Source organism: Propithecus coquereli, unplaced genomic scaffold (assembly GCF_000956105.1).
Source record: "Propithecus coquereli isolate 6110/MARCELLA unplaced genomic scaffold, Pcoq_1.0 Scaffold66, whole genome shotgun sequence".
Taxonomy (NCBI): Eukaryota; Metazoa; Chordata; class Mammalia; order Primates; family Indriidae; genus Propithecus; species Propithecus coquereli.
Window position 1 is genome coordinate 10,066,811 of NW_012152618.1, and position 69,538 is coordinate 10,136,348.

Genomic DNA, 69,538 nt, shown 5'->3' on the forward strand with positions numbered 1-69,538 from the left:
CCTCGGGAAACCCCGCGTCCCTGACACGCTTTTTTATGTATCGAGAAACAAGTCATTTAGCTGCACAGCCCAAAGGAAGAGCAAAGAGCATGCCTCCATTACCGGGAAAAGCCAACCGTATTTCCCAGCTCCCGTGGGTCCTCGGGGGCGGGACTCCAATTCGCAGCGTTTTCCGAGAGCGCCAGTAGGCAGGAAGGGGAGAGAGGAACTGGCTTGATTGGCCAGTGAAAAAAAGACCAGGGCGGTTCACCAAGCTAAGCAATGAAGTACACGATGGCTTTGCAAGTTCGCACGTCCGGGTGTCTCGGTTTATCGTGTGGGAATAGTCCCTGGATAGAAGTTCTCGCGAGATCTTAATCATTGGCCTGTTCACTAGAAACCCAAGAAGGCTCCTGCAGTACAGGTCCTCCCGATCCTCCCACCCCTTCCAAGTTCCAAGTTCCTAGAACTTTGCATCCGGGGCTGGGGCTCTTGACAGCTTCCGCCCGTAAGCGCACACGAACCTATTGGCCTGAATGGAGCCTTTTTGCCGCTTTTGGAAGATCCTCCCTGCTGGTTTCCCTATCTCCCTTCCCTACCAGTTTGACTTCCTAGCCGGCTTGTAGTGAACTCTGTAAAATTACATTTGGCTATGTCACTCCCCCATTAAAATCCCTGCCGTATCTCCACATGCCCTCTCTGTAAAGCGTAACAACTTAATCGGCATTCAAGGCTTTCTACTTGTGTAGTTTCAGCCCTGTGCCTCTTAAATGTTTCCTTTCTTTGGAATGCTCCTCCACTCCCCCTTGTGAACTCTCCTGTCAAAACACCTCAAGCATAACTTCCTCCCAGAACCCTTCCCTGAGTCTCCAGCCTGGGTTAGAATCCTCTTCTCTGAGCAGCCGCTATCTGAGCACATTGAGAGCTTCTTGAGGCTAATCGGTCTCTCACTCAACAGCATTACCTACTGAGTGCTGGGCACTGGGGATAGAAAGATAAGACAAAGTCCCCACTCAGTTTTATTTTGTTTGGTTATTTATTTATTTTTTTCCTAAGAGATAGGGGCTTGCCAAGACTGGAGTGTAGTGGTGCGATATAGCTCACGGCAGCCTCAAACTCCTGGGCTCAAGCGATCCTCCTACCTCAGTCTCCTGAATAGCCAGGACTACAGGCATGTGCCACATGCCCAGCTAATTTTTTTTTTATTTTTGGTAGAGACAGAGTCTCGCTATGTTGCTCAGGCTGGTCTTGAACTCCTGGCCTCAAGCAATCCTCCTGCCTCGGCCTCCAAAAGTGCTGGGATTATAGGCGTCAGCCACTGCCCGGCCTGCCCTCAGTTTTCACGCAGAAGACAGACATTGAACAAATAATTACAAGTGTAGTGAGGCTATCCAGGAAGCCTACATGCAGGAGAGAATCCTAAGTGATCCAAAGGCGTCTCCAAAGAAGTGGCAATTATGTTGAGACCTAAAGTTGAGTTGGAGTAAGCTGAGAGGGAGGAGGTAGAGGATAAGATGGGAGATGGAGTGTTTTAGGCAAAGAGTATGCATCAAGTCCTTGGGGATTCCAGAACTGAAGTAAAGGTGTAGTGAGGCTGCAGGCACCTAGTGAAAGGTGGAGTAATGGGATTCAGATATAGACTTCCACATTCAACTTTCCACCTCCCAGTCCTAACTGGGGCCTGGTACCCACAGGCCTCCCTAAATGCTTTGAAGGGTGTTCTTGAAATATGGTATGCTCTTCAGGAGAGTTTACAGTTCCACAAACTACTACCTCCTTGTCAATCTGGCAAATTCTCACTCATCTTTATGGTTTTTTTTTTTTTAGAGATGGGATCTTGGCACGTTGCCCAGGCTAGAGTGCAGAGTGCAGTGCCTATTCACAGGCGTGATATCAAACTCCTGGGCTCAAGGGATCCTCCTGTCTCAGCTTTCTGAGTAGCTGGGATTGCAAATACATGCCACTACACCCAGTTAATTGTTTTTTATTTTTTGTAGAGATGGAGTCTTGCTATGTTGCCCAGGCTGGTCGCAAATTCCTGGGAACTCCTGGGCTCAAGCTATTCTCCCACTCAGCCTCCCGAAACACTGGAATTACAGGCATGAGCCACTGAGCCCGGCCATGTTTTTTTTTTTGAGACAGACTCTCGCTCTGTCACTGGGGCTAGAAGCTAGAATGCCATCGCATCAGCCTAGCTCACAGCAACCTCAAACTCCTGGGCTGAAGCGATCCTCCTGCCTCAACATCTGGAGTAGCTGGGACTACACGTGTGCATCACCATTCCTGGCTAATTTTTTCTATTTTTAGTAGAGACGGGGTCTTGCTCTTGCTCAGGCTGGTCTCGAACCCCTGAGCTCAAGTGATCCTCTGGCCTCAGCCTCCCAGAGTGCTAGGATTCCAGGCGTGAGCCATTGCACCTGGCCTTTTCTTTTTCGTTTTTTATTTAATCACAATCTTCTTTACTAGGCTATGAGATTCTCAAGAACAGGATCTAGATCCAATTGCACATTGGTACCTATACATGTCTGTAGAGCAAATGGATGGAGCCCTTTTCCTTCCCTGTGCAAGTACCTGTTCCACACAGCAGGAGGCTCCTTGCAGCTGGGATTTTCACTGCTCCAGAGGCAGGCTTCTGGCTGTCTGGTCACTGATTCTCTCTGACTCAGGGCCAGAGGCCCTAGAGGTGGGGTTCCAGCCATAATGGGTCCCTGTCTACCTTTCCTCCCTCTCTTCTGCTACATTTCCCCTTGTTGTATGCTTGTATGCTGAGATCCAGCCACACAAGCCTTTTTTCTCTTCCTCAAACACACCAAGCTTATGCCTCAAGGCCTCTGCAGTTCTGTCTCAAGCACTCTTCTTCCAGATTTTCAAATGGCTAACCCATTCTTGTCATTCAAGGTTCATCTCAAAGTTTATTTCCTTAGAGACACCTTCCCTGCCCATATTAAAGAAGCCCCTCAAACACGGCCACTCCTTATTGGACCATCTTGTCCTATTTTCCTCATTGTACCTATCATTGTCTGAAATTATCTTATTTACTTATTGTTTACATTTTTTGTACCTTTAGAAGTGCCACTGGAGCCAAATTTTTGTGTGTTTTATTTACTACTGCATCTCCAATGCCCAAAATGGGTGAGAGGCCACAGCAGGACTAACTGTTTGATCAGACAACCAACACAATCAAAGTGGCTTTGGGGTATCTGGCACGTGAGTATCCAGGCATGTGCCCCCTTCTCTAAATTTGAGTAGGTGTAATCTCACCACCCACGTTATGCCCTGGGCTTTGCCTGACTGAGGCTCAGGTTTGAGTCCTGGCTCTGCTACCAATTTCCTCTATAACTTCATTCCTGAGAGATAATTTGAGGCATAGAAGAGCACCAGCTTGGGACCTGCTGCTTGCCAGCTATGCGACTGAGCAAATTATTTAACCTCTCTAAACTTTAGTTTCCTCATTTATCAAATGGAGATAATATAGGAATTGTAAGCCCTTACTGAATGTTATTTCTCTTTTCCTTCATCATTTCTGAATAGTAGTTGCCCCATTCATAAAATGGGACAATTAGATATCTGCTTATTCAAAAAAAGTGGGCAATACAGATGTATATACGAAATATCCCAATTTTTAAATGATGTAAATTAAAACTTTGTAAAAGACTTGTTTTGTTTTGAAACTAATTTGTAAAAGTAAAAATACCCTGAGGGCCAAGCAAGATACTTCAGTGGACTGGATTTAGCCTGGGGCTACTAATTTTCCACCTGGGCTACTGGTTGTCAGGATGCTATGATACCCTTACTGTGTAATTTAGGCAACTCGGTTTACCTCCCTGACCTTCAATTAGCTCATCTGTAAAATGGGCCCATGACCCATCGTTGTGCGGACCAAATGAGACCAGGCGGGTAAAACGCTGAGAACTCTGGCGCGTAGTAGGCACAGCACACTTTAAACGGCAGCGGCAGCTAGGGCGACTGTTGATTTGGGTAGTATGTATTCAAGCAGCAAGGTATCTCAGAAGCCGGGAGACCAGGAAGGCGACGCCGAGAAAGAAGGAGAAAAAACAGCAGGAGAAGAAAAAACAGGGAAGGGAAGAAGTGAGGAGGCAACAGGGTCCGCCCTCCAGGCGGGGCGCCAGCGAGAGGCCCAGGCCAGGGCGGGAGCGCACGTGGCCTATTTCGGGCGGAGCAGACGCGCTGGCCGCACCGGAGACTTCCGAACGGGCCACAGGAGACAAGCGGTGAGGGTAGGTTAGAATCCGGCTGCGAGGACCTTGAACACCGGACTGGGGTGGCTCCAGGTCCTTGGCAGTCGAGGGACAGCGAAGGGCGCGGGGTCTGGGCTCGTAGCCCTCCCCCGGCAGTTTGGGTCGGACGCCTGGGTCCTCCAGGCCCCTCCCTTAGGGGGCGGGGTTCGGCGTTCGGACCAATGACCGGCCGTCCCTGGGGCCCCGCCCCTGCCCCGCCTCCGGAGCCGCGGCCTCGCAGAGTGCCCAACCGCCCGGCTCCCGGGCCTGGGCAGCTCGAGCGCCGAACCTTCGGCTGGTGAGTGCGTACCTCCCCACACGGGGTTTCCGCCCCGATCCCGCCTCCAGCCCGTGCCCCAGAGCTCCTCCGGGTCGCCGACCCAGGCGCCGGGGAGTGACTCAGCGCTAGGAGGGCGGCGACTCGCGGGGGCTGGAGATTCGAACTGCTCGGGGCCTTGAATGCCGGGATGAGTGGGGTGAACGCGAGTCTCAGGAGCAGGTCCCGGGGCAGTGCCGGAGCCTGGAGCCCGGCAGGGGTGGACGGGAAAGGGCCAGACTCGGACACCAGGGCAGGGTGGGAGAAGCCACGGCTGCACCGCCTTGCTTGGGCCAGGGCCAGGGCCATGGTGGGGGGGGCGGGTCTTGAGCTTCTGACCCAGCTCCCGCCTCAGGACACCAAGATGCCTGGCGAACAGCAGGCAGAGGAGGAGGAGGAGGAAGAGATGCAGGAGGAGATGGTGCTGCTGGTGAAGGGTGAGGAGGATGAGGGTGAAGAGAAGTATGAGGTGGTGAAACTCAAGATTCCCATGGACAACAAGGAGGTACGTGTCACACACACACCCTGGGGCCCGTTGCCCCCAGAACTGGTCCAGGCTTAGCCTTCCTCAGACAGAAGCCAGGGATCCTTCCCCTACCGTTCCCTGAATCTCAGATCTAGAACCTCAAGGATGGCCCATCCTTCTGCCCCATTGCCCAGGCTTCCATCATATAGAAGTCACACCTACCACCCGGTGCTGGAGAGTAACCTCCATCCTTGGATCGCCATGGAGCTTGATGTCTCTAGCAGGGGTAGACTGATGAGTAACCGTGCAGTTACCATCCTGTGTGATGGGTGCAGGCACGGGGTGGGGGGCGGGGGGTGGTGGTGAAACCCAAAGCTGGGATTAGAGGTGGGTGTGGGGAGGTCAGGTTAGGCAACAGTAACAATAGCTAACTTTTGCATAGCATTTGCTATGTGCCAGACACTGTTCTAAGCACCTCACTTCTACGATGTAGGCAGTATTTATTCCATTTTACAGGTGAGGAAACTGAAGCCCAGGAGAGTCTGGTAACTGGCCCAAGGTCTCAAAGTTAGTAAAGGGATGGCTTACCTGGTACCAGTGGGAGTGTGAGGGCTGAAGTGGGTTGACTGCCCCAGGCAGAGGAAAGGGCCCTTTTAGAGGCTCAGAGGAGTGAGTGGGGCGCTGCAGCAGGGGGGCAGGTGGTTTGGTCATACTTAACATGGATGAGGCTGGGTCATTGGCAGGGTTGGCAGGCCACATAAGGAGTCTGAGTTTTATCCTGGGGGTTTCTGAGGGTTTTGAGATCAGAATATGAGTTAGATTTCCCCATTGCAGACCCTAACTACCACCAGATGTGTTTCTACTTCCCAAAACCCCACAGGACTCTGGCTGCCCCCAGCCTGAGCGGCCGTGGGTCCTGCTGGAGAGCTGGTGCCTACTGGGCCAGCTTTCAGGGCCCAGGGTCCTGCTGATTTCTTCCTGCACAGGTGCCAGTTCCTAGGAGAAAAAGTTCTGTTGTCTTCTAATGGTGGGGCCTAGGGGGCTGGGGGAGGGGACTAGCTCCTCAGGCCTCCTTTTCCAGTCTAAATAACTACCTGGTTCTGTTTTTCTCAGACCTCCTTGGCCCATCATCCTAGCTCAGCCTGCCTTTTCTGGCCCTGTGGATCCGCTGATTTCCACCTTTGGCCTATAAGTTAGGAGCAGAGACTCCAGAGCTTAGGGTGGACTTCCAACTGCATCACTTACCAGTTGTGTGACCTTGAGCACATTTCTTAACCTTTTTATGCCTCAGTTTCCTCATTTGTAAAAGGGAAATTATAATAGAACCTACTTCTTGGAGTTGAGGATTGAATGAGTTAATACATGTAAAGAGTTAGAAGTGTGTCTGGCACATAATAAACATTATGTAAATAGTTGCTGTTTTTATTTATGCTGTTATTATTTATTCTCACTAAAGTTCAGGACCCTGGGCTAGGTCATCCTTCTGGAGATTTTTTTCAACTCATTTTTATCAGCTCCTGGCAGGGAAGACTGAACATTGGGGACTGGGGAGGCACAGGCAGAGGACTGAGGGCAGACAACTCGAGGCAGTGGGGAAGGCTTCGTGGAGATGATTTTTGACTTGGGCCTTGAAGGCTTACTGGGGATTTGGCGAATGGAGGAGGAGGAAGGGCGTCCCAGGAGGAGGAAACAGCAAAAGCAAAGGCTCAGAGGAGATTCAGCTAGAAAGGTAGCAGGAACCAGAGAGTAAACGGCCTCGAAAGCCAGGGTAGGACATACGATTTTAGGTTATGTGATGCCATCAGGAGCCTTAAATCAGGGGCGGGGTGTGACCAGATTTTCTATTTAGAGGAAATCATTGGCTGTTATGGGGAGACCAGGCCAGGTAAGGCTAGTAGCCTGCTGTAAGGTGGTAGCAGGAGTGATGGAGGGAAGGGGAATGTTTAGGAACCAAGTTTGGACTAGCTGGAGCTGAGGTGGGGGTGGGGTTTGGCATGACTAGTCAGGAAAGGCATGTGGGGCCAGACTGGAAATGGTATCACATAGCAGTCAAATCCTAACTCCCCCATTTACCAACTTTGCTTTGGCTTTCTTCTCTGTAAAATGGGATAATAAGATCCTCGAATGCCAGTCTGAAAAGTGTCATCAGGGTGACTGGATTTGGAAGACAAGGATAGAATCAAGGATTTCACACACATATCCTGTGAACATTTAGCACTATGCCCACGAGATAGCTCATTAATTTGCTGTAGGCCTCCCTGAGCCTCATTTCTCTATCTATAAAATGGTGATCTCAAAAAGGCCTTCCAGTGCTGACATTCAGTGACTCTTACTTGTCACCCAGTCCCATGGCCAATCACTGTCCAGAATAGACCTTAATTAAGCTGTACTCCGGGACCAAGTATTCTCTCTCTGCTTATCAAAATCCAATCTGTCTTTAAGAATGTAACTTTCTCCGAGGGCTCCATGCACATCCAAACCTGTCTTTCCCTGGCTTGAACCCTTGCGTGGTTTTCTGTTTCCCTCAAGATGAAGTCTTAGCTTCTAAGTCTGGCATTCAAAGCTCTTCACCATCTAATCTCATGTCATTCTGGCTTCATCCATGCAATATCTATCCCCATTCCCCAGCGTCAGACACACCTGACTCACTCTCACCTCTGAGGTTTTGCCCATGTGATCTCAGCATGTAAAATCCTTTCTGCCTTTTCCACCTGCTTTCTCCAGGAGTAGCTCTTCTTTCTCCTAGACAAGGTTTCTTAATTTTTATCATGCATACAAATCACTTGGGGATTTGTTAAAATGATTTTGATTCAGTAAATCTGGGGTGAGACTTGAGATTCTGCATTTCTAAAAAGTTCCCAGCGACGCTAATGTTGCTAGTCTGTGGACCACATTTCCTATAGCAAGGAACTAGGGCCCTGGGGTCATGTCTTATAATTTGTACCAAAAAGAAAGAAGATTCTGAACACTAAAAGTGTCCAGGGAAGGGAGACAAGCCATGCAGGTAACCTCAAACTCTAGTAAATGAGATTGGAATTGCATCATGGTTAAGAGAATAGGTGTTTTGGAAAATGACCCACTTTAAGTTCGAACCCTGGCTCTACCATTTATTAGCTGGTTGGCCTTTTGTACTCACTTAACTTCTGAGTCTTGTTTCCTTATTTATAAAACAGGGCTAAGGTACCTAACCCAAAGGATCATGAGAATTTAAAATACGAACATGAGTAAAAAACACTTAGCACAGTTCTTGGCACACAGTGAGTGCTCAATAAATGGTAGTTGTTATTATTAATTAGAAAAGTAGTGGCTGAGGAGGAAACTGGGATGTTTGCCCTGGTTAAAAAAGATTTCAGCAGGAAGACAAAATCACTAACTTCAAATACCTGGATTATGATATTATTACACTATATCTCCACAGTACCCTCTTGTTACAGTGCAAATACCATTCTAATTTTAAAACCTAATAGTTGTAGAATTTAACACATGTCAGGGCCATTAATGATCACCTAGTGTGGTATTTGCCAAGTTTCAGTCACGTGTGTCGCTCATGTGTTGTACTCACATTATTAATGCTTTTCTTTAAATAGATTCACATTGTTAAATAAATTTACCTTCATCTAAACAATAATAGTGATGAAATTGTGAGTTTCATGTGATCTAATGTTTTTCTAATATCCATAAAAATAAATACATAACAATTATAATGAGATAAAAGTTTGCCCACGTACCCTCTCATACCTCAAGTTGGGAAATTTTGATTTCACCTAGCCTACCTGACCTTTGTCAGGACACTGAGGCAGGGGACTTTAAGACTTGCCCAGGGTCTTAATGAGCTAAACTCAGCCCCTCTTACCAAGATTCTTCCTTGGGTACCCAAAGCCCCTTCCCCTGGGCTAGAGGCACCGAGGATGCTTGTGCAGAGAATTTCTTTTTCCTCAGTCCTTGAACCCAGCATGAGGAAGTCCTCAGGCTGTCCAAAGTCACCTTAAAGAAGGATGCCAAGGAAATATGGGACAGAAAAATGTAGCTATAATGAGAAAAGTTCTCTCCACAATGGCTGATGTGTTGAAATAAACCAACAGATGTCAAAACCAGGGTGAGACTGGAAAGCGTGACCTTGAATTCAGACTGCCAAACCTGCTGTGGGAGTTTCTTGATTTAAAGTATCAAGTTGTATTTTAACCTTGAATCCCTCTTGGAGAGAGCCAGAGACTTGGAGTCCAGTCTCTGTCACATCTTGGCTGTCTGAATTCAGAGAAGAGTATAGCCTATTGGTGCAAGGAAGGCACTCTGACTCCCACTGGCTATGTGAATTTAATCTCCCTCAGCCTCGGCTTTTTCAGCTATCAAAAGAGATAACACCTGACTCAAGGGGATGACAGAGGACCTAATAATGTACATACAGTAGTGCTGTCAAAGCTTAACACTGATATTGATTATTGCTATTATCATTGTTACCCTTCTATATACTGCTTAGACCAGTATATATCCCTTGGTTGGTCACTAATTTCCCAAATTGCCCTGTTTTTCAGCTTCTGAGTTGATTACCAAAAGTGGATGCCTTTTGACAAAGGGTCTTGAAGGCCTTGAAGGTTCCCTCTCGAAGGTTCCCTCTCGCAGCTTCGGAAAGAGAAGGCCCTATTGTTCTCTAGTTGTCACTTACCCTCTCTTAACCCGTTTCGTCATCTGTAAAATGGTGATGGTGATAACTACCTTGCGGAGATGGGATATGGGAGAAGCTAACACTGTCATGTCCTTAGTATGTGTCAGGTTTTTACTTTGGTCATGAATTAATGTTCTTAACTGGTTGGCCCACGGTAGATACTCAACATCACTTGCTGGGATGAATGTTCTCTTTTCTAAGAAGGGAGCAATGTGCCCTCAATATTCCTCTTCACTCTTCTGTTAGTACAAAATGCTTTCCCATTACCTGCCTCTTACAAAGCATTTCTTTCCTTTTTCTGGTTTTATCTCTGGAAGCCCAGACCTCACGAAACTAGTGCATTTTCAAGTTTTTTTTCATTTCAGACCTTAGAATAGCATTTGGTTTTTACCTTTGCCTTTTTCTTCACAGCTTAAAAAATGACAGGTGCTTGCTCTTCAAAGTTGATTGAAGAGTTTGGATTCGGTCCTAGTCTGGCTTCCAAGATGCCACTCTCCGGGCTCTCCTCACTTCCTGGCTGCTCATCGTGCTGCCTCAGGTGGTCTCTGCCCATTCTCTGGGTGATCTCATCCAATCTCAAGGCTTTAAAACCCATCTGTAGGTTTGACAGTTTTTCAATTAACATCTAGAGTCTAGGCCTCACACCTGAGCTCCAGATGTGTCAAGGAGAAGTGAAGATACAGTTCAAAACAGATCTCGACTTGTTCTCCACTGTCCTCCTCTGTAAATGGCAACTCCACCTTTGCAGATGCTAGGCTCCAACACCTTGAAGTCATTTAGACTCCTCTCTTTCTTTACACCCTACATTTAACCTGTTATTCAATCAGTTGTCTCATACTGCAACATAGATCCAGAAGCCAACCACTTCCCACCACCTCCACTTTCCACTTGTGTCACCTGAGTCTGAGACACCATCTTCGCTTGCCAGGTGACTGTAGTAGCCTCCTTCATTGGGCCCCCGCTTCTACCCTCTCCTCTCCTTCATTCAGTTTTCAACCCTTGCAGCCTGAGGAAGTCTTTTAAAATGTGTCTGATCTGGTCACTTCCCCACTCGCAACTCTCTGACATCCTTTCTAATGATTCCACATCTCATTTATACTAAAAGCCAAAGTCCTCACTGTCACCTACAAGGCCCTAAGCTTAAGAGATCCCCTCCACCACCACCACTCCATCCATTACTCTCCCCTTCATGCATTCTGCTTTAACCACTTTTTCTTACCATTCCTGTAAACTCAACAGGTGAGCTCCTGCCTATTGAGTCCCTTGCTGTTCCCTCTGTAATGCTCCTTTGAGGGATATCCCCGTAGCCTGCTCTCATCTCCTTTAGATCTTTGTTCATGTTACTGCATCACTAAGGTGTCTTGACAACCCTATTTAAATTTGCAGGATCCCCAATATCAGCATGACTTACCCATTCTTCCTGAAAGCAGGAATTTTTTAATGCTGTCTTTTTGTTTAATGCTGAATCCCCAGTGCCTAGAACGAGTCTAGCAGGTTGCATGTTCTCTCTCTCTCTATATATATATGTATTTTTTTTTTAAAGACAAGAGTCTTGCTCTGTTGCCCAGGCTAGAGTGCTGTGGGCTCACAGCAACCTCAAACTCAAGGGCTCAAGCAATCTTCTGCCTAAGCCTCCCAAGTACATGGGACTACAGGCCTGCGCCACCACACTCGGCTAATTTTTTCTATTTTTAGTTGCCCAGATAATTCTTTCTGTTTTCACTAGAGACGGGGTCTCGCTCTTGCTCAAGCTGGTCTCAAACTCCTGACCTCAAGCCATCCTCCCGCCTCGGCCTCTCAGAGTGCTAGAATTACAGGCGTGAGCCACCGCCCCCGGCCAAATATTTGTTGAATAAAAAATAGCTAGAATGCCCCCAGCATTGTGATATGTGAGTTATAAGTATCATTTAATGCGCACAAGCATCCTATGAGGCAGGATTGCTTTCTATTTCACAGATGGGGAACTGAGGCACAGAGAGGCGGCAGCTTGTGGAGACCCAGGTCTCTGACTCCGGGGCCTGTCGGTCAGGGCTGACCTGTGCCCCCTCTCCCCGCAGGTCCCGAGCGAGACGCCGGCGCAGTCCGCCGACCCGGCGCGCCCCCACGCGTGCCCGGACTGCGGCCGCGCCTTCGCGCGCCGCTCCACGCTGGCCAAGCACGCGCGCACGCACACGGGCGAACGGCCCTTCGCGTGCACCGAGTGCGGCCGGCGCTTCTCGCAGAAGTCGGCGCTGACCAAACACGGCCGCACACACACGGGCGAGCGTCCCTACGAATGCCCAGAGTGCGACAAGCGCTTCTCGGCCGCCTCGAACCTGCGGCAGCACCGGCGGCGCCACACCGGCGAGAAGCCGTACGCATGCGCGCACTGCGGCCGCCGCTTCGCGCAGAGCTCCAACTACGCACAGCACCTGCGCGTGCACACGGGCGAGAAGCCGTACGCGTGCCCGGACTGCGGACGCGCCTTCGGCGGCAGTTCGTGCCTGGCGCGCCACCGACGCACGCACACGGGCGAGCGGCCGTACGCATGCGCCGACTGCGGCACGCGCTTCGCGCAGAGCTCGGCGCTGGCCAAACACCGGCGCGTGCACACGGGCGAGAAGCCACACCGCTGCGCCGTGTGCGGCCGCCGCTTTGGCCACCGCTCCAACCTGGCGGAGCATGCGCGCACGCACACGGGCGAGAGGCCCTACCCTTGCGCGGAGTGTGGCCGCCGCTTCCGCCTCAGCTCGCACTTCATCCGCCACCGTCGCGCGCACATGCGGCGCCGCCTCTATATCTGTGCTGGCTGTGGCCGGGACTTCAAGCTACCCGCAGGTGCCACAGCCGCCACTGCCACTGAGCGCTGCCCGGAGTGCGAGGGCAGCTGAGTCGCCGTTCTTGTCGCCCCGGGGCTGCGAGTGCCCGGCTGGGGAGGGGAGCGCTGGTACTTAGACGTGGCTGCATTAATCTGGACTCCTCCTGCACCGTGGCACCTGGGCCTGGGAAATGGTGAGACGGCAGGCCTGGCTGCCCTGGAACTGGGAGGCAGGGAGAATCCCCTGCCAGGGTCCCTGGAAACCATGCCCACCTTCCCCTCACTACATTCCTTTGGCCCGTGTTAGTGAATAAAGTATTATATCCTCACCCCACCTGTGCCTGTGAGTGAGGTGGGTGGGGAGAGGAAGAAATACGGGTTTCTCCAGACAGGTGTATTATCCTGGAGCCAAGTGGGGCTATGAGCCTAAAGGGATTCCTCCATACTGTTGGAGGGCGGAGAGGTCGTCCCACATTTCGCCCTTATAACCATGGGTACGAAAGGGCCCATAATTATAACCAGGTCATGATCGAACAGGCACTGCGTTTTGCAGAGCTTGGGTGAGGAAGACATGCATGACTCTCTCATGGAAATCAGTCTAGTGAAGGAGACAAACTTTGACACTATGTTAAAGGTTTAAATGCTTAGTTATGTAAACATTAGCTCATTTTCATTCTCAAAACATCTTAGCTAAATCTTTTATCTCCACTCTTGCAGATGAGTAGGTAGATACCCAGCAAGTGAACGGTAGAGCAGGCAATTGCAGCCAGTGTCAATTGGAGCTTACCATGGGGGAAGTCAGGCTCTTAGAGGTGATGTTTAAGCTGGGTATTGAAGGTCAAGAAAGAGTTGGGGGCCGGGTGTGGCGGCTCACACCAGTAATTCCAGCACTTTTGAAGGCCAAGGTGGGAGTATCACTTGAGGCCAGGAGTTAGAGACCAGCCTAGGCCATGTAGCCAGACCCTGTCTCTACAAAAAATAAAAAAACTAGCTAGGTGTGGTTGCACCTGTAGTCCCAGGTACTCGGGAGGCTGAAGCAGGAGGATCATTTGAGCCCAGTTGAAGGGTGCAGTGAGCTATGATCACGCCACTTTACTCCAGCCTAGGCAATAGAGTGAGACCCTGTCTCAAAAAAAAAAGGAGTGGGGGAATTATGGAGAGGGCCCCTTAAACCACCTGCCAGGCTCTTAAGAAGTTGAACATGTTCCCTGGCGCGGGGTGGAATGTGGAGACAAAAAGCAAGGGGGTTTGCAGGAGACGGACCATAAGGGACCTTGGAAGCAAGGTTAAAGGATCCAAGGCAGCAAAACTCTTGAAGGATTAGAGGGGAAGGATGGATGTGACATCCTCAAGGACCTGGGATTGAGAGAAAAGAGATGGGACTGACTTCACTTCTTAGCCTGGGTGACTGCAGGACAGTGTCACTGAGATGGCACAGGATGAGAAGCAGGATGCTGAAGTGGGGGCAATTGTGACACCCCAATCTGGACATGTTGAATGCGAGATAAAAATAGAGGCATCAGGGATATGATTGGAAATAAGAGACACCACGTCCACAAGAAGGTACCTAAGAAGAGTCTTAAAAGAACAGCCAAAGGTAGGAAGAAAACCAGGAAAGTGTCTTGTGTGGGAAGTCTAGAGGCAAGTGTTACATGAAGGTGGGAGTGGTCAGCTGCTGCTCTGGCATCCACATTTGTCATGACTCTGGGGGAAAGTGGTGAGTAGTTTCAGTGGAGGGGTGGGGTATAAAGGGGAGAATGAGAAAGCAGAGTAGGTGGGTGCAGACAGCCCAGTCAAGAGGCTCAGCTGTGAAAAGCGTGAGGGAAGTAGCCAGAGGATTGATGGTTTTGTCTTGTCAATAGGGAAGAGACTCAAGTATCCTTTACGTGCTGGTGGGAGGGATGAACGAAAAAGAAGAGAAGTTGATTACATAGAAGGGGAAACGAGATAACTGATAAAGAAGAGGGAATGAAATCAGAGATTAGGAATGAAATCAGAGATTAGTAGATGATAAGGTCCATGTTATCACTGGAGAGGGAGAAAAGTGGGTTTGGGAACATAAAGCAGTCCAATCTGATCCATTGTTTTACCTGGGAAGGTATCTTCCTGCCTCTTCCCTGGAGCAGGTATCTCAGAAAGGGAAGAGATGTGTCTGAGTTCACACACAGTAAATCATACACACTCAACACTATCTTTAGGGAAGAACAATAAATCAGCCTTGCTGTGGGTGGTCTTCACTTTTATCAAGGAGCCCAAGAGGAGAGGAAGTCCTGTTCTGCCCCACATCAGAGACCCTGATTTGTGACTCTGATTTCTTGCTCTGGGGCCTCTGAAAGTTTTGAGTTAAAAAGGAAAACAAAATAACTGCAAACTTACCAAGTACCTTACTATGTGCCACGCACTGTCCTAAGCACTCAAATAACTCACTTAACCCTTACAACCCTATCAGACACTATTATTTTCATTTTACAGGTGAGCAAACTGCAGAAAGATTAGTAATGTGATAAACATCATTCAGCTTGTAAGTGTCAAAGATGGCATTTGAACCCAGACAGCCTGGCTCCAGAATCTGCACTCTTAACCAGTATTACACACAGCATTCAATCTCTTTTATGGGTCCAGAAGGGGGAAGAATTTACATGAGATCCCACTGGGAATTTGCCAGAAACCAGATCTCTCTGCCCTGTAGGCAGGAGGTACAACAGAGAGACATGGGAATTGGGCTCGAGGCATACCTGGTTCCCCTCTTCAGCCCCTGCTGAGACAAAGCCTCCCTGGCTGCCCAGGAAGAATCTAGAAGTTGTTGCCCAAAACTGTTTTATTGGGAGAGAAAACACCAGGAGGCTATCTTCTGGAGGCTCCTGGGCCTCGCACCTCAGGCAGTGGGGTCCTCAGGCCCATAGTCTATTAGAAAAAGGCTAAAGCAAGGTTCCAGGCCGGGCCACCCTCGGCTCTTCAGATGCCATGCTGAGTTGCAGGTCCTGTGTCCATGTTTTTAGGTTGAGACTTGGCCTGTGGACTCACGGGCAAGCTCTGCAGGCCCTACAGCCTGGTCTTCAGAGACGGCCCCGTGGGATAATTCTGTATACTTGCGGGCAGAACCACGGGACAGATGGGCTGGGTAGCGTCGCCGGTTGGTGTCCATTTTGGAGAGCACTGCTTGGGGCAAATCCACATGGCAGCGAGCAGCTAATGCCACTAAGTAGATGAGGACATCACTAAGCTCCTCTTGAAGGGCTGCCCGTTCCTTGGGGGGCCATGCTTGGGGACCAGGCTTGTCATCAGGCTTCCACTGACTGGGGGTGGAACACAAACACACAGACGCCAGCTAGCACAATGGGCTCTGTCTCCTTTAGGGCACCCCAGTCCTTGCCGCAATAAACTCCCACCTCCCAGGGGGTTCTTCCAAGGACAACCCAACCTATCTGGGCCCTGGGAAGAGTCAGTAGGGAAGAGACCCCAACAGATAATACCTGGACATCTGTGTCTTTTTCTGAGCCAAGGAATGGCCAAGAGAACATTTTACTTGTTGAGACAAAACTCTGAGACCCAATTCTTCTCTGCAGCCCTAGCAACTGCCACCCAGACCACACCTCGGACCTGGACCACTGCAGAAGCCTCCTAACTCATCTTCTACTCTTGCCCGAACAATCTTTTAAAAGCACAAATGACATTTTGTCCCTTCCCTGCTTAACTCCCCCACCCCGCCCCAACCCCAACTGTGCTTGAAATAGATCTAAACTCCTGACAATGCCCTCTACATGAGCTGACCCATGCCTTTTCCAATGTCATTGTCCACCACTCTCTTTCTCAGTCCCCACCTAAAACCACTCTGACTTTTTCTGCCTTGCAAACAGGCCAAACTGTCACAGGGCCTTTGCACTTACTGCTCCCTCTGCCTTGAATCCCACCCAACCCCCCACCCCCAATCTTTCCCATGGCTGGCTCCTTCCTGTTTTTCAGGTCTTAGCTCTAATGTCACCTCCTCAGAAAAGCCTTCTCCCTCTGTTACCTTCCACTGTGAAGGCAGGAACTGTGTCTGCCTTGTTCAAGGCCGTATCTCTTGATTCTAAAAGACCTAGCACACAGCTGATGCCCATAAATCTGTAATGAACAAATGGCTCCTCCTGACATCTCTGTGCCCTGTTTCTCCATCCCCACAGTGACTGTCCTGGTCTAGGCTTCACCACCTCTTGCCTGGTCTACACCAGCCTCCTCACTGCCCCATTCTCTCAGTGATCCAGCCAATACACCCTGTAGACACAGTGACCTTTCTGGTGCTCACATCTGGTCAGGTCTTCTGTCTAAACTCTCCATCACTCTCTAGCCCCAATTCTATCTTTCTGAGTTCATCTCCCACTGCTCTCCTCCACAGCCCTATCACTCACTCGTATGTATGTATTGAGTGCCTACTATGTGCTGGGCCTGGGCACTTGAGACACATCAAAAAACAAAACAGGTAAAAAAATTCCTGATTTTTCTTCAGAAGCTTACAGTGAAGGAGTAGCAGATTCTCCTTGAATTTAACTTGCCCTTCCTTTTCTGCCTCACTACTTTCGCAAATGTATTAATAGTTCCCACTGTCTGAAATGCCTCAGGCAGGTCTCCTATAAAACACTTTTCCTTTCAGTCCCAGAGGGAGAGGAAAACAAGGGCTGTTGCCACCACTCATTCTTAGACCTGGTTCTGCCTTGCTGTTTTCATATCTTTCTCTCCCAGGAGACTGGCGCCCCTAAAGGGCAAGGACACGTGAATCACCTCTGTATTCCCAACACCAGGCACAGAGCCTGGAAGGGAGGTCGGGAAACTGAATCCATGAACATTTGATGATCAAATAATTGCTCCCCTTCCCTCCCCCACGACATGCAGACTCTTCCAGGAAGTCTTCCATCTACTCACAAGAGTTCTGCCAGCTCCCCCACTTCCCCCACCAAGGCCAGGAGGAGGTTCCGAGGCTGGTGGAATTGGTCCCAGTCTCGTTCAGCAGCAAACTCAGCATGGAGGCGTCGGCTGGAATAGAACAAAAGGGTGGAAGTTCAAGTCCCAGGGTTAAGGGGTGGGGGAGGAGATGTAGGGCCCAAGCAGGTACCCCAGTGATATGTAATGGGGGGACAGGACCAGCAGATTGTTCAACTAATTCCTTGGATGGCCTTGAGCAAGTTATTTCCTCTTCATGGAACTTGGCTTCCTCATCCATAAAATGGGCGCGCCCCTGAACCGACCTTAACATAGCCAAACCTAACAATACCGTCTTCATCATTCCATCTCCTGCTGCTACTTCTGTAGTTTCCTCTACCTGAATGTCCCTATCTCTGCACATCAAAATCCTACTTATCTTACAGAATGCGGTTCCACGGCCACTTCCTCTAAGAAGCCTTCCTTGATTTCCTCCAGCAAGAAATAATGTCTCCCACCTCTCAGCACTTCATTTTCCCGTGATCCCACCCACTCCTGGAGAGCACAGGCATTATTGGACGCCGATACAGCCCCAGGGCTGGGCTAAACGAAGGTTCTAGTATTACTGACTAGATGTGCACTGCTGCGCCCATTTTACAGATGAGAAGATTAGAAGGCTGGAACCCGAGCCCCGCTGTTAGCGTTCTTCCCAACCACACGGAGGGACCCTCCCCAGTCTGAGGGAAATAGAGGGAGATCTCCCCACCCCAGGTTGGGCAAGGAAGGCTTACATATCCTCGAGCGTGGGCTCTGGGCTGAAGCTGAACCGGCCGGCAGCAGCAGTGCTCTCTCCCCCCGTATCCCCACGCATCTCCCCACCAGCCATAGCCATGCTGCCCACGCCGCTGAAGCAGCGACTGCCCGGGAGACCTGACTACCCGGGAGGCATGGGCGCCACGCTCGCAGCCCGCCTCTAGAGCCGCTGGCCAATCACGGGTGTCGCCGAGGGCTCTTCACGGGGCGGAGCCAGAGCAAAGACCAATGACTTCCGTGGAGTTTGCTACAGCCCGCCCTTACCCGGACTGGACCAATCTGAGGGAGCTTCAAGCGCGCGCTCCTGGGCTCAGGCCCTCGAATTTTCCGCCTAGGTCAAGCATCTTAAAGGCCTAGGTACCCATTCGCCCAGGGGAAGAGACACAGGCCAGAGGGCGGGAGAGCGCAGGCGCGCCACTTCCCGTTTGAGCGCCAGATGGCGCCAAAGCGAAATGGCTGAGAAGGAGGGGTTCCGCTCGGTAGAAAACCCTGTAAATGAAGGGTCCTATGCCCCAAAGTCTCTCAGGGCTTGGGGACACTGCGAACCCTTTAAACTGCCCCACACAGTGTTTGGATGGAATTGAAGGGAAAGAGTGGAGCAAAGACAGATAGGATTGGGACGGAGGTCTTGTGTCCCACTTCAGCTCCCTGCCCCAGCTCTGTCCTGTGGTTGAAAGGATTTAACCCCCAATCCTTGTCCCAAGGAAAGGAATCAGTCGGTCCTTCTCCCTGCCCTGAGCATAGAATACGTGGCCCGTTAAGGTCTGGCCTCTGCTCTCCTCTCTCACAGCCCCTCCATCCCACAGAGAAGAATGCCAAGCTCATTTACAAGAGAATTTACAAGATGGTGAATCATGGAGTTAATTTCAAATCTGAGAACCACTGAGTTATTGGCCATGGGAAGAGCAGAGATCTTTATGAGACCCAAGAACAGGTTTAATCTCGTAAAAAATTATTTATTATTGTACCCCTACTAGGGCCACTATCTCTGATCTCCAGGAGTTTAAAGAGGCTTGCAATTTGTGGAAATGAGAGAATAAGTTCAGGAAAGGGCAGAGAGTCAGATTTTAGAAATTAAAATCCCAAAAGTGTGGCAATTTCACTTCTAGGTACATGCCCTAGTGCATATTTACAAAGAGTCACATGCAAGAAATTCACTTTGTTTGTGATAGTGAAAATTGAAAATAAATTAAATGACTGGGCTGGGCAGGGTGGTTCATACCTCTAATCCCAGTACTTTGGGAGGCCGAGGAGTGAGGATCAGTTGAGGTCAGAAGTTTGAGGCCAGCCTGGGCAACATAGTGAGACCCTGTCTCTACAAAAAATTAAAAAATTAGCTGGGTGTGGTGGTGTACACCTAGAGTCCTAGCTACTGGGGAGGCTGAAGCAGGAGGATTGCTTGAGCCCAGGGGTTCAAGGCTGTGTTGAGCTATAATAATCAGGCCACTGCACTCCAGTCTGGGTGATAGAGCCAGACCTTATCTCTAAAAAAAAGAAAGGAAAGAAGGAAGGAAGAAAGGAATAAAAGAACAAAAAATTAAATGAATTAAATGCCTATTAACTGAAGAATGGGTACATTGAAGTATATTTATACGAAAGATATTATTCAGCAGTTAAAGTTGAATCCATGTAGCAGAAACAAGCTTGAACTGGTTTTAGCAAGAAAAGGGCATTTATTATAAGGATACAAGAATGCGTCCAGGATACAGCTGGGACTCAGGAACAAACTGGAACTAGGGTAGCTGTTCTAAGCATTTTATGTAGTTCATCCTTACAGCAACTCATTTAGTCCTCACAGCAACCCTATGAGGTAGGGAATATTATTATTGTCATCCCCATTTTCTAGATAAGGAAACTGAGAGTGTAAGTATTATAACTTAACAGCTAGTAAAGTGGTAGAGCCAGGTTTCAAATCCAGGCAGTTTGGCTTCAGAGTCTGTGTTATTAGCCTCTATGCTATATATCTATATTTTTTTGAGACAGAGTCTCACTCTGTTGCCCCGACTAGAGTGCCGTGGCGTCAGCCTAGCTCACAGCAACCTCAAACTCCTGGGCTCAAGGGATCCTTCTGCCTCGGCCTCCCGAGTAGCTGGGACTACATGCATGCGCCACCATGCCCGGCTAATTTTTTTTCTATATGTTTTTAATTGTCCAGCTAATTTCTTTCTATTTTTAGTAGAGATGGGGTCTCGCTCTTGCTCAGGCTGGTCTCAAACTCCTGAGCTCAAACAATCCACCCGCCTCAGCCTCCCAGAGTGCTAGGATTACAGGCGTGAGCCACTGCGCCCGGCCTCCCTCCTCCATTCTTGCGGAGTCTTGATTTTGTTCTGGGTTCCACCCCTCCTCCACTTGATTGGTCTACTTGATTGGTCATTGTGTTCCTGTTGCCCTGGCCATTGATTGGTTTATGGGTGAGCTGTGACCTAGTTCTGGACAATCAGAAGTTGGAGGAAGTCTGTTGGAGACTTCTGGGAAAGGTTCTTAGTTTTGTTTAAAAAGATACAGGATGTTTCTACCTCTAGATGTTGGTATGTGAGGATAGGATTGAGAAGAGAGCTAGCCTGCAGACTGAGACTGGCAGATCAGCAAGATAGAAAGGACTTTGATCCTTGACAACATTGCTGAGCCACTTAATTTACAAGTTCCAGAAATACCCTAATGTAGGACTTTGTTTATATAAGATAATAAATCACTTTTATTGGTCAAACTACTTTTAGTTGGGTTTTCTCTCCTCATCTTGGAGAAAGTAATATTTAAGCTGAGCAAAAACCAAGGGGAATAGAGTTGTAGGGTGGCGGGACCAACCAATGCTTAGAGCAGGAAAGGCTCGGTATACTGCAGTGTGGAAGGGAGGTAGTGAGCAAGAGGGAGAGTGGTCAGGTATATACAGTGTAGGAGAAATTAAGAGGTCAGATCAGATCAATTAACCATGGATTTCATTTTAGATTTCATTTTAATTTGGATTTTTAGTGTTATGGAAACTTTGAAGGGTTTTAAGAAAGGGAGTGATGTGATCATATTTTGTATTATGAGCCCTCTGGCTGCCGAATTAAGAAAGAATTGGACAGCTGGGTGCGGTAGCTCATGCCTAGCCTATAATCCTAGCACTTTGGGAGGCTGAGGCAGTAGGATCACTTGAGCCCAGGAGTTCAAGACCAGCCTGGGCAACATAGTGACACCTCATCTCTAAAAAAAAATAGAAAAATTAGCTGGGCGTGGTCGTATGCACCTGTAATGTGCTAGCTGGGAGGCTGAGGTGGCAGGATTGCTTGGGCCCAGGAGTTCAAGGCTACAGTGAGCTAGGATCATGCCATGCACTACAACCTGGGCAACAGAGCGAAAACTCAAAAGAAAGAAAGGAAGGAAGGAAGGAAGAAAAAAGAAAAGAAAAGAAAAGAAGAAAGAATTAAAGGAGGGCAAGAAGCAGGGGGATGAGTTACTGCAGTTGTCCAGGCCAAAGATGATGGTGACTTGGGCCAGGCTGATGGCGGGTAAAGATGGAGAGAAGTGGATGTACTGGGGACATATTTCGGGAGTAGATCTATAGTTTTTTTTTTTTTTTTTCTTTTTTTGGTTTTGAACTGAGGGATAGGACAAAGGTAGAATCAAGCATGGCTTACAGGTTTTGAGTGTTTGGGAACTTGGTGGATGGATGGTGACTCATTTTGGGAAGGGGAAGATGAGGTGCAAATTGAACACGTGGTATCAGGAATTTGGTTTAGGACAGAGCAAGTTGAAGGTGTATGTCAATTTGGCAGGTGGGTTTATGAATCTGAGTCTTAGAGGAGAGATGAGGGCTAGAGATTCAGATTTGGTAGTGTCACTCAGTACCAACAGTATTTAAAGTCAAGGAACTGGAGAAGAATGACTAAAATTAGAATCTAGGTAGACAAGACCAAGATTTGGCATACTCTAACATTTGGCAGTTAAGCAGAGGAGAGGCAGCAAGTGAGACAGGAAGAACTTGTCAGAGTGTGGTGTTATGGAGGCTAGGGGAGGAAAGCGTTCCACAATGAGTGGACATCTGATTTGTATGCTGCTGAACTGCTGTGTAAGATGAGAGCACAGAATTAGCTACTGGATTAGGCTGGAATTAGCTACTCTGAAGGCTGGAGATGGGAGATGGGAGAAAAGAGAAACCCTGGGTAACTCCTGGGTTTCTGGCTTGAGTAACTGGATAGATGGTTTTGCCATTTGCTGAAATGAGGATGCAGAACACCTGGGAAGTCGGGTAGGAGGAAAGATAATGAATTCAGTTTGGGACACATTGAGTCCAAGATGGCTCCAGGATATCCAGACAATGTCCCGCGGGCAGGTAGACATACAGGTCTGAAGTTCAAGAGCATTGGGCTACCTTACGGGAATTTGAAGTTTCAGATGCCCTCAGCATCTCCCTGGTGTTTGCTGGGCTTCTTCAGACAAGAACTCAGACTCTTGCACTAGGATATAAAACACAACTTGGAGAGTAGATTTCTCAGGAGTCCTCTGTGGCTCAGATTTTGGAAGTGTCTGGGACTGGGACTTCTAGAGCTCATAGATGAGATGATTCTGGAGATTTGACAGGAAGACAGGCACTCCCTCTGGGACTGCCTCTACCCTTTTCCCAGGGATCCTTGGTTGAGCTGTTGGGCTCTGGTAAAGCATCTTACAGGGACAGCCAAGTTCTTTGCTCCACAGAACACAGTTCTTTGCTTCTTTGCTCTGAAGACCAAGCACACCCAGAACAGAGGGAACAGATGTGAACATGTAATTGGCTCCATCATCTGGACCCCTCATGCCAGGCTCTTTCCTCCCCCTCACCCCATATGCAGTCTGTTCTCTCTGTTCTCCTCCAACACATCTTGGCAATCCAAACTCCCTGCTTTCATGAGGGCCTCAATGTGTTTGGCCTTGTCTTTTGGTCCACGTTTGCGATTAGCCTTTCATAAGCCTGTTCTCCCAAGAGACTGGGTGCCCCAGTCTTTTCAAGTCGAAAGTGTTTCTCCAGTGCAAGCTGATAGATGTTTAATGACAGGATGGGTGGACTGGCACAGGCAAACACATGCATGCGCAGAGCATACCCTTCTGTTGCTCCAGAGAGTTCGGCTACCTGCCCCATAAGAGCCACACTGGTGCAGTTTGTCCCAGTACGAAACCTTGGAGTGGAGAAGACGATGGCAGATAGAGAACACAATAGCAGAGGACCACAGCTGGGCAGGTGGTGTGAGGGCAGGGGACCTCAACTGGACAGAGGTCCCCAAGATAACAGGGCTATGATGGGAAACTACGAGTCAGGTGATTGGGCAACCCACCCACCAATGCCCTTGGGAAGATTGTTTCTCTTCTCTGAACCTCAGTTTCTCTGTATGTATAATGGGGATCTGGCCCAGGTGGCCTCCAAGGACTCTATGTGTGTGTGCTGAGAGGAACGGGACAATATGTATTTTGCCTATGGCTACATCCCCAGAACCTACCGCAGTGCTATGTTATTGATGGTAGATCCATAGGCCTTGTTGGTTTTGAATTGGGGGATGAGAGAAAGGGTGCTGCTATAACTTAGAATTTTTGTTCTTACTAAATTTTTCAAGGGGAGTCATGACAAAGGCTTTTAGGCATCTCTAGCCTAGTGCATTCAGGCCAGGGAGTCCCCAACACCTTTAGAAGTCTCCCCTCAACCTACTTTCCCAGCCTGATCCCCTGCACACATGCTGAAATCCAGTCACATGGTCCCCACATTTCCCCTCCCTGCCTTTGCTCCCACAGTTCCCTCCATCTGGAATGCCCATCCCCTTCTCTGCACATCCAAGTCCCAATTCTACCCATCCTGAAGAGCCCTGAAAGCCTTCCTAAAGCTCTTCCAAAAAGGAAATGATGTGGCCTCTCGTAGCTCTTCATCTACGCAAGCTCTCTTCGCAGCTGCTACTTTTCACCTTAATTTGGGGACAATTGGTGCCCCTGTCCTAGACCTCCCCCCTCTTGGAGAGCAGAGCAGTGTCAGGCTTTTGTTTCCTCAGGGCCTGGTACTGGAGTAGATCTAATAAGCAGTAATTTACAGGAGCACATCTCATGGGATCCCCTCCATGCCTTTCCTGCCAAAGGTGGGTGTGGCTGCACCTCTTCCACAGAGGAGGAGACTGAAACCCAGAGAGGTCAGGAGACTTTTCTGAGATCACCCAAAAAGGCAAGGGCTGGGCCGAGCACAGTGGCTTACGCCTGCAATCCTAGCACTCTGGGAGGCCAAGGCGGGAGGATCACTTGAGGTCAGGAGTTTGAGACCAGCCTGAGCAAGAGTGAGACCCTGTCTCTATTAAAAAGAGAAAAAATTAGCCGGGCATGGTGGCGCGTGCCTGTAGTCCCAGCCACTCAGCAGGCTGAGGCAGGAGGATGGCTTGAGCTCAGAAGTTTGAGGTTGCTGTGAGCTAGGCTGACGCCATGGCACTCTAGCTCAGGTGACAGAGCGAGACTCTGTCTCAAAAAAAAAAAAAAAAAAAAAAAGGCAAGGGTTGAAGCTCACCAGCACTCCCCAGCACTCTCCTCACAGCCTCACAGCCCCTGCGAAGGAGTAAAGGAGGCAGCTCACAGGTGCTGAGGTCATCTGGCCGCTGCCTTTCCTTCCATCCTTCTGTCCTTTCTCCTCCCCTTGCTCTTTGTCTTCCTCTAAGCTCTAGCTTCCTCCCTTTTTCCTTCCTCTTCCTTTTCCTCCAGTGCCTTCCCTACCTCTGCCTGTCCCTGCAATTTTGTTCTAATTTCCACCCAAGGCCCCTTTACCTTCACTATCTACTACCCACTTTTTGCTGCCCAGCCCCTCCCCAAGGAAGGGTTGGGTGCCTACCTTGCTCACAGCCTCTAACCTTTTCTAGATTAACTAAGAGGACTCAGGCCAGGGAAGTATCCAATCATCTTCCTCTGCTTTTCTACTGCCCACCCCAAGCTAGAATATGAAATAGTCAGAGAGCTGTGCAAGTGGGCAGCCAGGCCCAAGACCCAAATTTCTTCTCTGAAGCCTTGTGTTAGGAGATTGGTGGTACTGGCTTGCATTGCTAGGAGACATCAAGAGCCAGGAAAATGTGAAAAGAGAGACTGCTAGCATCTCCAGTGTATACCTCACTCACTTATTCATTCATTCATTCATTTGATATATGAACCAGGCACTGTCTAGGTGCTGGGGATACCAAACATCCCTACCATCTTGGAGCTCGCATACCAGCAGAAGGGGATAATTACAAAGCAAACTAGTATATTCTCAAGGTAATTACAGATTAGGAGAAGAGCTGTGAAGCAAATAAATAGGGTGATGCATTGGAGTGTAGCTGGGTGTTGACTGGGAGGTCAGACCTTTATGAGGAGGGTTTATTTTAACTGAGATAGGACTGAGAATGAGCCAGCCAGGTAGAGTCTGAGGTGAGGTTTCAGACAGAGGGAACTGGAAGTACAAAAGATCTTGATTAGTTTGAAGCCCCACGGAAAGGCTAATGGGCCAGAGCTTAGTGAAAGAGGTCTAGAGAGTGCCATGAAATGAAGATGGAAATCTGTAGCCGGGGCAGGAATATGAAGGGAAAGCTATTTAAGAGCTTTGAGCAGGAGAAAAACTGATGGAATTTATTTATTTTTTTGTTGCCGACGTTAAACAGTATTTACATTATTAACTATGTAAATATTCATTGTTGAATGCTATAGCATTATTGCATTTCATTTGTTCTACAAGGTTGTTTTTGGGTTGAGTTGATAAGTGGATTTGTTTTACAAAGTTGTTTTTGGCTGGGTTGCTTCATTTTTTTCATTTTCCTTTGCTAGTTTTCTATAGATTATCACTAATTCTTTTTACATCTTCCATTATCTTTCCAATACCGTTTTTTCATGCAACTAAATGCATCAATACTCTATCAGCTCCATTTTTTCTTTCCTGGAAGCCTCCCCAGCTCCTGGTCCAGTGTGGGCTGGTTGCTCTTTGAGCCTGCTGTATGTACAGCTTTTACCTTCGCCTTTCTCCTGTGCCAGGTGACATTTCCTGGATCCCAAGTTTTTCTCTTGGTTTGCTCCCTTGTTTTGCTGGGGTACATCTTCCAGTAGTTTCTTGAGAGTGCATGAGATGAAGCCATTTTGATACCTTGCATGCCTAAAAATACCTTTATTCTACTTGTTTGAAAAATATGGCTTGGTATAGATTTCCACATAAAAAATCATTTACCCTCAGAATTTTGAAGACATTGTTTTATAGTTTTCTTGCTTCCAATCCAATGTTGAGAAATCTGATGTCATTCTTATCCCCAGATCTTTGTATGTGATCATAGTGACTAGAAGCATGCATTTGGGAGTCAGACTTTTCACAAGACTGCCTTCGTGACTTGGATAAATTTCTTAATCTCCCCATACCTCAGCTTCCTCATTTGCAAAATGGAGTTGTTGGAAGATTAGTACATATAAAGTCTGTAGTGCCTAGCACAGAGTATGCACTATATAAATACCTGCTATTATTATTCTTGGGTCTCTTTATCATACCTGGCATTTCCAACATTTTGAATTTTTCTTTTTTTTTTTTTTTTTGAGACAGAGTCTCACTCTTTTGCCCTGGCTAGAGTGAGTGCCATGGCGTCAGCAACCTCAAACTCCTGGGCTCAAGCGATCCTACTGCCTCAGCCTCCCGAGTAGCTGGGACTACAGGCATGTGCCACCATGCCCGGCTAATTTTTTTCTATATATTTTTAGTTGTCTGATTAATTTCTTTCTATTTTTAGTAGAGACGGGGTCTCGCTCTTGCTCAGGCTGGTTTCGAACTCCTGAGCTCAAACAATCCGCCCGCCTCGGCCTCCCAGAGTGCTAGGATTACAGGCGTGAGCCACAGCGCCCGGCGCAACATTTTGAAATTTAATAAAATTAGCATGAGTTTTTAAAAATTCACTATGCTGGAATTCAAGAGACTTACAACTTGTACATTTTAGAAAACTTGTATTCTCTGCTAACTTTTTTCTTCCATCTGCAAATACTTTCTGGAACTCCTCTTAGATGTTGAATCTCCTGATTCACCTCTGATTTTCAAACATTTTTCTCTTCTATCGTGTATCTTTTTGTCTTGTTTGGTTTATTTTCTGTTAAATTTCCTCAATTTTATATTATGTCTCCTACTGAATTTTTAAATTTTAGCTTTATTTTTATATTCTAAGTGTGGTGTTCTCTTAATTGTTGCTTTGTGGATAATTTATCCTCTTTTATCTCTTTTTTTCCCCTTCTACTCCTCTGTATTGTCTCTTTCCTCTGAGTTTTTTTTGTTTGCTTTGACTTGTTTCAAGTTGGAGGCTTGCCTCAAATGTCTGGCAATCCTTGACTGCTCACATTTAAGAATGAGGCATTAAAAAGTTTAATGTGGGCAGAGCAGGGTGGCTCATGCCTGTAATCCTAGCACTCTGGGAGGCCAAGGTGGGAGGATCCCTTGAGCTCTGGAGTTCAAGACCAGCCTGAGCAAGAGCAAGACCCCATCTCTACGAAAAATAGAAAATTAGCCAGGCATGGTGATGCATGCATTGAGCCCAGGAGTTTGAGATTGCAGTGAGCTACAATGATGCCACTGCACGCTACCCTGGGCGACAGAGTGAGACTCTGTCTCAACAACAACAAAAAGCTTAATGTGCTTCAGTGAAGCTTTTCAACCGGGAGGCTTCATGGTAGTGATTTTTATAGGGGGCTGCCCAAATGTTTGTATTTATGTGTCTTTTTTTCTGGGCATATTCATTTTCTCTGGTGTATTCTCGTCTTTTACCTGTGCCAAGGAGGGGATGGTATGAGCTTTTTGGCCAGTGTTATTTATTTAGAGACAAAGTTTCACTATGTCACCCAGAATGGACTTGAACTCCTGGGCTTGAACTCCTAGGTTCAAGCAATCCTCCCACCTCAGCCTCCTGAGTAGCTTGGACTATAGGCACACCACTGCACCAGTTTGGCCAGTGTTTTCGTTTTGTTTTTCGAGACAGAGTGTCGCTCTATCACCCAGGCTGGAGTACAGTGGCCTGATCATAGCTCACTGCAGCCTGGAACTCCTGGGTTAAGGTGATCCTCCCAACTCAGCTTCCCCAGTAGCTAGGACTACAGACATGTGCCTGTACCACAACACCCGACTAACTTATTTTTTTTTTTTTTTTGTAGGGTTTGGGTCTCACTATGTTGCCCAAGCTGGTCTCCAACTCCTGGCCTCAAGCAATCCTCCTGCCTTGGCCTCCTAATGTGCTGGGATTACAGGTATGAGCCACTGGGCTTGGCCTTGGCCAGTGTTTTTAATAACTAATTGAGGAAGGGGGCTGGGCAGTCTCATTTTTCAATTTTCTTCTGTTTTGAGTCAAGCTCCCTGTCCTCTGCTGTGCCTGGTGTTCCTGACTTTCCTTTTACCTGCAGAGGTGAGAGGCAGTCACCTTGCTATGTGAAATGGGGAGAGGAGTTTGAGAACTATGAAAGCTAATTATGGGCTCCACATGATGGCACAAGCCTGTAATCCTAGCACTGTGGGAGGCCGAGGTGGATCACTTGAACCCAAGAGTTCAAGGTTGTGGTGAGCTATGATCATGCCACTGCACTCTGCACTTTACCCAGAGCAACAGAGCAAGACTGTCTCAAAAAAAACAAAAACAAAAACAAAAAGCTAATTACCCTATGTATAAACTTTCAATCAGTATCTGTTTTTACCCCACCCCTCACCCACCTTCCTAAGTACCTCCAGAGCGTATCTTCTTGCCTGTTTCCCCCACTCTGAAGGATTCCTGTTCTGCTAAGTCAGTTACCTCTCTTCCACCTCCTTTCCACTTTCCAAGAATTGTTGACACCTTTCTTTTGTTATTTCCTCCCAAACCCTCTAATCCTTGGGGCTTATGCCTTCATTGAGTCCTTTCCTGTCATCTCAGGGGGAAGATACAAACCTAAATCTGGGTGTTAAACCCCCTGGCCCACCAGGATCAGGTTAAACACTCTCACTCTCCACTTTTCCAGACTCTAAATGTATCAACTGGTTCATTTTATAAGACTGTATTGAATTTCAAGGAACCAACCCTTAGCCAGAAGAGTTTTTCAACAAATTCCCTTTTTATTTATTTAGCTAGAAGTTATTCTTTATTGATTGAATCACCAGGAATTTTCAGCACAAGATTTACCATCTTAATGACCACCAAGGCCTGGGCTCTGGGACTTGCTCTGCTTCTCCCAGTCCTTAAATGGGGTTTACAGGGAGAGACGTCATGAACAGAGACCAAGTCGGATGGTGGCAGGTCCTCCTTTCCCAGCCATTGGACAAGCTGCTCAATTCTTGTCCAGAGCAGGAAAGAGCCAGTACTTAAGAAAAATCTAACAAAGAATTTAACATTGTATTATAAGATCTCTCTTAACAATTTAGATTTATCAACACTATTGGTCCAAACACATTTGCTTCTGATCTAAATTTTTTTCATTCTGCAATTTACTTTTTGTGTTATTTTAATAAACAATCTCACTCCCTGTGCAGTAATGAGTCAACCTAGTGCAAAGAAAAATCCCTCAAACCCCAATTGCCTCATCTTACTTTGGAAAGAGGAAACAGAGGTTTTTCTGCTCCTGTTCTACTCAAGATGAACAAACATCCCCCCAAAGTTCAAAATGTTACTTCTGGCCTTGGAATGTACATAGAGGCAGCTTTTGATGGGCTGATTCAAATCACCTAGAAAGGGCAGCTGGAATCACTATGCAGGCAGCCTTCTTTGGAAATTTCTTAAAATCAACTCTTGAGAATCATTCAGGATTGTGTAGAAAGGCTCTAAGGTCCACACAACTTCTGCTATTTCATCTCACGAGCTGGGCTCAGAGGAGGCATTGGAATTGTCAGGAGCAAGAGCAGTAACAGTGGCTCCACGAGGTAGGACCTCAATAACTCGAGGCTTGTCAATGATCCGGGCCGTCCGGTTTCCCTTTTCCACAATGCCAACAATCCATGCTTGGTGACCCTCTCCGTACTTGGAAGATTTGATTTCAGAGCAAAAGCGAGCTGCCTGTTCTCTTGGCAGACAAATCAGTAATCCCCCAGAGGTTTCAGCTGAGGTTCCCTGAAGGAGCCCAAACCTCCCACTGGCCTTGCTGATGGCAGCCATCTTGGCAATGATTGGCAGATTATGAATGACAAAGGACACTTCATTTCTTTGTTGTCTTGCAAGGTTCTGAGAGTGTCCTAGAATGCCAAAACCTGTGATATCTGTGGCTGCATGGGCATTAAATGTGTGCATTAATCCAGCAGCAGTTCTGTTTAAGGTAGCCATATTGAACATAGCTTCCTGATAGGCCAGCTCTACCTCTTCTCTAGAAACTACCATCTTTACTTTATTCCATCTTTCAGGATTATCCAGCCATTGGTGGGCATTGACAGCAACTTGGGTTCCTAAGGGTTTGGTTAACACGAGCACGTCCCCAACAACCGCACTGTCGGGCATTATGAATTCATTTGGCTGACACACCACAGTGGCAACTCCACCGATGATAATCCAAGGGTTGACCACCGTCTGTCCACCAGTCACTGCTGTCCCTCCTTCCTCAGCAGCATCCCGAAAGCCTTTGATCATGAGTGGTGTTATCTTTTCCCGTTCCTCCTCACTCATACTCTGGCTGACACTGAGTAACATTAACATGTTGTCACATTCAGTAATGCCCATGGCGTAGAGGTCACTCAGCACGTTGGCACAAGCTATGCGCCCCATCATGTAGGGATCTTCCACCAAGGGGTAAAAGAAGTCCGTGGTCTGCACCAGCGACAGGCCCCCATGCCTCAGGGGGATGACGCAGGAGTCCATCCCAATGCCCAGGGCTGGAAGGGGTGGGCTGGGGCCCGCTTCAGTTGGCAGGCAGGCTTCCTGGGCTGCCTCTTCCTGGCCTCCGACCAGGCCCCGGCCCAGCGGGGGCCGTACTGCCGGCCCCGTTAGTCCCGCCAGGAGTTTGAGCAGCGTCTCCTGCGGGACCTTGCAGCCTCAGCCCTTCATGCCGGAGAAGCCTGTCAGCCGCCAGCTCGGACTGAGACCCAACGCCTGGGGCTCGAAGGGCCGGTAGTTCGAGAAGCCCCGGCCCAGAGACGAGCCCCCTGGGCCCGAGGAGCCGTCCGCCGCCGCCATCGCCTCTCCGCCGGCGCCCATCGCCGAGGCTTCCGCCATCGCGCCTGCCGGGCAGGGAGGGGACGGGAGAAGAGGAGAGGGCCTTTTTCGTCTCTACTCAGGGTAATGGGAAGTAACAGTCAAATATTACCCGCAGAGATTCTCCCCGGCACGACTCGCGCCATCCGACTCACGTCACGCGATGCGTCCCTGGCCTTCCTGAGGGAGGAGCCACCGGCCTCTCGTGTTTATACCCCTAGTGATTGACAGCCGCACCATCCAATGACGACTCCGCCACCGGGAGGCGGGCTTCCTTTACTCTAAAAGACAAATTACAAATCAGCCCCCCGGCTTGAAAAACTGCTCCAAGAGAGATTGCAGGCGTCACGTGCTGTACTTTGCTGTCCTTGTCGCTTAAACGATTTCTGGTAAGTGGCTGGCAGGACTTTGCTCCCCTCGAGTCACTTTACCAAGTTCAACATCTCACAAAGGACGATGGGTCACTCGGCAAACCTTGTGACGGTCACAATTGTCCAAAGGTCACTAGACAGTGCGCATGATCAATTCAGGGTAGAAAAATAGCCAAGAGAAAAACAGGAAAGAATGTGAAATTAAGTTTCTACCATTAAGTAAGCAAACTTCAGGATCAATATTTTGAAATATTAACGTGGACTTTAAAGAAATTTAGTACTTAAAAGTCCAGAAACCTGCATGAATACCGATGCTGTTTCCGCCACTAGCTGTGAGTCACTTTTCCTCTCCTGGGGCCAGTTGACTCATCTGTGGAACAGAGTAGGTTACCAAGGTCTATTCTATTCTAAAGTTCTATATCCAAGTTAATGTATATGAAAATATGATATACCCATGGAAGGCAGTTTGCCAATATCTGTTAAAATTACAACTGCACGAAATACCTTTGACCCAATAGTTACAATTCTAGGATTCTGTCCAACTGATGTACTCAGCAGTATGGGAAAGGATACCTTATTTATTGCTGTGCTGTTTGTAAAATCAACCAAGATATTGGAAAAATTTAAATGTCTATCAATTATGACTAAAATCAGTTATGATACTTTTATATAATAGACTGCCATGCAACTGTAAAAAGGAGAAACCTTTATGTAATTATATTGATAGTTACAGTTCTAACAGGCGCAATTCTAAATGCTTTACATATATTAACTAATTCTCATAAAAACCATATGAGTTAGGATTCTTTTTCTCATTTTACAGATAAGGAATATGAGGCACAGAAAGGTTAGAAGACTTATTCAAGGCCACAGCCAGCTTAGAGTGGAGCTGGGACATGAATCTAGGCAATTTGCTCCAAAGACCACCAGGTTTTTAGAAATGATGTTTAGAGAAACAAGTAAGATTCAGAACAGTATGTATGGAATCCTAGTATTTGTTGGAAAAGGGAGAAAATATACTCAATAGCATATTTCTGGACCAGCAGTCACCAGAAACGGGTAATATTGGTTGCCTGTTGGGAAGAAATGAGTTGGTTGGGGGACAAGAGATTTTTTATTGACTTATCATTTTGTTTCTTTAACATCTGGAACTTTAAAAAATATTTTAAAATATTTGAGTGTATTACCTACTTTTAAAAAGTAACTGCTTATGGGAGTATAAACTGGTGCAACCATTTTGGAAAAAAGTTTGGCCTTAACTAATAAAGTTGAACATGTACAAACCCAACGCCCCACCAATTCCACCCATAGACGTGCCCTAGAGAAACTCTTACACAACCATGTACAAGAATGACTGTAAGAGTTCTGGAGATTGGTTGCACAACAATGTGAATGTACTTAACACTACTGAATTGTACACTTAAAAATGGTTAAGATGGTATATTTTATGTTATGTGTATTTTACCACAATTTAAAATATTTATAAAATTACAGGAGATACTTATAGATCTTATAGTACATCATTACATTTGGCTTTTATTACTGCATAATACAGATTGAGGTATGGAGTGAATTGAAAGGAGCTTGAATACTAGAATCAGACTGAGTTGCAATCTTGGCTCTCCCAATGACCTTGGGCAAATTATTCTCAGAACCTCAGTTTCGTTACTTGTAAAATAGTTCTTCACTTGAAGATAATAATAATACAAAACAGGAGCATTATGAGAACTAAATGAAAAAAAATGTTTGAACAGTACTTAGCACAGTTCCTGGCGGATGGTAAACTCAAAATAAATGAGAGAACCTGTTATCGTACAGTACTGTTAATGTGGATGTAGGACTGGACTTTAAATTTACAAAACTGGCCAGGTGCAGTGATTCATGCCTGTAATCCCAGTGCTTTGGGAGGCCGAGGCAGGAGGATCACTTGAGCCCAGGAGTTCAAGGCTGTGGTGAGCTATGATCTGGGGCCACTGAACTCCAGCCTAACAGACAGAGGGAGATGCTGTCTATAAATAAATAAATTTATAAAACTTATAACATCTTGGGAAGTTTTTTCAAAATTCATTTATCTTCCTAAAAAAAATGACTGTAAGAGCAAAACACTGAAAACAACGCAAATGTCTGCTAACAGGGGAACGCATAAATAAACTGTGGTATAATCAAACAATGGGAATATTATTTATCTTCAAAAATGAATTATAGGCCGGGCGTGGTGGCTCACGCCTGTAATCCTAGCTCTCTGGGAGGCCGAGGCGGGTGGATTGTTTGAGCTCAGGAGTTCAAAACCAGCCTGAGCAAGAGCGAGACCCCATCTCTACTAAAATTAGAAAGAAATTAATTGGACAACTAAAAATATATAGAAAAAATAAGCCGGGCATGGTGGCACATGCCTGTAGTCCCAGCTACTCGGGAGGCTGAGGCAGGAGGATCGCTTGAGCCCAGGAGTTTGAGGTTGCTGTGAGCTAGGATGACGCCACGGCACTCTAGCCCGGGCAACACAGTGAGACTCTGTCTCAAAAAAAAAAAAAGAAAAAAAGAATTATAGGCATAACCATCCTCAATATGGATAATCTCAAAAACAAAATGTTGGGTATAAGAAGCAAGTTACAGAAGAATACATAAACTAAGATACCATTTATATAAAGTTCAACACCAGGCAAAACAATAATATATTGTTAAAAGAGACATATATAAAAATAACAACTTTTTATAAAAGGCAAGAGAATGAACACAACATTTAGCACAGGGGTTATTTCTGGGGAGAGGTACACAGGGAGCTTCTGGGCTACGTTAAATTCTATTCATTAGACTGGTAGTGGGTACCTGATTTTTTTGTTTCTGTTTTTGTTTTTTTTGGGTAGAGACGGACTCTTGCTGTTTTGCCCAGGCTGGTCTCGAACCCCTGGACTCAAGTGATCCTCCCACCTAAGCCTCCCAAAGAGCTGAGATTAACAGGTGTGAGCCATGACACCAGCCCATGGTTGTTCTTTAAACCTGTACATATATATTTTCCCACACTATTTTTGTAACTAAGCTATATTTCAACATTAAAAAAAGAAAGTATGCTATATTTCAGAATTTAAAAAAAAAAGAAAAAATGATATAGTGAAAAAATTGATATGGAGGCAAAAGACCTCCAGATTTTGTCTGACCTCTGCATGGCTCTCAATGACCTGTCTGACCTTGAGGAAGTTATACAACCTCTGCACCTTAGTTTTCACTTCCAATAAACAAGACTTATAATCTCTGCTTAGGATCTGGTGCAAGGACCATATGAAAACCTCAACTGTGCAAAGATTTTTGCAAAATGTTCAGCATATTATACATGTGAAGGATCTTCATATCACTAAGGGAATAAGGAAAACAGTCTACTAAGTGTGTAAGCACCTCACCTGAGTTGAAAAGTGACTAGATCGGGTGCCACTAGTTATACACTCCATTATAAATAGTTCTTTGGACTTTTCCCTCTCAGCATTTAGGACAATTTGTAATCCCTTATTCATGTGATGATGCCAAGACTGTCTGCCTGATAGTTTGTAAGCTCCACAGAGCTCTATTTAATCCCCCTTGTTGTCCTAGAACTTAACATGGTAATGACATTGGTTGAATTAATAAATCATTTTATACAATTATCTGTGCAAATTTGCTGAGCACATATGATGAGCCAGACACAAGGCCAAGCATTCTGTGTTTATTTTTCTCCTCGTTTAATCCTCACAGCAGCCCCAGGAAATTGGCATTATTATTTCCATTCTACAGATGAGGACACTGAGGTCCCTGAGAGGTGAGAGTCTAGGGCAGGGCCACCAGTTAGGAGCAGCATAATGAAAGTGCAAAGCCAGGACTGTCACACCTAAAGGTTGGTGCTCTACCTCTTGCCCGAGGGGCCTCCTTCATAATACTAACAACCCCACACCACGCCCCTGTAAGAAGCAGGTCTCTTGGTGTGAAGTTTTCATTTTTCATCCTTATAGTTCCCTGTTGCTTCTACTTAGGAGTGGTCTTCACTTGGGCCAGTGCAAGAAAGTCATGAATTTGCCTTGGCCAGTAACCAACCCACTGGGCTCAGAACGACAAGTTCACGTGCCTTTGTGCAGGAGATGCACATGAGCTTCTTCCAAGGGCGATCTTTGTGACTATACATCCTACCATTTGAATGCATCCTTTTAATCTTTTTCTGCTCACTGAGAGATCCACTGAACTACATTTACCATTTAGGTAGAACATGTGGGTCACAGATTACAAAGGTAAAATCCTGGGGGTGGGTAAGGTGGGGTCGGGGGCGGACAGGCAAAGAAGAAAGAGAAGTTTGAAAGAATAAGAGGACTTGAGTCCCAGCCCCTGGATTGCCCTGTACACGCAGCGAAAGCATTTGGGTTAGCTATGGGTTTTTATTCCATTATGATAATAATTTACAGTTATAACACTACACTTGAAGGTTCAGTACACTTAAAATTTTTTTAACGTGGTAAAATATACATAGCTTCAATATACTTTTAAGTCCAATTTTTTCTTATTACAAAATCATTATGTTGTTATTGTAGAAAATCATAAAGTACAGTTTAGCAAAAAGGAGAAAAGTTAAAATAACTTGAAATCCCACTTCCCAGAGAGAAGTCCTATTAATGCTTTAATGCTGCGGCCCCGAAGTCCCAGGCCTCAGACCTATACTGGTCCATGGCCCTAGAAACTGGGTGGCACAACAGGAGGTTAGTGGCAGAGGTGAGTCGGCGGGCCAGCAAGCAAAGCTTCATCTGTATTTACAGCCGCTCCCCATGGCTGGCATCACTGCGTAAGCTCCGCCTCCCGTCAGATCAGCAGTGGCATTAGATTCTCATAGGAGCGTGAGTCCTACTGTAAACTGCCCATGGAAGGATCTAGGCTACGCGCTTCTTATGAGACTCTAATGCCTGATGATCTGAGGTGGAGCCGAGGTGGTGATGCTAGCGCTGGGGAGCGGCTGCAAATACAGATTCTCATGGGCAGAGACGTTTGACTGCACAATAAATGTAATGCGCTTGAATCATCCCGAAACCATCCTCCCCAATCTGTGGAAAATCTGTCTTCCAAGAAACTGGTCCCTGGTGCCAAAAAGGTTGGGGACTGCTGCCTTAGTGGATGACATTTTAGACATTTTCCTTGGTGTATCTAGAGGGCCACCACCTCACCCTGAACTCCAGGGGGCGCCTTGTCACTCTCCAGCCCTCCATCCTGGGTGGAGCAGCACACTGCTTTGTGTGTGTACAAACGCTTTTTCTTTTCTTTTCAGCAAAGCTGGGATCATTTCATTTATTTGTAGTGAAAAATAAAAATAATAGCTAAAAATTATATGGGTTCCTCCTCTGTGCCAAGCGCTGTGCTAGGCACTGGAGATGAAGCAGCCAACACAAAAGACAAAAATCCCTGTCCTCGTGGAGCTGACATACTAGCAGAGAGAGGTGCCAGTAGCTAAGATCAACCATTTGTCAGTTAGGGGTAGAGGCCAAGGAGGAACCTGAAGTCTGAAGGGAGGGGTTGTGGCCTGGGAGTGTGTGTTATGTGATTGAGGCCAGGGAAGGCCTCACCAAGAGGGTGACTTTTAAATCAAGGCCTGAATGAAATGAGGAATAAGCTTGCAGATGTCGAGGGGAATGTTTTAGGCAGAGAGGATGGCAAAGGCCATGAGGCAGGAGTATGCCTGGGCTGTTCTAGGAACCAGGAGGCCAGGGGGACTAGTGCATAGGGAGTAGGGGGTTAGAGTTGTAGGATGAGACCAGACAGTTGTGGGACAGCATAGGGGAAGGTGGCACGTGACATAGGGCTTCCAGGTCATGGTAGGACTAACATAATCTGACGTTGTTATAGATTTTAATCTGCAAAGTCCAAAGGTCCGGAACCTCTGAAGTGCCTTTCCCACCAGTCTGAGCCCCTCCACCCTGACCCAGCATCCGCGGCCCCAACCCAGGCCCAACACAGTCTCAGTTCTGAACCCCCACCTCCCCTGGGCTTGCCCCATGGGACTTCCAGCAACAGGCTCTGTCTCAGGAGACTTGAGCAATGACACCCATGGCCACAGCCCTCACACCTTCACCACCTTCCACCATCCCAAGTGACAGAAAGCTTTAACTTTGTATCTGGGGCAAATGTGAGAAACCCTAGTGCGTCACCTCTTGCAGTAAGAACGAGAGAGAGACAAGGAGAGAAAGAGACTCGGCAATGGCAGACGGAGAACTCAGGGAATGGAGGAGACAGATACAGAGAATGAGAGGGTGGCTTTGAAGGAGGTGTGGGAGGGAGTCATGTAATAATCTGGGGGAGGAGCATTCCAGGCGGAGAAACAGCCAGGCATACCCTCCCTCCCCCCAGCTGGGGCAAACCAGCTGAGTTGGAGGAACAGCAAGGAGGCCAATGTGACTGGTGATGAGTGAGCCCAGAGAGAGGGGGGAGGTGCTGTCAGACAGGCACCGAAGGGTCAGACCACATGGGCCGTTGGGGGCCACTGTGAAGCCTTGGGCTTTGACTCTGGGTAAGATAGGAGCCACCAGAGACTTTAGACCAGGGGAGTGGCAGGATCACTGTGGCTACTGGGTGAGGGTGGATGGGGTGAGGGGAGCAGAAGCAGAGAGACAGTGAGGAGGCTGCAGACATCCCCGGGAGAGACCATGGTGGCCTGTCTGAGGGTGGTTACACTGGAGATGGTGAGAGGTGGTCAGATTCTGATATATTTTGAAGGTACAGCCAACAGGATTTCCTGATGGATTGGATGCAAGATCTGATGGGTTGTTTGAAGGATTTTTGGACTTTTTATTCTGAGAGAAAGAGGAAGCCACAGGAGGGTTTTAAGCAGGGGAAAGCCACAGTTGGATTTGTGCTTTTGAAGGTTACTCTGGCCACCTGGCGGAGAATAGTCTGGAGGGGCAGGGGACAGCAGAGGACCGGTGAAGGGTGGCCGTGCTTGGACTAGGGTGGAGTGGGGTGGGGGAGGGGGACAGAGTTGGCGCAGCTTTCTCCTGCTTCTGGGCTTCCACAGAGGCTGCTGTCAACCTCCCAAAAGCCCTTTGCCATGGCTGTTTCTCTGCCCAGCAAATAGGATCGTCTTCAAGGCTCCAGGAAGCCCTTCCCCTGTCACCCCATACCCCAGCCTTTCCTCTGCTCTAGCGTCAACCATGCCAGGTTTTCTCTGATACCTGTGAGCTCCTTGCAGTTGGAACCGTGCTCCACTGGGCTTCCTGAGCCCCCTGCCCAGTGTGGGGTCTGGTGCAAAGAAAGCCTTAGAGATTGTTGCACGAATAAATGGAAAGAATGTGAATCAGGGAAGAGAGCAACACCCTGATATTCAGAGCTCACCAAAGCATTGCAAATCCTTTATTATTATTCTTTTTTATCATAAAAGAAACATGTGCTCTTTATTAAAAAAAAATAAACATTACGGAGATATATACACAGCTGGCCCTTCGTATCCGTGGGTTCCGTATCCGTCAATTCAATCAACCATGATCGAAAATAATTTGATAAAAGAAATTATTATTTCTTTTATGGACGGATGGATGGATGGATAGATGCATCTGTACTGAACATGGACAGACCTCTTTCTTGTCATTATTCCCTAAACAATATGGTATAACAACTGCACACAGCGTGTGCATTGTATTATAAGTAATTGAGAGATGATTTAAAAGAAAGAGGAGGATGTGCATGTACTTTAAAATACTATGCCATTTTATATAAGGGACGTGAGCATCCATGGATTTTAGTATGAGGGGGTCCTGGAACCAATCCCCCACAGATACGGAGGGACAACTGTATATATCAGTATCAGTATCATAGCACATGGAGTTCCCCCAAACTTCACATTCTCTACTCTAGAGATAACAAGACATCTCTAGAATCTAGAAGTAACAACTGTGCAAAGTTCAGTAAATGTTTGTTTTAACTAACAACTGTCTGAGCTGCAGAGATATGGGGGTGAGAGGCTGAGAAAGATAGACTTCCTGCCTAGCAGACAAATAAGATATAACACACATTGTTCGGTAACTTGCTTTTTGTCTACTTACATTAAATGACAATCTTTTTCTACTTACATTATGACATTCTTTCTATGCTAGTACATGTAAATCTACCATATTTTGTTAAAGGTTAAATAGTATTCTGTAAAATGGATATATTTAATTGATTTAACCAACTTCTTTTTTTTTTTTTTTTTTTTTTTAGACAGAGTCTCACTGTGTTGCCCCAGCTAGAGTGCCGTGGCATCATCCTAGCTCACAGCAACCTCAAACTCCTGGGCTCAAGCAATCCTCCTGCCTCAGCCTCCCAAGTAGCTGGGACTACAGGCATGCGCCACCATGCCCGGCTAATTTTTTCTATATATTTTTAGTTATCCAATTAATTTCTTTCTATTTTTAGTAGAGACGGGGTCTCACTCTTGCTCAGGCTGGTTTCGAACTCCTGAGCTCAAACAATCCGCCCGCCTCGGCCTCCCAGAGAGCTAGGATTACAGGTGTGAGCACCACGCCCGGCCTTAACCAACTTCTTATTGCTGGACATTTCATTCATATCCTCTTGTCTTCTTCCTTTTTTTTTTTTTCTTGTTTTGGAAAGAGGCCCTGGCTAGAGTGCAGTGGCGTGATCATAGCTCACTGCAACCTCAAACTCCTGGGCTCAAGTAATCCTCCCACCTCAGCCTCCTGACTAGCTGGGACTATACGCATACACCACTATGCTACCATGCCCGACTAATTTTTCTATTTTTTATAGAAATGGGGTCTTGCTGTGTTGCTCAGGCTGGTCTCAAACTTCTAGCCTCAAGCCATCCTCCTGCCTCAGCTTCCCAAAATGCTGGGATTACAGGTATGTGCCACTGTGCCCAGCACTCTCCCGCTTTTTTAATTAGAAGATTTCCCTGAACACCTTTGTTGCGTTTATTTGGGGCACCAGATTTTAGGAGGGAAATTGAAGCAGATGTTTCTTCTGGGTTGGTCAGAATTTGTCTTACAGGGAATATGAGCTGTAACTGAGGATGTTCAGCCTGGCAGAGAGAAGACTAGGGGGTCACATGAGCTCTATCCAAATTTCTGAAGGGGCTTCCAGGTGTGGAATGGAAGAGACTTGTCCTGGGCATTTCCACAGGGCAGAACCAGCTCTAAAGCATGGAAGTCACAAGGAAGGTATATAATATAAGATAACATTTTCCTACAGGCAGAGCTGCAGGAGATGCAATGGATCTTCTTGGGAAATGGTGAGCATCCTGTCTCTGGAGGTATATAAGCAGGACACTTAGTAGGAGGTAATATAGAAGGGACTTGTGTGAGGTGGAGGAAGATGGAATTAGGTGATATTTGGGAGTCCTTTCAAATCTGAAATTTTGTTATTACACTTCTAGTTGAAGTTATGGCACAGAGAAGTTGTCATGATGCCTTAGAGGCTTGGGAATATTTTGGCAAGTGGTGACCGGAGTGCACTTTCCAGGCAAAGGGGTAGACAGACCAGGGATGGAGGAAGGAAAGCAGGACGTGAGGCTGCAGGGAGAGGCTGAGCCGAGGTATGCAGGAGGTGGCGCTTTATCCCGGGTAACAAATAATTGTGGTGTGTCTGCCTAGCCCAACCTGCACATGAGAACTACTTCCCCACCCAGGTGTAGTGGCCAGATGCTGGGTTTGTTTTAGGATGTGACCTTGTTCCTTTGGCCATAGCAGAGTACTGTAGGGTGGACATTTGACTCCAGCTGGATCAACCAGCTTTTCCCTCCTAAGAGTGTGGAGATTGAGACCTTAGCTTGCATGGTCTTTTCAATGAAGTGTATGCAAAGTGGGGCGCTGAGGTTGCTACAGACCGGCAGCCATCTTTGCCCTGCACAGGTGGAGAAAAGTGACCTGTGGAAAAAGGAGGGAGAAAGGAGGAGATGTGCCCTCTTCCAGCCACCAGGGGGACCGAGTGTTTGGGTTCCTTGAAAACTTTCGTGATGGTGGTTTGGGTTTTAGCCAGCTCACATGGGCACCTATTACTGGTCACAACATGAGCTATGGCCAAGACGCTCTAAAGTACTAGAGCACCAACCACACCTCCCCAAGGAGCTTCAGGAATATTCAGCTGAAAGAGGAGTGGCAGAGGGGCTGAGAAGAGGCCAGTGGGTAATGGGCCCAGCAGGTGGCCTTCCTGACCACGTAGCTGTTAGAGATGCTGTTAGAGATGATGAGGAAAGATGTTGCTTCCCCCGACACTCCACCTCATTATGCAGTGCAAACATATCATTCAGTAACAAGCGCCCCAGGTGCTGTTTTCTAGATGGTCTCGAGCTACTTGGTCAGAAGACAGCAAATGTTTTCCTTTTTCCCATTGAGGGACAGTGGTAGTGGGGAGTTCACGTTCCTTGGTGTAACAAGATTAAACAGGCAGGGATTACCCACACCCCACTACACATATAGCAGGCCAAGCTTAGGTTTCGGTCCCTTTGGAAGTTCCAGAATGACTGGGCATGTGTGAAGAACTAATGAGGTAACCCCATAGAAGACTTTTTGAGAGGGAGCAGAGGAGCTTTGGGTGGGACAGGGGGCTCAAACTAGAATGAGCTTGACTAAGATCAAAGTCATAGTCGTCAGCAGAGAGGAGTGATCGTTCCCACAGCATAGTGGCTATTATTCAAGTATTTGTTGGCTCAGCCCCCTGAACATAAATAAATCTGGGTTTAAGAGACAGAGAGGGGCCGGACACGGTGGCTCACACCTGTAATCCTAGCACTCTGGGAGGCCTAGTCGACAGGACTGCTTGAGGTCAGGAGTTCAAGACCAGCCTGAGCAAGCGCGAGAGCCCGTCTCTACTAAAAATAGAAAAAAATTAGCCAGCCGTGGTGGCGCGCACCTGTAGTCCCAGCTACTCAGGAGGCTGAGGCAGGAAGATCGCTTGGGGGCCCAGGAGTGTGAGGTTGCTGTGAGCTATGATGACACTACTGCACTCTGGCCCGGGTAATAGAGCAAGACCCTGTCTCAAAAAAAAGAAAAAAAAAAAAAAAAGAAACGAAAAAAAGAGAAAGGAGCATCAGAGTATCAGCAAACACTGAGCGCGCTGCTTCACTAGCCCGTACGCTCTGGAGCCCAAGCTTTAATTACATCACCGTCGCCGTGATGTGATCAAAGCAGAGACAGCAATCTCCCAACTCTGCCACAACGCTCCTCAGCTCTGGCACTTCCAGGCTCAGGGCCAATGTCAAGGAGAACTGCTGTGCCCAAGGACTGGGCTGTAGAACAGCAGCCAAGGTGTGAAGCCCAGAGCAGCTCACACCCCAGAGAGTGGAGCACGAGGGAGATGTCGCTAGAGGCTCTTTGCAATAGCACGGGGGTTCTGCAGGACGCTGGAGACCTGGGGACTGGCAGGTGGGCGTAATAAGGCAACAATATGGGGCTATGAAGCTAATAGAATCCCGTTTGAACTCAGATCGGTGAGTCCTGTAGACATCTGAGCCATAAACAGCGAGGGGAAGAGGTTTGTCCACGGCACAGCAAGAGAGTATCTCCTGTAACTGGTTCCCAGGTCTCTGGCTCTGAACTGTATGCTCTTCTGGCCACACGAACACACACACAAATTAACCACACACCTGGAGGCTGGAAATGAAGTCCCTGGAGTGAGGTCACCTAGTGGCAATGGGGCTCATGGACTGCACGTGAATACCCAAAAGATGTGATTCTTAGAAAATCCCTACCTGTGGTGGGTTCAGCTTAGCCCTCCCTTGAAAAATCCAGGTTGAGCTTCTAGAACTTTAGAATGCCCAGGCCTACCTACCACGAGATCACAAGGGCTTTGGAATAGGGTGGTGGCATCTAAGCCCCACCCACTCTGAGCCCTACCCTACCCCACCTCTGGGGCCTTAGTGACCTCCTGTCCCTGAGGCCCAGCCTTTTAACCTCTTGGCAGGTGGGAGGTGTGGTAGGAGCACTGTGGTGACCCACACACCTCTGTCAGAGCCATCCTGACCAAGCAGCCTGAGTCATGCGCCCAGGAGGAAGTGGTAGGTGAGGAGCTGGGCCAGGAAGTCGAAGCTGATAGCAACCAGAGCATCTGCAGCAGCAAATCTTCTGTGTGAATCTGAAGAGGACCTTTATCCCTGATTGCCCCGGGTCTGGAGGCGCTCAGGCCTGGTGGACACAGTGGGGGCCAGGGAGGCCCCAGCCTGCACTTCCAGCTGGAGCCCTGTGGCCATCTCCTTCTGTCAGAGGCCCATTGGTCCCCAAGCACTGAGAGGCTCCCTGCTGCCAACACTCCTGCTTACTCAACATTTTATTCATTTAAGAGCCACAGAGAGACAGGTTCAGCAGGAGAGTATGTAGACTGGGACTAGAGAGGCCATTAGGATAGAGGCTGCTCTACAAGCTACTGCCGTTCCTCATTCACAGCCCTCACGATTGATCTCTCGTGGCGTCTACTTCTCTGCACATCCGCACTGTTCTCCCTCACCCTCACATCCCTGGACAGTCCTCTCTGATCCCCAGCTCTGGTTCTGCAGGAGCCGCCTGATGGGCTTACCTGCCCCCACCACCCCATTGGCCAGGCCCTCCAAGCCAGTCCAGCTCATTGCTGGCTGACTAAATGTGGCCAACACTCAGGTTGGATGCCTGTGTCTAAGCCAATCTCTAACTACCCTTGTGCAGAAACCAGCTTGGGCCTGTGTCTCTGAGCAGACAGCTTTGGGTGGGACAGTTTTCGTTAAAAGTAAAGTAAGGCAGCTACTTCTTCATGAGCACCTGCTGTGTGCCAGGCCTGTGCTAAGAAGGTGGGAGACAGAGGAATCAGAACAGGCCCCTGACCTCAAGGAGACCGGGCTAGTTGGGAAATGGACATATTTATCAATAATAAGTAAGAAAATTTTGAAGGTGTCAAGTGCCATGAGGTTGGCACTCATGGCTTGAAGGCTGAGGGTTGAGGAGAGTGCACAATGGCTTACGGAGATGTATCATCTGGACAGAAGCTTGCAGAGTAGGCAAGATATTGACGTGAATACGTGGGAATGGGAACTTCAGGCAGAGGGAATGGCACAAGGAAAAGTGGAGCAGGACAGGAAAGCCCTGGACACATTCAAAGGACTCTTCGTTTGCCAGAATCAGGAGCTGAGAAACAGAAAGCCATGGGTATTAAGTTCATAGAAGTGAGAGGCCAAATTGTGGAAGGCCTCCCAGGCCAGTGCCTGGAGTTTGGAATTATTCTATAGGCAGGCATTCATTCAACAAATTTTATTTATTTATTGTGACAAGGTCTCTCTCCGTCACCCAGGCTTGAGTGCAGTGACATCATCATAGCTCACTGTAAACTTGAACTCTTGGGCTCAAGCGATCCTCCTGCCTCAGCCTTTCTAATAGCTGGGACTATAGGCACGCACCGCCACGCCTGGCTAATTTTTAAATTTTGGGGAATCTTGCTGTGTTGCCCAGGCTGGTCTTGTCATTTGATAAATACTGATTGACAAAGCCAGGTGCTGTGGATGTGTGCTGTAAAAAAGACAGCGTCTCTGCCTTACTTTCTAGTGGGTATAAGCACAAAATAAAGATGAGACCATGGGGAGCTTTGCAGGGCTGTGGACAGGATGAATGATGTGATCGGCTCTGCGTTTACAGGAGGAGAAAGGGCGTGGAGGAGAAAGGGCGTGGATGTGATCAAGCGCTTACTCTCTGTCCCCAAGGGCTAGGCATTCTGACCCTCACTTTACAGACAAGCGAAGAGAGGATGAGAGTGGCTGAGAGAATTGCCTGAAGTCGTCCATCTGGTGTCCTCCGCGATGGTGGAACGGACTCTGTCAGGCCCCAGAGTCCATGCATTTCTAGGATTCTTCCTTGCTTCAGGAAGAGGGATGTGGCCACAGACATAAATGAGTGGGAGCAGAAGAGCCTCACCAGTAGGGAGGCTGTTGCAACAACACAGGAAAGTTAATGAGGGCCTGGACCAAGGTGGAGGGTGGGGATGGGCAGAGGGGTGGATTTCAGAGCCATTTCCCAGGCCACTTCTAGCTGCCCAGCTGCTCTCCTTGTGATCCTCCCGGTGAGCTTTTAGCTACCCTTCCAGGTCCCCCTAAATCTCCCTAAAAGAAACTCGAATCCCATCAACAATATTCCCAGTAGGTGGTCAGATAGCCTATGCTTCAGTCTTGCAAAGCTCTGCTGAAAGAGATTTCTAAAATGAAAGTTCCAGAAGAACCCTCTGCTGGGGGCAGTACTCACATGAAGATATCAGTGTAGCCTATGTCTTTTTTTTTTTTTTTTTTTTGAGACAGAGTCTCACTCTGTTGCCCAGACTACAGTGCCGTGGCATCAGCCTCGCTCACAGCAACCTCAAACTCCTGGGCTCAAGCAATCCTTCTACCTCAGCCTCCCGAGTAGCTGAGACTACAGGCATGCACCACCATGCCCAGCTTATTTTTTGTATATATATTTTTAGTTGTCCAGCTAATTTCTTTCGATTTTTTTTAGTAGAGACGGGGTCTCTCTCTTGCTCAATCTGGTCTCGAACTTCTGAGCTCAAGCGATCCTCTAGCCTCAGCCTCCCAGAGTGCTAGGATTACAGGAGTGAGCCACTGCGCCCGGCACAGTGTAGCCTATTTCTTAAGCTTTCATTGACATTCCTTTAGACTCACAGAACATCTTAAACAAGTACAGAGACCATCGAGATCATCAGTGAATGATATCAATATTCATTCACTTGACAAACATCTACTGAGCACCACTGTCTGTCAGGGGCTTCTATTTCATGATGTCCTTTAATCCTTTTAACTGAAGTTTGAGATATTGTTCCCATTTTGCAGATAAAGAAAGCGAGGCTTGGAAAATTTATTAAACTTGCCCATTGTCACAGCTATTAAGTGTCAGCATTAGGATTTGAACGTAGCTCTAACTTCATTGTCTGGGTCAGCCATTCTCAAAGTGTGGACCGCAGCAGCAACATCACCTGGGAACTTGTTAGAAATGAAAATTCTTGGGCTTTTCTTCCATGACCTACTGAATGAGAAACTTTGGGGAGGGCCACGGCAATCTACTAATATCTTTTGGTAAGCCCTCTAGGTGATTCTGATACACTCCCAAGTTTGAGAACCACTGGTCTAGACAGGCGTGTACAATAATACGACACAAGAGATAAGAACAAAGGGTGAAGGGGAAATTAGAGAACAAAGCAACCTAAGGAAGGCTTTCCAGGGGAGACAGCATCTGAGCAGAGCTTGGAAATAAAAATCAGCATTCAGCAGGCAGCGTGCTGGGCCTGTTGGCTATCTCTCAAGGTCTTTGAAGTTGAAGACTCTTGTTGTAGGTATAACAGGTGTGAGAAACATTTGGGTAGAAAGGAATGACTTTATTTTTCTAAATTAAGTCTAATGTTGAGTCTCCCATCAACCCATGGATGGAAATACAATCTCAGTCATGTTAGAGCACTCTCCCACTTTCCTAGGGCAATTTACGAGTCCTGGGACGTATGTTGCTGGTGGAAATGCAAAATGCAAAGGATGTTTGGAAAATAGTTTGGCAGTTTTGTATAAAGTGAAATATACATTTCCTGTGTGATCTGGCAATCCCACTCCTAGGTATTTATCCAAGAGAAATAAAAACATATGTCCTCATAAAACCCCAAATATTTATAGCAGTTTTATTCATAATTTCTAAAAACTGGAAACGCCCAAATGTCCATCAGCTGGTGAATGGATAATACAATTGTGGTGTTCAGGACGACTACTCAGAAATTAAAAAATATTGGACATGCGACGACATGGACAAATTTCAATAGCATTATGCGAAGTGAATGAAGCCAGGCACAAACAACTACATACCGTATGGTATGGTTTCAGTGTGTCTCCCCAAAAGCATGTGTTGGCAACTTAATCCCCAGTGCAACACTGTTGGGAGGTGGGGCCAAATGGGAGGTGTTTAGGTCATGAGTGCTCCACCCTCATGAATAGACCAATGCCAATTATAAAAGGGCTTAAGGCTGTAAGTTCTATGCAAGGGATCTCCTTTCTTCGTGCCCAGCTTGGTCACTGGGACCTCCTTTGCAGCCTCTAAAGCCAAGGGTCTGGGGTTCTGTCTCTGGACCACCACACTTCCCCCTCCAGCACTGCCTCTTCAGGCACACACAGTCACAGACACCGCTCTCCCTTGCTAGTAGAACCAGAAGCATTCTTCAACGCATAGTCTCTGGGAATTCAGCCCTCTTCTTTCAGCTCCTTCAACCTCTCCTTTTTGGACAATACAGCCTTTTGCTTCTAAGAACCTGGATCTTCAAAAGCAAATGCTTCTTAACTTCCCAGGAGCAAGGGCAACCCCAAGCATTCACCCATTCAGCAAATATTTACTGAGCACCTACTATGCTCTAGGCACTACTCTAGGTTCTGGGGATACAGCCATGAACAAAAACAACAACAAATAATAATACTGCCCCTGTGGAGTTGGCATTCTAATAGGGAAAATGGACCATAAACTGGATGAATAAGTAAATTAGATAGTATAGTAGGAGACTGTAAGTGCTAAGGAGAAGGAGACGTTTGAGCAAAGACCTAAAGGAGCTGAGGGAGCAAGGTGGGCTTGAGGCTTTCTTGGGAAAGAGCATTCCAAGCAAATGACCAGGTGTGCTGGGACCATCAAAGTCCAGGGCAGCAGTGCGACTGGTGGGCAGGGAGCCAGAGGAGCATGAGGTCAGAGAGGGAATTGAGATCTCAGACAGGCTAAGGCTTTGTAGGCCACAGTGAGAGAACTTCAGCTGGTATTTGGAGTGAAATGAGGAGCCACTGGGGGTGAGCTAGAAAGTCACATGATCTGATCCCCACCCCCGCACTTCCCCTCCTCCCAGCCCCTGGCAACTGCCATTCTACTCTCTGTTTCTAAATGGATTGGAGGGCCCTAAATGCCCCCCAGAGGTGGAATCACACAGCACTTGTCCTTTTTTGACTGGTTTCTTTCGTTCAGCATCATGGGCTCAAGGTTAATCCATGGTGTACCCTATGTCAGAATTTCCTTCCTCTTTAAGGCTGATATCTTATCACAGTTGCAAATGTTTTAAAAAAGCACTTGAGGTGGAGGGGGAGGGGGGCGGCTCAAGCCTGTAATCCTAGCACTTTGGGAGGCCCAGGCGGGCGGATTGTTTGAGCTCAGGAGTTCGAGACCAGCCTGAGCAAAAGCGAGACCCCGTCTCTACTGAAAAAATAGAAAGAAATTAGCTGGACAACTAAAAATATATATTTAAAAAAATTAGCCGGGCATGGTGGCGCATGCCTTAGTCCCAGCTACTTGGGAGGCTGAGGCAGGATTGCTTGAGCCCAGGAGTTTGAGGTTGCTGTGAGTTAGGCTGACACCACGGCACTCTAGCACGGGCAACAGAGTGAGATTCTGTCACACACACACAAAAAATAGTAATAAATAAAAAGTAAATAAATAAATAAAAAGTTAAAAAGGACGTGGTAGTATGAGAAAATCAATGGATCCATCATTCCATGTTAACGATTTACTATGGAGAACAACATGGGTGAGCCCGGGACACATGCCGCTAGGTGAAGAAGCCAAACATAACCTGCCCTGACTTACATTTGTAGAGACTCTCTCTGGCTGCCGTTCAGGGAAGGGGCTGTACTAGGGGCAAGGGTAGAATCAGGGAGACCAGCTGGGAGACTGTTACAAAATCCCGGTGAGAAATGTTGATGGCTTAGATCAGGAAATGAGCAGTATTGAGGAGGAGAAGTGGTAGACATAGAGTCTTGTTTGCTCTCTTGAGTGGGGAAACAAGACATAATTAAGATCATTGTATCTCACAAAGGTCACAAAGGACTTGACGGACATCTTTTGCATCCCCCAGCTCACAGCCTTTAGAATTTGTTTCTACAGCCTCGAGGTGTTCCTGAGAAGCTCCCAGACAGACAGCAGCCGGTAAACTCCAGGCCTTCGTTTCCTGCCCGCAACCATATCTCAGGGGCAAAATCACATCCCCTGTGATAGGACTGACTACATTTCAGAGATAACCAAGTCTCCAGGTACTGAAGGAACAAGGAAGACTGACAACTTGTGACTGCCTGCTAATGACTTCACAACAATTACTATTTTTCTCTTTGTCCCCATAAAAGCAGCAAGCCACTTGGCCTGGCTGCTGGCATCTCCCTTCTCATTCTTTGGGAGGCCACACCATCTCTCTGCTCCTCCCACCTCATTCTTTCTGTCCTTCTAAAAGATAAACTTCTAACTTTGATATATCTTAATTTCTGTGTGAGAAATCTTTCTCCACCCGCGAAGTGAGCACCTACTAAGCTTTCCACCCTAACAAGCCCCAGAAGGAAAGCAGTCCCCAGGATGGCCAACATTTTGAGTTTCATAAACTGCTCTGTAGGGTACTTGGCCTATTTGAACACTGATGAGATACCTGGCACAGCTGGAGTGTGGGTTATGGAGAAGTAATGAATGAGGCCCTTGAAAGCCATGCCAAGGAGCTTGGACTTGATCTTGTGCATTCAAAACGGGGATCATAAGAGGTTTTAAAGCATAAGAGAGACATGCTCAGGTTTCTCAAGATTAATTTGGTAGTACCTAGGAGGTAGAACATCAAGGAGGGGGAGACCGAGGGGAGGAAGAGCTGTGGTAGCAGCCAGTAGTTCCAGTGAGAATGGGTAGAAGTTTGAACAGAAGGAATGGAATTGAGAGGTAGTTCAGAGGACCTGGGTCCTCAGAGAACTGACATTCTGAGTTATGAAGGCAGCCAGTACCTGTGACTAAGGAAGAAGTGTGTGTGTGTGTGTGTGTGTGTGTGTGTGAGTGAGAGAGAGAGGGAGAGAGAGACTGTGTGATGCGTCCTGCCTCAGGACTTCCCCATGTGGTCCCGGCCTGAGATCTTTGCAGCCCGATTCTTCAGGGGAATTTCTTCCTCCAGTTTTTGTTTGTTTGTTTTGACTTTTTTATTTTTGATTTTTTGGAGACAGGGTCTTGCTCTGTCACCCCAGCTAGAGTGCAGTGGTGTCATCATAGCTCAACTGCAACCTCAAACTCCTGGGTGCAAGTGATCCTCCCGCCTTGGCCTCCCAAAGTTCCAGGATTACAGGTGTGAGCCACCGCACCCGGCCCTTTCTCATGTATGAGCCCCTGACTTCCTAGAATCCTTAGGACTTACTTGACCTTGTAGCTTTCTCAGCCTTACAGTTCTCAAACAGAAAAAAAGTAAGAAAAAAAGTATTTGCTGTGATTCGAATGTGTGTGTCCCTTTAAATTTCATATGTTGGAACTTAAACCCCAAGGTGATGATATTAACAGGTGAGGCCTTTGGAAGGTGATTGGGCAATGAGGGCTCTACCTTCACAGATGGGATTAGTGTCCTCATGAAAGGGCTTGAAGGAGTAACTTTGTTCCTTTTTGCCCTTCTGCCATGTGAGGATACAATGAGAAGGTGTCATCTTAGAAGCAGAGAGCAAGCCCTTACCAGACACTGAACCTACTGATGCCTTGATCTTGGTCTTTCCAGCCTCTGCAACTAGAAATAAATTTTTATTATTTATAAATTACCCAGTCTTAGGTATTTTGTTATAGCAGCCTGAACAGACTAAGCCAGAAATTGGTACTGAGAAGCGGAGTGCTGCTGTAGCAGACACCTAAAGCTGGGGAAGCAGCTTTGGTGACGGGCAGAGGCTGGGAGAGTTATGAGGGATTGCCACAGAAGGAGCCTTAAGGGCAATCCTGGTGGGAGCTCAGAAGAAGAGGAGGGCTGTAGAGAGAGCCAGACTGCTTAGAGATCACTTACGTGGTTACCATCTGAATGTGGGTAGAAAAATGGGCAGTAAAGGCCATTTGGATAAGGTCTCAGATAGAAATGAGGAAATATATTATTGGAAACTGGAGAAAAGGCCTTGTTATAAAGCGGCAGCATCTGCACAGTGCCATCTGCATGGGTATGGGAGTGCACGAGCTGGGAGGGTATGGCTACCTCCACCTACATTTCAAGGATGCCCCAGACAGCCTCAGGGTCCAGGCAGAGAACTGACCCCAGGGGCTGGACCATTGCAGAGGCCCCACTAGGGCGATGCCCAGCAGAGTTATAGAGGTGGGGCACCGAAGAGAACCCCTCAAGCGCAATGCCTAGTGGAGTTGTGGGGGTGGGGTCACTCCTGAGACCCCAGACCCGTAGAGCCACACTGTTTAACTCCAGCCTGGGAGAGCTGCAGACATACATATGACTTCAACACATGAAAGCTGTTGTGTTGGCTGCACCCAGCAAAGCCCTGGGGCCCAACCCAAGCCTCAGTGTGTCTGAAGGGTGGAACATGGAGTCAAAGAAGATTATCCTGGAGTCTTAAAATTTAATGTTTGTCCTGTTGGATTTGGTCAGAACCTGTTGTCCCTTTCTTCTTTCCCATTTCTCCTTTTTGAAATGGGAACGTGTATCCTATGCCAATCTCACCACTGTATTTTGGAAGCACGTAAGTTGTCTGATTTCACAGGCTCACAACTGGAGGAGGAATTTGCCTCAGGATGAATCACACCTCGAGTCAAACCCAAATCTGATTTAGATGATACTTAGATGAGACTTTGGACTTAGATTTTAAAGTTGATGCCGGATCTAATTAAGACTTTGGGGGCTATTGGGAATGAATGTGTTTTGTAAGTAAGAAGAACATGAATTTGGGGGTTCAGGGGCCAAATGCTGTGATTTGAATATTTGTGTCCGTCCAAAATTCATATTGAAACAATCCCCAATGCAATGCAATGTATTTAGAGGTGGGACCTTTCGGAGGACATAGTGAGAAGATGCCACCTTTGCAACAGACAGAGCCTTCATCAGACACTGACTCTGGCAGCACCTTGGTCTTGGACTTTCCAGCCTCCAGAACTGTAAGAAATAAATTTCTGTTCTTTACAAATTACCCACTCTAAGGTATTTTGTTGTAGCAGCCCAAAGAGACCGAGGCAGTATTATTCTTTTGTGTTTTTAAATCTGAAACCAGAATAAAAACTTGTCTGCTGAAACTTAATCCCCAATTGAAGTATCTAAATCTTGAAGATGGCCTAAAGGCAAATCTTCACACTGGGGATGATTGATTTGACTATTAATTCTGGGTTAGATGTTTTGTGGTGAGATAATTGTAGGTTATCCAAACAAGTCAAACCTGTATGGTTAACTAGTAGAACTAAATTTTTTTCAAGAAGAATGTATGGTTCCAATTGTTAACAATGATTACTCTTGGGATTTAGGAATGGGGGTGGATGTTAAAGAAGTTTTTATCCTTTTTCTTTATACACTTCTGTAGCGTTTGAATTTAAGAATGTATATTCTTGGCCGGGCGCCGTGGCTCACGCCTGTAATCCTAGCACTCTGGGAGGCTGAGGCAGGTGGATCGCTCAAGGTCAGGAGTTCTAGACCAGCGTGAGCAAGAGTGAGACCCCGTCTCTACCAAAAAATAGAAAGAAATTAATCGGACTACTAAAAATATATACAAAAAATTAGCCGGGCATGGTGGCGCATGCCTGTAGTCCCAGCTACTCAGGAGGCAGAGGCAGGAGGATCGCTTGAGCCCAGGAGTTTGAGGTTGCTGTGAGCTAGGCTGAGCCACGGCACTCTAGCCAGGGCAACAGAGCCAGACTCTGTCTCAAAAAAAAAAAAACAAAAACAAACAAACAAAAGAATATATATTCTTTTTGTAATTTCAGAACAAAACAAAAGAATTTGGTTAGATGTAAGTTGGAACTGCTCTATAGAGGATCAAAGAAATGGCCTGAATTATCTGATTTTTAACTGAATTTGAAAAAGAGTGTCTGACATCACCTAATTACCATGCGCCAGTTTGTCCTGTGGTAGCTGCGTGGCAATAGAGATTATAGATACTCTGTCTGCAACAGCCTTCCCCAGGGCAGCGACACTGGAAGTACCTTCCAGGTTGAGCGGCATTTCCTCATAGCACAGGGAGAACCTGAAGATCCTTCCCAATCTCCCATAAACAAATACAGTCTCTTTATTCTGTTGTGTTTCTACTCTTTTTATGTTTTTCAAGGCCATTCTATTTTTTAAGTGGTAAAGGTATACATCCTCATTGTAAAAAAAATTTAGACAGAAATGTAAAAACCCCGTTCTGCAGAGGTAACCACTGTGTAGTTTGGTTGTACACCCTTTCAGATTTTCTTTATAGACACATACACACATATAATTTCATTTTTTATTTTTTATTGAGATATAATTCACATAACCGTAAAACTCACCATTTTAAAGCATACAATTCAGTGGTTTTTAATATATTCATGAAGTTGTGCAATCACCACCACTGTCTATTTCCAGAACATTTCATCACCCCAAAAAGAAACCTTATACCCATTAGTAGGCACAACCCAGTCTTCATTTCCTTCTCCTTGGCAACCACTGATCTATTTTCTGTCTCTATAGATTTGCCTAGTCTGGACATTTAGCTTAATGGAATCATACCACATGCGGCCTCTGTGCCTCATTTCCTTCACTGACCGTGTTTGCAAGATTTATCCACAGTGAGGCAGGTACCATACTCCGTTCTTTTTTATGGGGAATAATACTATGTTGTATGGATATGCCACATTTTGCTTATCCATTCGTCAGCTGATGGACATGTAGGTTGTCCCCAGTTTGGGGCTAGTACGGGTAATGCTGTGAGCATTCATTCATAAGTTTTTGTATGAACATGTTTTCAATTCTTTTGGGTATATACCTAGGAGAAGAATTGCTGGGTCATATGGTAACTCTGTGTTTAACTTTTTTGAAGAACTATCAAAATGTTTTCCATGGTAGCTGCCCCGTGTTTCATTCCCACCAGCAATGGACCAGGGTTCTGTGAACTAAAATAAAATCTTAAGGCTCATTCCACACGGGCTGACTGAATGGACCCCCTCTCAGCCAAGGGGATATCCTGAAACCAAATTGCCTGCTACCAGGAGGGAGTTCAGACATGCCTCATCACGCCCCCCTCTGTTCTTGGGGACATCCTTTGTAACCCATTAACAGGCCTGAAGTTATGCAAGACAAACTGTAGGTCCTTAATTTACACAACAAATATATGTCCAATGGCTTGTCTCTGATAAACAGCTCCTTATCTTAAAACATTCCAAGCCTTTGGACAAAGCTTCATGTCTTTAACTAATTACAAGTCAAAGAATCTTTAAACTGACCTATAACCTGTAAGCCCCCTGCCCCTCCTCCTTCGAGAAGGCCCACCTTTTTGGGCCAAACCAATGTAGGCCTGCCACGTATTGATTTATGACTTTACCTGTAACCCCTGTCTCCCTGAAACGTATAAAACCAAACTGTAACCCAGCCACAGTGAGTCCACTTGCTCAAGACTTCTTGAGCGTGGCTCCGGGTCATGGTCCTCAAATTTGGCTCAGAGTAAATCTCTTTAAGATTATTTTACAGAGTTTGGCTTTTTTTCCATTGACAGTTCTAATTTCTCCACATCCTCACCAACACTCTTTTCTCTTTTTTTCCTTAAATTTTAGCCATCCTAGTAGATGTGAAAGGTATCTCATTGTGGTTTTGATTTGCATTTGTCTAATGACTAATGATGTTGAACATTATTTGGAGTGCTTGTTGGCCATTTACATATACGCTTTAGAGAAATGTCTATTCAAACCCTTGGTTCATTTAAAAAATTAGGTTGTCTTTTTATTGCTGAGTTATAAGAGCTCTTTATATATTCCGGATACAAATCCCTTATCAGAATTTTCTTTCTTTTGAGACAGAGTCTCACTCTGTTGCCTGGGCTAGAGTGCTGTGGCATCAGCCTAGCTCACAGCAACCTCAAACTCCTGGGCTCAAGCGATCCTCCTGCCTCAGCCTCCCAAGTAGCTGGGACTAAAGGTACACGCCACCATGCCCAGTTAATGATTTATAATTTTAGTTGCCCGGCTAATTTTTTTTTTCTATTTTTAGTAGAGACGGGGTCTCGCTCTTGCGCAGTCTGGTCTTGAACTCCTGACCTCAAGCAATCGTCCCAGAGTGCTAGGATTACAGGCGTGAGCCACCATGACTGGCCCCATATCAGATATATGATTTGCAAATATTTTCTCCCATTCTTTGTGAGAAAGAATTTTATTTATTTATTTATTTTTAGAGACAGGATCTCACTCTATCACCCAGGCTAGAGGGTAATGGTGGGATCATCGCTCACTGTAGCCTTGAACTCCTGGGCTCAAGTGATCCTCCCACCTCAGCCTCCCAAAGTGTTGGGACTATAGGCATGAGCCACCGTGCTCAGCCTGGATTTTATTTTTTAGAACTAAAATTAGTTACTAAAGACACCGTTCTGTAACTTGCTCTTTTTCTTTAACAGCATATCACGGGCATCTTTCAATGTCAAGAGAAAGCTACCTCATTTTTTCCCCCTATCTTATTCCCCCACCCCTCATTCTTTTTCATGCCTGCATAGCATTCCATCACAGTTTTACCACAGTTCGTTTGAGTGGTCCTCTGCTGAGCTTTAGAGAGTCTTTGGTGTGTTAGTGAGAGACCCATGCAGCAGCTCTTGAGCAGAAGCTGTCATCTCGTCACCATGCTGTCTGCTCTTGGATGAGGTGAAAATACAAGTAGGCACAGGAAGTGTCTCTAACCTGCTTACACTTCCTCTCTGAACCCATGCGGTTTCACAACCCCCACAGGCACAGCACCCCCCCCACCCAGTGTCACCAGCCTGGCGCCTCTGTGAGAAAGTTCCACTGCAGGAGGCCCCAAGGCATCATCATTTCCCTCTTTCACCCTGTCTGGGTTGCCAGCAAATCCCAAGGGCCAGCTGAGACTGAGCCTGGTCCTCAGGTCCCCCCGGCGCTGGGAAGATGAATTCCTGCATCATCCTGAACACACTGCTGCTGTATGGGACTGTTCTTTCCGGTGAGCAAGGGAGGGGCAGGGGAGGGGCAGGGGAGGCGCACGTGTCTGTGACCAGGGAACTTCGGGGCTGGAGTAAACAAGGAACTGCGGACAGGGCGGGAATGGCCATAGGTATTAGGGAATCCTGGAGGGAGAGGGGGAAGAGAAAAGCCAGCCAGCCAGCCAGCCAGAGCCACCGGCGCAGGCGCAGGCAAGGTGCGAGGAAAAGACAGAGAAGGGAGAGGAGGTAGCGCAAAGTGGGGGCGGAGGGGGGGTGTTCTTTAAAAAGGCAGCCGGCTAATGGGCACCTGGAGCTGGGAGGAAAATGCTGGGTTCTGGCGCCACCCATGGTACCACCTGTCTGTGTGGTCTTAGGCAAGTCCTTCCCCCTTCCCTGCCTCGTCAGTCCCTTCATCTTGACAAATGAAGGCACAAGCACCCCTGACATCCTAGGATGCTGCCGACTAAACCTGGTGCCGGAGGAAAGCAGGGCAGGAAGGGACAGTGTGGCATGTGCCCTAGGCAGGCTGCCTGAGGTGCGGCCACACAGAGGGGCTCAGGGAGAGCTGGGCCCTGGAGGGGTGGGGAGCGCGGAGGCCGCCTCCCAGGATCAGGGCATCCAGAATCCCCACGTCTGCGGGAGGAAGCCCTCCCCCCAAGGCCCAGCATCTGAGTTGTGGGGCGCCCAGGCCCATGCCCACAGGAGAAGCTGTGTGTGGGCAGGCACATCCTGCCCTCCTGTCCCGGGGCATCCCCATCTTGGCCTCTGCCTGGGAACTTGGCCACCCTACGCCCCCGGGGCCCCCAGGGCCTCCTCTCTCACCGCCTCCGCCTTCTCATTCTTCCTTCTTTGTCCGAATGGGAAGTGTGTCCTTCTCAGGCCCTGTGAAAAGCTCTCAGCGCTCTGGGTGGCAGGGAGTGGCTGTTTCCATGTCCCCAGAGTCAAGGCCCTGGAGGGGAAGTCCAGGGGGTGTGGGCGGCCTGCGGAAGGGCAAGGGGGCCAGGGTCAGCCGCCTGCCGGGCACGTGCGGTCCCTCGGAAGCAGCTGACAGCGCTGGCCTCCCTCAGCGCCCGCCTGGAGCTACAACCTGGACGTGCGGCATGTGCAGAGCTTCTCCTTCGCGCCAGCCGGGAGGCACTTTGGGTACCGCGTCCTGCAGGTCGGAAACGGGTGAGCTGCCAGCCCCCCAACCTCCGTCCACAGGCCTCCCTCCTGGTGCCCCCCAGGGCTGCCCATGCGGCCAGGGCTCACCCACCCCAGGTGGGCCGGTCAATGAGCTGGGGCGGGTCTCCAGGACATCCCCGTCTGGAGGAGTCTGTCGCAGGGAATTCTGGCCAGACAAGAGCAAGGCCATCAAAGAGTAGGATGAGGCCGATCATTAGGGCACCACGCACATGCCTAATAGGGGAAACATCACAGCCCCAACACACTTGGACACTACCACAAAGTAAGCCATAAAGGAATTTTGAATTGAGGACTGACAGAATGAGCTTGTAATGTGACATTCTGGTGGATTACTCTCTGGGCCTCAGTGTTTCTAGACTGTAAATGGAAAGGCTCCTCAACTTTCTAGAATTCTGGCATAAGGAATTATTTCTCTGGGATTCCATAGGGAAGAGGTGGGGGCTGAGGAACCTTCCTGAAGGGGAATGACTGCGTTGTTTTGAGATTCTTGGTGGGGCATCTGAACCTCCTTAATAGGCAACAGTGGGTGGGTGAAGACCTGGGCAACTACATCTCACAGGTGAGATTTCTCATCAGGGTTGTCGTGGGAGCTCCAGGTGAGGGGAACAGCACAGGAAACCTCTATGAGTGCCAGTCAGGCACTGGACACTGCCTACCAGTCAGCCCGAGTGGTGAGTAACCGGCTAGGGAAATGGGAAGAATGGGGTCTCTGGGGAAACTGAGGCAGGCCCCAACAAGCCTGGATTGCCTAAGTCCCTCTAGACCAAACTTTTGGTGCCTACAGGTTCCAACTATACCTCCAAGTACTTGGGAATGACCTTGGCAACAGACCCCACAGGTGGAAGCATTTTGGTAAGAATTTTGTGGAATGGCGATATCAGAGCCTGTGAAGCTCAATGCTAGGAACAAGAGATTGAAAAGAGGAGGAAAGAACCTGGGTAAAGGATCCCATAGAAGGTCAAAAGCATCAGAGAAACTCAGATTCGATCAGTGTTTACTGAGAACCAACTATGAGCCAGCTATTTTCAAGCCCTTACTTACCTCGGGTTCTTTCCAAATATGAAATATCTACAACCATTGAAAGACAATATGATTTTTGGTGGTATACAAACTTCTAATGTTTTACTAGTTATATATTTATTTATTGGCTTATTATTAATAGAAAAAAAGCACATGATATTCATTATTTCCTGGATCTTATTGCTTAGGAAGAGGCTAAAATTAAGAAAAAATAAATTTAAAGGAAAATATTAAGTAAATGATAGTATGCTCAAATGGCAGAAATTGTGAACTATTACACAAATGCTTAAAGTTTGGGAAACACTACCTTCTTTTAACCCTCAAGACACACAGGTGAGATGGGGATCAGTATACACATTCCACGATGAGAAAACAGGACCAAAAAGGTTAAGAGACTTGGCCAAGGTCACATGGTTGCAAAGTGGTAGAGCCAGGATTTGAATCAAATTCTCATTTGATTCCAAGTTCATTACTCTCTCCAATGTATCCCAGCCAGCATCATTCTGTGTGAGAGACAAGGCTGAGTGAAATATTGACCCAATATTTAATTGGAGCTTATTTATTTAGCTACCATTACATACCAGGCATTGTGCTAGGTTCTGATGGGGGGCAGGGAGGGAGAGACAAAGGTGACCACGACAGGAGCCCTGATTTTCAAAATTGCAGTGTGGCAGGAAAGATAGTCATAAATGAAAGAAACGGCATCGTACATTCTGGGAATCGTATTTGATTTAGCCTAAACACAGAATGTGAGACTGGAAATGGGAGAGAATGGGCCTGAAAGTGTTGGATAGTGCTAAACTATAAACAATATGAATGCCAAGTAAGGAGCTTGGACTTCATCCTGTAGACAGCGCGTGTCCATTGGCACAGAGCATTGGTAGCAATGGAGAAATGGCTGTGGGAAACTCGTGGAGGCAGTGTCAGCTTGCCTTGGTAACCAGTTGAATGGAGGGAGGGTGGGAGGGGGACAAGGACTCTCAGGGTTCTTCTTGGCTGATGTTGCCTTAAAAGACACATAGCAACGCCTTTGCTTCCTTTAGGCCTGCGACCCTGGGCTGTCTCGGACATGTGACCAGAACACCTACCTGAGTGGCTTGTGTTACCTTTTCCACCAGAATCTACAGGATCCTGTGCTGCAAGGGCGCCCTGGTTATCAGGGTAAGGAACTGGGGACTCAGTGGGCAAAAATACCTCCAGCGGCTGCCCCTACATGGGACCAAACACTGGGGACACTTCACCAGGTCCCTTTGTCTCTGGCCTCTGCAGAATGTATAAAGGGCAATGTAGACCTTGTATTTCTGTTTGATGGCTCGGGGAGCTTGCGGACAGATGAATTCCAGAAAATCCTGGACTTCATGAAGGATGTGATGAGGAAACTCAGCAATACTTCCTACCAGGTAAATATGTCGGGGTTCTTGGTTACAGACACTGGATGCCTGCCTGAACTTGCTTGAGCCATCAAAGGAAAATTTAGTATGCAGTATCGCCAGAACCTATGGGCTTGGCTGTAGCTAGACCTCTGGGAGGGACAAGAGCCAGGGAGTGTAAAGCATCTAGGATTCTCTCTAGTTCTCGTTTCTGTTTCTTTTTATGCCTTTGCTTCCTTCTTTTCTTGCTTTCTCTGTAGACAGGCTCCCTTAGCATCTTTGGATTATAGGGGCCCGTGTAAAGCTCCTAAGTTCATATGCTAAAGTTCCAGGAGGGTTTTTTTTTTTACCTTCCTCTCAACTAAGCCCTCCCTCTGCAAATTCCAATTTCTCAGGGAAGAGATTCTGACTGACCTACCTCAGTCGGGTGGCCATCCGTTGCCCAGCTGACTGCAACCAGTCTAGTGGGTCACTCAGCAGAAATGTGGCTGCTGGGAGGCCGTCCCTACTGTGAGATAGGCAGGCCCGGAGAACAGGAATTCAGCAGACATCACAACAGGAAGAAGCATAGGTTTATTTCATTTTATTTCTTTTTTTTTTTTTTTTGAGACAGAGTCTTGCTCTGTTGCCCGGGCTAGAGTGCCATGGCGTCAGCCTAGCTCACAGCAACCTCAGACTCCTGCGCTCAAGCGATCCTCCTGCCTCAGCCTCCCAAGTAACTGGGACTGCAGGCATGAGCCACCATGCCCTGCTAATTTTTATATATGTATATATTTTTAGTTGTCCAGATCATTTCTTTCTATTTTTTTAGTAGAGACGGGGTCTCGCTCTTGCTCAGGCTGGTCTTGAACTCCTGACCTTGAGCGATCCACCTGCCTCGGCCTCCCAGAGTGCTAGGATTACAGGCATGAGCCACCGCGCCTGGCCTATTTCATTTTGTTTCTGTGTTTACTTGTATATTGCCTCATTTTCAAAAGAATGATCTGAGGCAGGGATGTGGAGTCTGGTTGCCCGTGTCCTGCATGAGAAGTAGAGATTAACTCAGACAAGCAGGAGGGAATGTGTAACTACATGTCATTTCTTCCTTCCTTTTCTAGTTTGCTGCAGTTCAGTTTTCCTCGACCTACGAAACGGAGTTTAATTTCTTAGATTATGTTAAAACGAAGGACCCTGATGTTCTGCTAGCCAACGTAAAACACATGCTCCTGTTGACCAACACCTTTGGTGCCATCAACTATGTTGCGTGAGTCCCCTTTGCAGGAGAGCACATCCAATCGTTTGCTCTGTGTGAGCTTCCTCCAGTTTCTGGGTATAGAAACTCAATAGGTAGGTACAGCAAGGGGTGGTTTATCATATGAATTCAAGGGAAGGAATTTCAGTCCAGGCTGTTCTTGCTGTAAGTAACAGAAATCTATTCTATACTAACTAAATCCAAAAGGAAAATCTTGAGAGGATGCAGGGATGGCTCATGAACTCCTGGGACAGGAAGTATTGCCAGGCCTCATGAGGAACTAGAACCAGGACTTGGAAAGTGATCGTGAACCGTGGCAGGCACAATGGAGTCACATCTTAGAAGGGGATCAGGTTTTGAACTCAGCACATAAATAAAAATCTCAAATAGTCAAAGTTATCTTTGAATAATTCCTTGAATTATTCAAGAAATTCAATATATTCAAGTCCCACATTGGAAACTACAGTATCCTGATTTCCTAAATCCAATACAGAATTTTTTTTCCCCAGAGTTTGACCAGATTGCTGTGTTTAAGTTGAGGCCTAGATGAAAGTTGTTAGATTGTGTTGACGAGCCGTATTGTACATTTTATTTTATTTTATTTTTTGAGACAGAGTCTCACCTTGTTGCCCTGGCTAGAGTGCCGTGGCATCAGCCTAGCTCACTGCAACCTCAAACTCCTGGACTCAAGCAATCCTCCTGCCTCAGCCTCCAGAGTAGCTGGGACTACAGGCGGGTGCTATCATGCCCAGCTAATTTTTTCTATTTTTAGTAGAGATGGGTCTTGCTCTTGCTCAGGCTGGTCTCGAACTCCTGAACTCAAGCGATCCTCCCGCCTCGGGCTCCCAGAATGCTAGGATTACAGGCGTGAGCCACTGTGCCCAGCCTCATATTGTATATTTTAGAAATACCTACCTTAAAAGATTAGAGTCGCCATCGGAACTGAGACCAGTGTGGGGAATAAGAGAATTTAGATCTATTTCATGTGCCCCTCTGGGCATACCCTCAAATTGAATGAAATAGCAGGACGGATCTCCTGTGCTCTTTCACGTATTTTTCTTGTTTTCTTTTCTTTGCCAAGCATGAGTAGTTGAATTTGCATAAGGTAAAGGAACATGTGATGCACTCTTCAAGACTTCTTGTGTGTTTGTGTGTGTGTGTGTGTGTGTGTGTGTGTGTGTCCAACTCTTTCCTTCTGGGGCTGACTGGGTCTGTCATGCCCACTTCATTCTCTCTCTGTAGGTAGCTTTGGTGGTATGCAGTCAAGCCACATCCACTCAAAAAATGGCGGCCTCACTTTCCTGATTCATATGAACAACCTGAATTCCAGTTTCCATGAGAGAAAAATCTTATTGTCTGAGCCTGGATTAGGTGTCCAGAGATCCACTCAGCTATGGCCTGGGTCTACTTCATGGCATTAGGTCACGTGGCATGAATATGGATTCCAGGGTCCCACCTCTGTGGGAAGGGGTCTTAGAAAATGTTCTTCTCTAAGTTCTTAGAGAAAGGGGTCACCGCAGGATGAGAAGACACCCTAAAAGGTGTCAATTGTGGGAGCAAAAAGAAGCAGTCGTGCAAATATTTGTCATAATACTTCTTGCCCACCTACTTTGTGCCAGGCAGTGTTCTAGGTCAGGAGTCAGCAACTCTTTTCTATAAAGGATCAGATAGTAAATATTTTAGGCTTTTCTGGCTACATATGGTTTCTGTTGCATATTCTTTGTTTGATTTTATAATCCTTTAAAAATATAAAAACCATTCTTAGCTCATGGACTATACAAAAATAAGCCACAGGCTGGATTTGGCCTGCAGGTTATGGTCTGCTATGTTCTAGGTCCTGGGAATGTAGCAGTGAATGAAACAAAGAAAAACATCTGCTTGCTCAGAGCTTAACATTTCAGTAGGGGAGAGAAATACAATAAACAGGATCAATAAGTAAATTAAATAATGCAGCCAAAGATGTAAGTTTCATAAAGAAAAACAAAGCAGTATTCAGCAGGAAGATCAGGGAAGGTTACATCTGAGCAGAGACTTGGAGGCGAGGAGGCAATGGGGACGTGACCATTCCAGGCAGACAACAGCCCAGGCCCTGAGCCAAGGATGTGCTTGGGACATTGGAGAGAAGCCAGGATGCCAGTGTGGCTGGAGGGGAATAAGTGAGGGGGTACAGCAGGAGATGAGGTCAGAGGGATACTGGAGTCTGTATGAGTTAGGGACTTGGAGGCCATAGCGGGAATTTTGGCTTTTCTTCTGAGTAAGATGAGCAGTCACTGGAGGTTTTCAGCAGAGGGGTGACGATCTGATTTATGTGTCTAAAAAGACCCTTCTGGCTGCAGGGTTGACATTAGACAGTAGAGAGGGTAAGGATGGAAGCAGCAAGGCCAGTTAGGAGGCTACTGAAAAATCCAGGTGGGAGGCGACAGTGGTTTGAACCAGGGTGGAAATCCATGAAGAGGACGCGCGATAGGCCCGTGTCTGTGTGGATGGAGATTGGAGAAACATTTTGCATCCAGAATCGAACCAGAGGTCTTGACATCAAGCACGCATGGGTTGGGTGGTTGACATGGAGCTGCTGTTCCAGTGAGAGCTGTGGCCAACCCGGCTTGCCCAGAAGGCGGCTGTGGCCTGTCTGGTATTCAGTTCTCCCTTTTTTCATCTCACGTGCACTGAGTACCTACGCTGTGCCGGGAGCCGGAGATGTAGCAGCAAATCAAACATGGTCCTTTCCTCATGGTGTGTAGGGGAAATTGACACAGAAACAAGTCACTGTAATTCACTCGGTTAAATGCTGTAGTAGAGATCTATGGGCAGCCTAGGGGTGGTTGGGAAAGCAGAGGAGGTGCTGTGTGAGCTTGCTCTGGAAGAGCAACTTCCCAGTTTTCTTTAGCTGTGAAACCCTTTATTCCCATTCAAATCTCACCTAGATCAACATCTGTAGCTGGTTGAAGGGTGGTTGCCATATGATTGCAATGGAGGGGGGGAAGCCCAGAGTCACCCGTCACAAAACCTCCCCCTCTCAGCCCATGGGTTCTGGGACACCCTCCAAGCTGCCCAGGATATGGTGTGAAGACCACTGGTCCAGAGGGTGAGGGAGGCAGCAAGGGTGGGATGGAGGGTTCAGAGGAGACCGCCAAAGGCTTGGAACACCTGTCCGGGAGATGCAAGGAGGGCTTTTGCTTAATCGGCAGGGCAGTGACTAAACCAGTAGGGTGGGGAGACCTGAGGCTATGGTTTGGGAAGAGACTCTCACATCCCCCTTTCCTGGACACAGGACACAGGTGTTCCGGCAAGAGCTGGGGGCCCGGCCAGATGCCACCAAAGTGCTCATCATCATCACTGATGGGGAGGCCACTGACAGTGGCAACATTGACGCAGCCAAAGACATCATCCGCTACGTCATCGGGGTATGGGCCCTAGACCTCAGCCGCTTCTTATGCCTCGTCTTCCCTCTCCTATTCCTGGACCCCAGTCCCCTTCCTCTGTGGGGCCAGACTCTTGTGAAGATAATCAAAAACTGGTCTGAGATTTTGGGGATGCCAGTTCTTCACTCTTCACTCCCTCACAGATTGGGAGGCATTTTAGGACCAAGGAAAGTCAGGAGACACTCCACAAATTTGCCTCCAAACCCATAGAAGAGTTTGTAAAGATTCTGGACACATTTGAGAAGCTTAAAGATCTATTCACTGAGCTACAGAAGAAGATCTATGTCATTGAAGGTGAGTGACAGACCCTGGGAGAGAGTTTGGGAGGCCTTATGCAGAAATTCACCCAGGACATCAGATTAGAGACACGCTGAATAATAACAACAAGCACTTACTGAGTAAGTGCTAAACCAAAAACCTCTTGTAGGAATTTAGGAGCAGCCTCTGATATTTCCTCTGAAATTCCATCTTCCTCTTGGAGCTCAGCTTGATCCCGGGTGGGGCCTAGAACTGACCTATTATGTCTTGCTGGTGTCATCCGAGCCCTGCAGATTGATAGTAATTCCTTTCTCTTCTTGTTTGACTCTCATTTTCACTTCTCCTAGGCTCCACATTTCTTAAGATGGGCAGGCTGGCTGGGGCCACAGGCCCTCTTTCTTGGCCTAGAATAAGAGGAAGTTTTTACTGTGGTCACCCGAGGACTGGCTATGGGAGGGTATTTCCCCAAGGAAGCTTAGTCTGCTAAAAGATACATAATTTCCACAGGGAAGGCCCCTTCGCTAGGACACAGCCTTGGTGTCCAGTTCAGTGGAAGAAGCAGTGTGACATGTATGATCGAACCAGGCGGACCTGCCCAAGAATCCACTCTGCCTCTTACTTGCTGTGTGACCTCGGCCAGGTCACTTCCCTCTCTGAGGCTTATTGTTCCCTGTTAAATGGGATAATAACACCAGTTTAACAGAGATGTGTAAGATTTAACTGAGTTTGCTGTAACAAAATGCTAAAAACTAGGTGACTTAAAGTAACAGAAATGTATTGTCTCAATGTCTGGAAGCTAGAAATCTTTAGATGTCACTTTCTCTGTATAAATTCTAGCTGATGCCTCAAGCCTGGGTTAGGTGCTCTTTCCCGTGTGTTGCTGTCACCACTGTGTGCTCCCTGTCACAGTCCTGTGGCATACATTGTATTCTATTATCCGTTCAGTATCCATGCCCCACACTAAGCCATGAGGTCCGCCATGGTGAGCCCTGGCACCAGATACTTGGTTACTCTACATCTTTATTCAATGAGTGAACTGATCATCATAATAAATTGCTATGTTTCTTGAAAACATACATGTAACAGGCACTTCCCATTATTTCATTCATTTCTCTCAGCATTCCTGCAAGGCTGGTGATATTATTTTCATTTTATCGATTCACTGTGAATCAGACACTCAGGGATGCTGCGAAGATGGCGCTCGTGTTCGAGATGAATAAGGAAAGACAGTAAACAAATAAACAAACATGATAATTAAAGACAATTAAATTCACTCTGAAGTGGCTTTTGAGCTGAGACGTGAAACATGAGACTGAGCCAGCCATGGGAGGAATGTGGAATGTGGGCAGAGAACATTCCAGTCCGAGAGAAGCACAAGTGCAGAGGCCGGGCAAGGGGAACGGGCTTGGCATGTTGGGGGAACAGAAGAAAAGGTCAGAGTGACCGGAGAGTGGTCTGAGGAGAGGGAACATTGGCGGGAGGCGGGGCCTTCCAGGCCCTTGAGAAGAATTTGGATTTTAGTGTCAAGAGCACTGGGAAGGCACGAAGGCTTTTGAGGAGAGGGAAAGCTACGGTCCGATACGTGGTTTTTAGAAAGACTTGCTCTGTGGAAACGAAGCTGGGAAGAATGGAGCCAGAGACCACATTAGTGAGCTTTCGCACGGGTTGGGCCAGGGATGAGATGGCTTGATCTGCGTGGTGGCAGAACCACTCATTCAGGGAAGGGGACAGTGTATTTTGAAGGTAGACTCAGTGATTTGGCGATTGATGTGTTGGAGACAGGACGGGGAGAGGGAGGACTCCAGTGGGTTCTGGTTCCTAGCGTGGCTCCTTAGCAGGGTGGGGCGCCATCCACTGAAGCAAGAGGCCCGAGTAGGAGCAGAAACCAAGAGCTGCATCTTGGGCCTGCCGAGGGGGAGTGACTGGAGGTCCAAGTCCTGAAAGCCGACTTTGAGCCTTAAGCCCCTTCCCGGTCCGTCTGGCTCTAACGTGCAGAGACAGATGCTGCTCTTCCTCCTCCGTCCTTCCATGAGGGTCACTGTTTTTACTGCTTCGTCAGTCTTGCCCGTCCTCCTCTGCTTTGTCCCCCAGGCACAAGCAAACAGGATCTGACCTCTTTCAACATGGAGCTGTCCTCCAGTGGGATCAGCGCCGACCTCAGCAGGGTGCGTCGTGGGCCTAAAGCCACGGACAGTGGGGTGGCACGGGGACACAGCTGGCTCCTGGAAGGCAGCCGACCCCACTCATCTCCTTCCCTGGGCAGGGCCGTGCAGTCGTGGGGGCAGTTGGAGCCAAGGACTGGGCTGGGGGCTTCCTAGACCTGAAGGCAGACCTGCAGGGTGACACATTTGTTGGGAACCAACCATTGACACCAGAAGTGAGAGCGGGATATTTGGGTGAGTACTTCTCTTTTCTGCTGGGTTTCTTCTGGTTTCAGGGGCCAGAGGGTCTCTCAGTCTGGCTTTTAAAATAATAATGAAAGCAATTAAGCTACCAGCATGAACAAACTCAGAGTTCAAGTCCAGTTACAACGTTCTTAATTTTTCTCTTAATATCCCCTCATCCGTGTATTAATCATGTTTTTTATTTTCTGTATTTTCTGATGCTTTGACATCTTGGGGACTTGCTAATCCTGGAGAGACTGCCCCTCCCAGGGCTAGCTAATTCCTAGAGACAGTGAACAACTTGCCTGTGAACACCCCTTTTATATGCGAACCCCCAATCAGGAGCCTGTGTCTCCAACCACCTCCTTTATCCAACTCTTACATACCAAGCTATTATTTCTTCTGTCCTAAATCAGTCCAGGCCCAGGTGCCAGCCAACTAGAGACCACCATCATAGCCCAGAGCCTGCCAAAATTATTCAAACTGTGCAGTCCTAAACTCGCCTACCCTACCTCACCATCCTTCCCACGGAAACCGCAGTAAGAGCTCTGAGCTGTACTCTTCCCTCACTCCTGCCTCTCGCTGACCTGGCACTTCCCCATCTGGCCCTGCGTGGCCTCCCACTTCTGGGGAGCTGTGAATAATACGTTTCTTTCAATGACAGTCCCCTCTCCGTGTCATCATTCAGTCATACCTATAAATTAAATCCCAGGTACATTTTAGAACAATCTGCCTCATTAGTAGGAGGACTACTTGAGGACTTCTTGGGGCTTCCTCCTCTTGAATTGTCCAAGAACTCTAGGGTTTTATTGAGTCTCGAGAGTTCTTTTGATGCCAAGCATAGAGGAAATGAGTTTAGTCCATCCACAATAGCTATTGCTTCTCTTTGCTGCGTGGTGTCACTGTTGAATCTCTTCCTGCACAGTTCTGTGGATGTTCGTTCACCCAAGGTGATGCCAGGCTCAGGCTGCAGTGGGGCCTCACCCTTGTGTTCTGAGGTTATAGCTCTTTTAGTTCACATTCATACAATCAGCCTGCCCCAAGATATGACCTGGTTCCAAGAGCTCTGGGCAAGGACTGCTTCCAGGTTCCACCTTCTCATGGATCTAGAGCCACCATCTTTCCACCCTCACTTACCTGTGACCACTGCATAGGAGTGGGTCACTCTTTTGTTAAACTCTCAGAACACAAAAGATTCTTATTAATTTTTCCCTCAGGAAAATTGGTGTTATTCATCTTGCATCTACCCTTCTAAGGGAGTCTACTGTAATAATTGTCTTCTCTCTTTTTTTCTGTTTTTCTTCTTTCCTTTTTAAAAGACAAGGTCTCACTCTGTCACCCAGGTGGGAGTGCAGTAGCATGATCATAGCTCACTGTAACCTCCAATTGCTAGGCTCAAGTGATCCTCCTGCCTTAGCCTCCTGAGTAGTTGGGACTACAGGCATGCACTACCACAACTGGCTAATTTTTAAAATGTTTTTAGAGATAGGGTCTCACTATGTTGCCCAGGATAGTATCAAATTCCTGGGCTCAGGCCAGGTGTGGTGGTTCACTCCTGTAATCCTAGCACTCTGGGAAGCCGAGGCGGGAGAATTGCTTGAAGTCAGGAGTTCAAGACCAGCCTGAGCAAGATCAAGACCTCATCTCTACTAAAAATAGAAAAAATTAGCTGGGTGTGGTGGCTTGTGCCTGTAATCCCTGCTATTTGGGAGGCTAAGGCAGGAGGATCACTTGAGCCCAGGAGTTTGAGGTTGCAGTGAGCCAGGCTGATGCCACGACACTCTAGTCCAGGTGACAGAGCAAGACTCTGTCTCAAAAAAAAAAGAATTCCTGGGCCTCAAGCAATCCTCCCATCTCAGCCTCCTGAGTTGTTGGGTTTATGGGTGTGAGCCACTGTGCCTGGCTCTTTTCCTTTTTTTGATATTCTTTACTGAGCAATTATGTTCCAGGCACTGTTCCAAATACTTTACACATATTAACATCTTTTATCTCATTTTATCCTCATAACAACCTTATGAGAAGGTATTTTTATCATCTCTATTTTACAAATGAAAGAACTGGGCCAAGGAGAGTTTAAATAACTTGACCAGGGTCACAGAACTAGTAGCAGAGCCCAGGTAGTCTAGCCCCAAAGTCTGTTCTGTAAACCACTATGCTTATACTTTAGTACTGACACTACTGCCTTCAGGGTGATTTGCTGTTCTTTGGTATACTGGAAAATAGGTGTACTTTG

At 47.4% G+C, this 69,538-nt stretch overlaps 4 protein-coding genes across 7 annotated transcripts in view; 2 read left to right on the top strand and 2 right to left on the bottom strand.

Annotated features, from left to right (window-relative positions):
* Positions 1-4,147: 4,147 nt before the first annotated feature.
* On the top strand, positions 4,148-12,788 carry ZNF771 (zinc finger protein 771). 3 transcript variants are annotated; one of them, XM_012660250.1, is made up of 3 exons: positions 4,148-4,515; positions 4,889-5,038; positions 11,720-12,788. In XM_012660250.1, the coding sequence occupies exons 2-3, from the start codon at positions 4,898-4,900 to the stop codon at positions 12,530-12,532; spliced, it is 954 nt and encodes a 317-aa protein (XP_012515704.1). In that variant the 5' UTR covers positions 4,148-4,515; positions 4,889-4,897; the 3' UTR covers positions 12,533-12,788. The 3 variants fall into 3 exon arrangements, with proteins under 3 accessions (XP_012515704.1, XP_012515706.1, XP_012515705.1); XM_012660252.1 differs by having other exon boundaries at positions 4,179-4,211; XM_012660251.1 differs by having other exon boundaries at positions 4,180-4,217.
* A 2,291-nt stretch (positions 12,789-15,079) lies between these two features.
* DCTPP1 (dCTP pyrophosphatase 1) lies at positions 15,080-18,301 on the bottom strand. Its single transcript, XM_012660253.1, has 3 exons — positions 18,147-18,301; positions 17,359-17,469; positions 15,080-15,755 (listed from the first exon to the last, which is right to left on the bottom strand). The coding sequence occupies exons 1-3, from the start codon at positions 18,245-18,247 to the stop codon at positions 15,455-15,457; spliced, it is 513 nt and encodes a 170-aa protein (XP_012515707.1). The 5' UTR covers positions 18,248-18,301; the 3' UTR covers positions 15,080-15,454.
* Positions 18,302-29,190: 10,889 nt separating this feature from the next.
* Positions 29,191-31,516, bottom strand: SEPHS2 (selenophosphate synthetase 2). Its single transcript, XM_012660254.1, has one exon. It carries the CDS (start codon positions 31,290-31,292, stop codon positions 29,946-29,948), a length of 1,347 nt encoding a protein of 448 aa, XP_012515708.1. The 5' UTR covers positions 31,293-31,516; the 3' UTR covers positions 29,191-29,945.
* Positions 31,517-56,236: 24,720 nt separating this feature from the next.
* Positions 56,237-69,538, top strand: part of ITGAL (integrin, alpha L (antigen CD11A (p180), lymphocyte function-associated antigen 1; alpha polypeptide)) — a 37,140-nt gene continuing 23,838 nt past the window's right edge. For both annotated transcript variants that reach the window (XM_012660325.1, XM_012660327.1), the window contains exons 1-11: positions 56,237-56,455; positions 57,503-57,605; positions 58,197-58,291; positions 58,405-58,472; positions 59,684-59,801; positions 59,910-60,040; positions 61,108-61,253; positions 64,513-64,645; positions 64,807-64,957; positions 67,013-67,086; positions 67,185-67,317. In XM_012660325.1, the coding sequence (XP_012515779.1) occupies positions 56,401-56,455; positions 57,503-57,605; positions 58,197-58,291; positions 58,405-58,472; positions 59,684-59,801; positions 59,910-60,040; positions 61,108-61,253; positions 64,513-64,645; positions 64,807-64,957; positions 67,013-67,086; positions 67,185-67,317 (1,207 nt within the window). In that variant the 5' untranslated portion in view covers positions 56,237-56,400. The remainder of the gene's footprint in view (positions 56,456-57,502; positions 57,606-58,196; positions 58,292-58,404; positions 58,473-59,683; positions 59,802-59,909; positions 60,041-61,107; positions 61,254-64,512; positions 64,646-64,806; positions 64,958-67,012; positions 67,087-67,184; positions 67,318-69,538) is intronic.

Excerpts from the sequence above, each read along its gene's own strand:
- ZNF771 (XM_012660250.1), top strand. The coding sequence starts at position 4,898 with ATGCCTGGCGAACAGCAGGCAGAGGAGGAGGAGGAGGAAGAGATGCAG. Across the intron at positions 5,039-11,719 it reads TTCCCATGGACAACAAGGAG|GTCCCGAGCGAGACGCCGGC; the intron begins GTACGTGTCACA and ends CTCTCCCCGCAG.
- DCTPP1 (XM_012660253.1), bottom strand. The coding sequence starts at position 18,247 with ATGGCTATGGCTGGTGGGGAGATGCGTGGGGATACGGGGGGAGAGAGC. Across the intron at positions 17,470-18,146 it reads GAGCCCACGCTCGAGGATAT|CCGACGCCTCCATGCTGAGT; the intron begins GTAAGCCTTCCT and ends GTTCTATTCCAG. Across the intron at positions 15,756-17,358 it reads GGGGAGCTGGCAGAACTCTT|TCAGTGGAAGCCTGATGACA; the intron begins GTGAGTAGATGG and ends TTCCACCCCCAG.